The sequence below is a fragment of the Cornus florida genome, unplaced genomic scaffold (assembly GCF_030987335.1).
Source record: "Cornus florida cultivar Cherokee Brave unplaced genomic scaffold, ASM3098733v1 CherokeeBrave_3.0.0_Hap2_Chr08, whole genome shotgun sequence".
NCBI classification, from domain to species: domain Eukaryota; kingdom Viridiplantae; phylum Streptophyta; class Magnoliopsida; order Cornales; family Cornaceae; genus Cornus; species Cornus florida.
In genome coordinates, this window is record NW_026775578.1 from 27,168,124 (window position 1) to 27,240,212 (window position 72,089).

General features: G+C 40.2%; 1 protein-coding gene and 2 pseudogenes across 1 annotated transcript in view; all 3 read right to left on the reverse strand.

Moving 5' to 3' along the window:
• The window catches only part of LOC132270958 (heat shock 70 kDa protein 4-like), a 2,934-nt gene extending 48 nt beyond the window's left edge, over positions 1 to 2,886 (reverse strand). The window contains exons 1-2 of the mRNA XM_059772172.1: positions 2,506 to 2,886; positions 1 to 1,838 (exon numbers count right to left, since the gene is read on the reverse strand). The exon at positions 1 to 1,838 is cut by the window's left edge and continues 48 nt beyond it. Coding sequence (XP_059628155.1) covers positions 112 to 1,838; positions 2,506 to 2,725 — 1,947 coding nt within the window. The 5' untranslated portion in view covers positions 2,726 to 2,886 and the 3' untranslated portion in view covers positions 1 to 111. The remainder of the gene's footprint in view (positions 1,839 to 2,505) is intronic.
• A 5,667-nt stretch (positions 2,887 to 8,553) lies between these two features.
• Positions 8,554 to 9,162, reverse strand: LOC132269935 (heat shock cognate 70 kDa protein-like; annotated as a pseudogene).
• A 1,270-nt stretch (positions 9,163 to 10,432) lies between these two features.
• LOC132270961 (heat shock cognate 70 kDa protein 2-like) lies at positions 10,433 to 31,393 on the reverse strand (annotated as a pseudogene).
• Between the last annotated feature and the right edge of the window lie 40,696 nt (positions 31,394 to 72,089).

Genomic DNA, 72,089 nt, shown 5'->3' on the forward strand with positions numbered 1-72,089 from the left:
AATAATAGACTTCCCACCAGTAAAATCCCTCAAAACAACTACAACCCAAAACATCAAACAACAAAAAATATAAAGTATAATCTCCTAATAGCGTTTAAAAATACTAACTACTTAATCAACCTCCACAATCTTAGGGCCTGCACCACTTGCACCGGCCGAGGGTCCATCTTCAGCCATGCCACCAGCCATGTCCGGTCCGCCACCAGCTTGGTACATCTTGGCAATGATGGGGTTGCCGATGCTCTCAATCGCCTTCATCTTGTCCTCAAACTCATTTGCCTCTGCAAGCTGGTTTCCTTCCAACCATTGAATTGCCTCGTCAATAGCATCTTCAATTTTCTTCTTGTCTTCCGGTGAGAGATTAGAACTGATCTTTTCATCCTTCACAGTGTTCCTCATCCTATACGCACAAGCCTCCAAAGTATTCTTGGCCTCAGCCCTTTTCTTGTAGTCCTCATCTTCAGACTTGTACTTCTCAGCTTCCTGAAGTATCTTCTTAATCTTTTTCTTGGACAACCTGTTCTCTTCATTAGTGATAGTGATATTGTTCTTTTGACCAGTGCTCTTGTCCTCAGCCGAGACATTCAAGATACCATTGGCATCAATGTCAAAACAGACGTTGATTTGTGGAACTTCTCTAGGGGCAGGAGGAATGCCACAGAGCTCAAATTTGCCCAACAAGTTGTTGTCGCTTGTTCTTGTTCTCTCACCCTCGTACACTTGAAACAATATACTAGACTGGTTATCCACAGTGGTAGTGAAACCCTTGTCCTTTTTGGTAGGAATTGTAGTGTTTCTTGGAACCACAAGAGACATGACATCTCCAATAACATCAATGCCAAGGGACAGAGGGGTTACATCCAACAGCGACAGCTCCTGGTACTCACCACTCAAGATTGCATCTTGCACAGCGGCACCATAAGCAACGGCCTCATCTGGGTGAATGCTCTTACACAACTCCTTCCCGTTGAAGAAGTCCTGCAATAGCTGCTGAACCTTTGGAATTCTAGTAGAGCCACCGACAAGGACTACGTCGTGGACACTGCTCTTGTCCATCTTGGCATCCCTCAAACACTTTTCAACACTCTCCACACACTCCCTAAAGAAATCCATGTTTAGGTCCTCAAATTTGGCACGAGTAATGCTTGGGTAGAAATCAGTTCCCTCATACAATGAATCAATCTCAATGGTTGTCCAGATAGCTGATGAAAGAGTCCTCTTTGCCCTCTCACAAGCAGCCCTCAACCTCATAATTGCTCTAGTGCTTCCACTGATGTCTTTGTTGTGCTTTCTCTTGAATTCCTGAACGAAATGGTTCACCATGCGATTATCAAAGTCTACTCCTCCAAGGTGAGTGTCACCAGAAGAGGCCTTCACTTCAATGACACCCGTCGCCTTAATGGTGACAAGAGAAACATCAAAAGTGCCACCGCCAAGGTCAATGACAAGCACATTCTTCTCGCCCACACTTGCAGCACTCCTGTCAAAACCGTAAGCAATGGCAGCAGCAGTGGGCTCATTGATGATACGAATGACATTGAGGCCGGCAATGACTCCAGCATCCTTAGTGGCCTGACGCTGAGAGTCATTGAAATAAGCAGGGACAGTGACAACTGCATTCTTAACCATGGAACCGAGATAGGCCTCAGCAATATCACGCATCTTAGTGAGAACCATGGATGAGATCTCTTCAGCAACGAACTGTTTCTCCTCGCCCTTGTAGTTTACCACAATCATTGGCTTATCACCGGGACCAGCAATGACCTTGAATGGCCAGTGCTCCATATCACCTTGAACTGATGCATCACTGAACTTCCTACCAATCAATCGTTTCGCATCTGGAATTCAGAAAAATACAAGACTTTAGGAACCAGAAAACATATTAAAGCAATAAAAAGTCCAAATATTATCTCTTTCCCATTATCAATATTCATGTGTCATCTATAGAATATATCACACTAGTTTTTTACATTGTTATTTCAATTTTTCCTTTCCGTGCTGAAATGAGTACTGCAAGAATGAATAACAAACCAAGTAAAAAAAAAAAAAAAACCACATTCAGAACAGACCAAAACGAAATAAGTATTACCAATTTGAATTAGTCTAGATGGTATGATCTCTCTTTTCAAAGATTGGAGATTGATAAGTCATGCTTGTAAGCCTGTGTGTTTGCTTGAACGTTCAGAAAAAATTAGCTATTGGAGTATTAATGCTAAGCCAACATAATTCTTTACAAATATTCCTACTATTTTGAGCCAATCAATCCAATTTGTAACCGGACTTCACTAAAATAAAAAAATAAAAAATAAAAAATCTATTATATACCATTAGTTGAAAGGTAAAATCAAAACCATAGAAGCTATACAAATCCGAAATTAATTATTTACATAAATGATAACAAATATTTAGTGTTAATACCGTTCAATTAAAATATATTAAAGTCAAAACCTCTACTACATAATCTAGTACTCAATAGTATAACACAAAATATATATGTATTTGTACCGAAGATGGTGTTGATAGGGTTGCCGAGGACTTGGAACTTGGCGGCATCGCCGATGAGGCGCTCGGTGTCGTTGAAGGCGACGTAGGATGGTGTCGTGTTATTACCCTGATCGTTGACAATTATCTCGACGCGTTCGCGGAATGGACAAAACACTCCGACACACGAGTACGTCGTCCCCAAATCTATTCCGATTGCCCGACCCATCCCTTTTCCGGCCATTGATTTGGAACAATGATGCAGAATCCAGCAAAAACTAGAGAGAGAAAGTGTAGCTGATTAGGGTCTAGATTGTTGAGGAACGATTGAAGTGCCAGCTTCAATCTTCTAGGGATTGTTTTTATAAGGATTATAGTAGAAGATTGATAAGGATTATAGCAGAAGATTCTACCTTTCAAATTAAAAGTTTAGAGTGATACTTTGGCCACTTTACCATGGTTTAAAGTATATATTTCACGCACTAGTTCACTTAAAGTTGGCCAAATCTCCATAAACTTAGAGGTTAAGGAAAAGTGATGACTAAGAAATGTTAGGTATCTATGAGCTGGAATGTTTGACTGTTCAAACGAGGCAGATATGCTGTTGGCTAATGGCGGCAACATTGGCCTATAAATATAGGCACGATGATAATCCGAAAGCATCTGAGTGGCATTCAAGAGAATTCGGATTAAGAGATTATATTGATTTTTTGTGTGAAAAAATCTTTTTGTGTGTACAATCTTCAAGTGATATTTCTTTTTTTTTTTTTTTTTTTTTTTTGTGGATAAATCGGGGTATCCGAGGCTTCGTCTCGATTAATCCGCTAGGACCCAGGAAGGGCGTCTCTCCACTCCGGGCCGGATAAGTCGTTGAGTATGGTAGCAAAGGCATGGCCCCAAGTTGTCGTAAGCTTCTAGTTTTTCAAGTGACACTTAAAACTTGTATTTAGATGGGGTTTTCTGTATAAACTATATACTATTTGGGATATTTTTTGAGAGTGTTATGTGGGTCTTCTTTGTTGGTGACTGAGTGATGTGAGAAGAGAAATTATTATGAGGAAGCGTTTTTTTCAGTTTGTAATCTTCTTCTTTATAGTGATACGAATCATCATCATCCGTGGACGTGATCTTATTTACGATGGTGAATCACGTATAAATTCTTATCTCATCTGTGTGTGTATTATTTTATTTTCTTGTCATTAATTTTTTCTTTGTTCTCATAAACTCTTATTCAGTCCTCGTTTCATAAGAGATACGATTAGACAAAGGTTTTTATACAATAATTAATAAGATGATGTCTTTCTCTACTTTTTTAGTTCAATAATTACCACATCAGTTTGTTAGCGGACCAAAATAATAGACGAGGGCTCACAAGGACAGACCTACAAAGGCTCAGGGCAATTGTCCCCCTTAATTTTTTATTTGTTTTTAACATTAAGTACTAGGAACTTTTCCATATTGCAATTATATATATACCTATGAAATTCTAGTATTGCCCCCTCTGAAACTTTCCCCCTCCCCCCTAGTATTTAATAGGTATATATATAATTGCAATATGGAAAAGTTCCTAATATTTAATGTTAAAAAAAAAAAATCATAGAAATTAATCATGGGGGCTTACATTTTATATGCACTAGTGATTTAAGAATTAAATTCTACATTTATTAAATTTCATTTATGTAAAAAAAAAAAAAAAAGTGATAAGTGTCATCACATTACGTCATAATTGAGAACATCATATAATAAAGGCCAATCACCCCACTCACGAAAATTACAAAATTTGATCTTTAAATCATTTATTCATTTATAATACACTACTACTGTGTGTTATGAAAAACATGTACAAAGTAGGAGCACACGGAAAGCAGGGCATGGCATCGTATTCTCTCCGCCACTAAGACCATGATGAGGTCCACTCGTTAAAGCTAGGGCCAAAAGACTTGTCTCCCTCTCCCTTATGGGTGATGCATGGGTCCCTCACAACCACTAGCATTCATGTATTTTCAATAAATATGGTGCGTCAAGGCTAATTCTGTAATTTTGTCCCCTTGATGCTCTTTTTAATGAGTCGCTTTACCATCACACTTCATTGAATCATTCATATACTTTTTGCCTGTACATTGACGCAGAAAAAAAAAAAAAAAAAAAAAAAAAAGTGTACATATTAATGATATTGCAAATAAAATAATAATAATAATAAAATAGGTATATAAAGAGGATGCCCATTTCCCCATAACCCTCGCTATAAAGTTCTTGACAGTGGCTTGAGGATCGCAGACGTAGCCCAAATTCCACTTTGATTTATCAAGTAAAGTTGTGGATTTTAATCGTATTTGTAGTTGTGGGTTCTTGGTATGTGGACCAACTTGAGACATAATTTTAGAGGAATTAAGTTGATATAATGTTTGGTGTGTAAGATTGGAATGGAATAGAATGTCCATTCCAATCACTTCTTTGTTTGGTATACAACTTAAAGTGGGAATGACCATTCCATTGGAATGAAAATTCATTCCTGAGAATGAAAATCTATTCCACAACTAAACCTATGGAATGACCATTCCATTCCCAAGTAATTTATTTTAAAAAATTGACTTCTCAAAACATCCTCATATTCCAAGTCTAAAAACCACCATTACCTTCCACCACAATCATCTCCGCCTTTCACCACCACCACCACCACCACCACCACTACCTTTCACCACCACTGACTTTCACCATCGCCCACCACTTTGTACCACCACTGCCGCCGCTGCCTTTCACCACCGCTACTGCCACCGTCGCCTTTCACCACCGCTACCGCCACCGCCTTTCACCACCACCACTGCCATTGCCTTTCACCACCTTCCACCACCACCGTCGCCATCGCCTTTCACCACTGCCACCACCTTCCACCATTACCACTGCTATCGCCTTTCACTACCACCACCACCTTCCACTACCGCCACCGCCACCGCCCTACACCACCGCCGCCGCCTTCCACCACAGCCACCGCCGCCTTTCACCACCACCGCCACCGCCGCTGCCTTCAACAATCATCAACGCCTCCCCCATCGCCTTCCACCATCACCATCGCCTTCTACTACCTTCCATCACCACCACCACCTTCCACCACCCACTACCGCCACCACCGCCTTCCACCACCACCACCACCACCTTTCACCATCATCACCACCACCACCTTTCACCATCACCACCACCACCACCATCTTCCGCCACTGCCACCGCCACTACCTTTCGCCATCGCCCACTACCTTCCGCCACCACCTTTCGCCACCGCCACCGCCACCACTACCTTCCACCACCACCACCACCTTCCACCACCGTCTTCCACCACTACCACCTTTTACCATCGCCACCACCACCACCTTTCGCCACCGCCGCCACCACCACCTTTTGCCATCGCCCACCACCTTCTGCCACCACCTTTCACCACTGCTACCACCACCTTCCACCACCGCCACCACCTTCCATCACCACCACCACCACCACCTTCCACCACCACTATAGTCACACCACTATTTCCTTCCATCACAACCACCACACTATTGCCACCGCCTACCACCAACACTACTGTAACTTTCCACCACCACTGCTACCACCAATTTTCACCATTGCCACCATCGCCACCTTCCAACACTACCACCTACACTACTACCGCTTTCCACCATCAACCACCGCCACTGCCACCATTTATTTATAAAAAATTATTAGAGAATATCATTTTGTTAATTTTATTTAATTTATTTCTTACTAAGAGGGATATTTTGGAGAATTTAATTAGAAATTTATTCCATTCTAAATTTTAAATTGGTCCAACCAAACACTAGAATGGTTATTATCATTCCATTCCTACACATTTCATATTTATTTTCAAATAATAGAATGAGAATGGCCATTTCATTCCATTCCCATTCTCATTCCATTCTCACTTGCATTCCATTCCATTCCTACACACCAAACGTAGCATTAGTGATTAAAGATTATAAGTGTTTGTTTGAAGTTCCAAATTCAACCTTTATTCAACTCTGGATGGCCTTCAACCCTCGAAGCAAATCAATCATTTATAGATGTTATTCTATAGCCTCAGAGAGAGAGAGAGAGAGAGAGAGAGAGAGAGAGGGTATAATCAAAAGTGAAAACGGTCTTTTCAAAATTTTATATTTTATTTTTAAAATATCATGTGTAATGCATATAATTAAATTTTTAAGGAAACATTGACCTTAAGTCTTTATTTGTTTATTTTTTCAAACTTAACAACTTATATACATAATATAAAAGATAGTGTTATTTGTCCAAAATATAAACATTATGGTATTTTTCTCACTTTACCCTATATATATATAACTTATACCCACTTATACAAGATTAAACAGACTCGAAAGAAAGGGTGAGTTTAAGGCTAACCTTTAGCTAAAGCTGCTGAAATTGAAACCCATCACCACCACCGCCAAGCACCACTGTCACCACCACCACCGCCACCAAGCACCACTGTCACCATCACCACTACCATCACAATCACTACTGTCACCACCACCACCACCATCACGATCACCATCACCATTACCACTGTAATTTTCCAGATTTTTTTGGATTTTTTTTCAAATTTTTATTTTTATTTATTTTTCGTACCTCGTTTTGTTTTTCCGGATGAGTTCCGAGAATTGTTGGGGGCATTTCTTCGAGTTCGAAGAGCTTACCTTTTCTCTTTTTAAACTCTCTGTCTTCACTCGCCTGAATTAGTGTAAAAGCCAAAGCAAAATGGGAGAATAGAATGAAGGGGAAACTTGCTTTAGAAAAACATAAAAACAAACAAGAACAAGGGGACCACAAAAAAAAATTAAAGAAGCCTCTTTTGGAAAAGAAAAAAATTGAGAAAGGGAGAGAGGGCTCAAAAGGAGAGAGATAGCTACGGAATATTATATATATATATATATATATATTTGTTAAAGGTCCATTCAAGAAAAATTTATAAGGGGCCACCAACTATAAACTTATCTTAGTAACCTATACTATTTTTTTTTGGTTTTAGCCTATACTTTAAAAAAAAGTTTTCAAAAATTTTGGGTGGGGGCACCTGCTCCTTTAGAATTGATTGCTACTTGCAGCATGTCTTCTAGGTTTTCTATGCTGATATCTAACCCATACTTTTCAACCCTCTATTGCATTCTCAATTCTCTGTTTTTTGTTTTTTTGTTTTTGTTTTTTTTTTTTTTTTCTATAATATTTATCAATTCACAGATATAAAGATGTTTTTGTGTCCATTGTCAATCCAAAAGGGGAAAAAAAGAAAGTATTCATGAAGCTTGTTTCCTTAAAGGTTTTACGCTCATTTGTTTCAAGCTTCTTAAGAAGCCTATTCAGCTCATTCTTAAGTGGACTTGGATTGTTCATCTGTTGGCCAAACGAGCATAATACCTAAGAAGCTTGATTTATATTATTGTTGAGTTGAGCCCAAACTGTCATAAACAGTTTGGTTCACAGATGGTTCTGGTCTACTTTGATCTTAAATTTCAATTGATATTTTGAAGTTTTATAGTTTACTTCCCAGGTGGATGATTAAATTCCAACATTTAAGGCCCTTCACAATCTATAAATATAAGGGAAAATTACATATAAATGGAGTCAAAGTTTCATATTTACTTAGAGACTGAGTCAAAGTTCCATATTTCTCTAAAATGGATTGCTGAGGTGGCACATGGTTTTTTACTGTTTAAAAAATTATGGTGCCTAAAATGCCCTTCCCTAATAAAAAAGTAGTACCTTCAGTTCAAAAAAGTAGTACCTTCAGTTCAAAAAAGTAGTACCTTCGGAAAAAAAGTAGTACCTTCGCGAGTGTTTAAAAAATATGGTACCTGGACGCCAAAAAGTAGTACCTTCAGTTCAAAAAAGTAGTACCTTCGAAGAAAAAGTAGTACCTTCGCGGAAGGGTATTTTAGGCATTATAATTTCTAAACAGTAAAAAACCATGTGCCACCTCAGCAATTCATTTTAGAGAAATATGGAACTTTGACTCAGCCTCTAAGTAAATATGGAACTTTAACTCCATTTATATGTAATTTTCCCTAAATATAATGCATGTCTTCACACACATACAATTTCATGTAAGAAAATAAAAAATAATAAAAAAATAAAAAATAATAAAAAAAAGGTTGCGCAAGTAAGCTATGGTTTGTTCATGTAACCAAGAACAAACTCCTGATTGCGTAAAAAGGCTTAGTAGTACTTAATCAACCTCCTCAACGCTTGGGCCTGATCCACTTCCACCGGCTGAGGGTCCATCTTCAGCCATGGAAATGGTGAGGTTGCGGATGCTCTCAAGTTCCTTCCTGTCCATCCACTGTATGGCCTCATCAATAGAATCCTCGATCTCCGCCACGTCTGCCTGTGAGAGATTACCAGTTTTCCTCATCTTATACGCACAATTCTCCAAAGTATTCTTGACCTCAGCCCTTTTCTTGTAGTCCTCATCTTCAGACTTGTACTTCTCAGCTTCCTGAAGCATCTTCTGAATCTCTTTCTTGGACAACCTGTTCTCTTCATTAATGATAGTGATCTTGTTCTTTTGACAGTGGTCTCGTCCTCAGCCGAGACATTCAAGATACCATTGGCATCAATGTCAAAGCAGACTTTGTGTAGATACCTGTTTCTCAAAGATAGTTGAATAGTCAAAGGACCTGAGATAGATCACTAAAACAATGCGAGGAAACACAGAAGAACTGAAAAAAAAAAAACGAACAGAAGATAGTTGGGTCTATAATGACCCGGTCATTTTTCTTACTTTCCTTTTTCTCAAATTTTACGGATAAATTTTTTTCGTTGAATTTTCTTTTCCGAGTTCGGTTTCTCATCACTTGGTATCGTCTCAAGTGCTCGGAAATGATTTCCAAGATTCTTTCCTTTGGATTGACAACTTCCTTAAAGGACCGCGTCATTTCTACATTTTAATTTTTTTTTTTGACACTATTCACTTTTCGTCTTTTTCCCCATGTGTCACTTTTTGGTACAACCTCACTTTTCATGTCTGGAGTTGATTTTTGACTTCGTGAGTTTTCATTCTAGTTGATTTCCTCAAAACGCGTAACTTTACTTTTGGAGAAAAACTCGTCTGTTGTTTCTTTTTCCCGTGTGGGCGTGAATGAAAGAATTCTTCAGAAACATTTATGTTTCTTGAGGTGTTTTTCATAAATATCTTTTGAAGATATTTTAATTCGAAGATTTTTAAGAAAATATTTTTGGAAAATATTTTCATTCTGACCAGTTTTACAGATATCTTTTTTTAAGGGGCTATTGTGCAATTAATGAAAGTTATTGCAAAATGCCTCATTTTGAGTCTGGATTCTCGTACGGGATTCATTTTCACATTTTGTCAAGTCGTGTACTCTTAGAATTTTCTTCCGGTTGTTTTCTCCAATTTTAAAGTTTTCGGCCCCGATTGCAGCCGAACTTGTTCGGGGCATATCTCTCTGTTCGGAACTCGCACTGTGTAATTAGATTACATGAAAGTGCTTGGGAGCCTTCCAATAGACATCATAAACATTTTCGTTGTGACTTGCATAAAACATTAAGCCATTTAAGCTAACTACGTAATCGGATTCACTAAAAAAAAAAAAAAAGGTAAACTTAATATTTATTTTATATAAATATAAATTTTAATAAATAACCGGGCTTAATCCATTTAAACCTGCGTAACCAGATCCAAAAATCTCTTCTCAATTGCAAACTCTTGTGGGCCCTAGTTTATTGTGCTTAAACTAAAGATCTCAGGACTTTTGGAACTAAATTTAATTTTAGGACCTTGGCAACTAAATTAAATTTCAGAACCATCCCTAAAAAGCCAATATTGTTGTTAATTGGACTTGTAGTTTTGTTGTTATTTGGACTTGTTTATTTTGATGATTATTACTTGATTTTATTGAAATTGCAAAAATGATTGATTACATATATAATCAAATTTTCTATGAATTAAAACCACTTGCTTGTAATTGGTTACAAACTGAACAAACCATTGCTTGTTTGGAGCTCTTCCAAATAAGTTATTGGACAAAAGGACAAATACAAAAACGAAAGAAAATATTATCAAAGAAAAACTTATCTCCATTAAAATAGATCCATCAACCAGAAAATAATAGACTTCCCACCAGTAAAATCCCTCAAAACAACCGCTACCCAAAACATCAAACAACAAAAATATAAAGCATAATCTCCTCAATCTTAGGGCCTGCACCACTTCCATTGGCCGAGGGTCCATCTTCAGCCATGCCACCAGCCATGTCGGGTCCGCCACCAGCCTGGTACATCTTGGCAATGATGGGGTTACAGATGCTCTCAATCTCCTTCATCTTGTCCTCAAACTCATCTGCCTCTCCAAGCTGGTTTCCTTCCAACCATTGAATGGCCTCGTCAATAGCATCCTCAATTTTCTTCTTGTCTTCGGGTGAGAGATTAGAACTGATCTTTTCATCCTTCACAGTGTTCCTCATGTTATAGGCGTAATTCTCCAAAGCGTTCTTGGCCTCCTCCTTTTTCTTGTGCTCCTCATCTTCAGACTCGTACTTCTAAGCCTCCTGAACCATCTTCTCAATATCTTCCTTGGACAACCTCCCCATGTCATTGGGGATAGTGATCTTGTTCTTTTGACTAGTGGTTTTGTCCTCAGCTGAGACATTCAAGATACCATTGGCATCAATGTCAAAGCAGACGGTGATTTGCGGAACACCTCTAGGGGCAGGAGGGATGCCAGAGAGCTCGAATTTGCTCAACAAGTTGTTGCCTCTTGTTCTTGCTCTCTCTCCCTCATACACTTGGATCAGCACACCGGGCTGGTTATCAGAGTAGGTAGAGAACCCCTGCTCCTTCTTGGTAGGAATTGTAGTGTTTCTTGGAATCAAAACAGTCATGACTCCTCCAACAGTTTCCAAACCTTGGGACAGCGGGGTTACATCCAACAGTAACAGGTCCTGGACCTTCTCATTGCCTTCACCACTCAAGATTGCAGCTTGCACAGCAGCACCATAAGCAACGGCCTCATCTGGGTGAATGCTCTTACACAGCTCTTTCCCGTTGAAGAAGTCCTGCAATAGATGCTGAACCTTTGGAATTCTAGTAGAGCCACCGACAAGGACTACGTCGTGGACACTGCTCTTGTCCATTTTGGCATCCCTCAAACACTTTTCAACACTCTCCACACACTCCCTAAAGAAATCCATGTTTAGGTCCTCAAATTTGACACGAGTAATGCTTGGGTGGAAATCAGTTCCCTCATACAATGAATCAATCTCGATGGTTGTCCAGATAGCTGATGAAAGAGTCCTCTTCGCCCTCTCACAAGCAGCTCTCAACCTCGTAATAGCTCTAGGGCATCCACTGATGTCTTTGTTGTGTTTTGTCTTGAATTCCTGAACAAAATGGTTCACCATGCGGTTATCAAAGTCTGCTCCTCCAAGGTGAGTGTCACCATAAGTCGCCTTCACTTCAATGACACCAGTCGCCTTAATGGTAACGAGAAACATCAAAAGTGCCACCGCCAAGGTCAAAGATAAGCACATTCTTCTCGCCCATACTTGCAGCTCTCCTGTCAAAACCATAAGCAATTGCAGCAGCAGTGGGCTCATTGATGATACGAATGACATTGAGACCAGCAATGACTCCGGCATCCTTAGTGGCCTGACGCTGAGAGTCATTGAAATAAGCAGGGACAGTGACAACTGCATTCTTAACCGTGAAGCCGAGATAGGCCTCAGCAATATCACGGATCTTAGTGAGAACAATGGATGAGATCTCTTCAGCAACGAACTTTTTCTCCTCTCCCTTGTAGTTTACCACAATCATTGGCATATCACTAGACCAGCAATGACCTTGAATGGCCAGTTCTCCATATCACCCTGAACTGATGCATCACTGAACTTCCTAGCAATCAAAAGTTTAGCATCTGCAATTCAAAAAAACACAAGACTTTAGGAACCAAAAAACAGATTAAAGCAATAAAAAGTCCAAATATTATCTCTCTCCCATCATCAATATTCATGTGTCATCTATGATCAATAAAATATATCACACTAGGTTTTTTACATTGTTATATCAATTTTTCCTTTCCGTGCTGAAATGACCACTGCAAGAATGAATAACAAACCAAGCAGGAAAAAAAAAAAAAAAACACATTTAGAACGGACCAAAATGAAGTAAGTATTACTAATGTGAATTAGTTTAGATGGTATGATCTCTCTTTTCAAAAATTAGAGATTGATAAATCATGCTAGTAAGGGTGCCTGTGTTTGCTTGAACATTTAGAAAAAATTAAATATTGGAGTATTAATGCTAAGCCAACATACTTCTGTACAAATATTCCTACTATTTTGAGCCAATCAATCCAATTGGTAACCGAACTTCACTAAATTTATGCAAATGTTCCCTACAGCCAATATAATTTTTTGGAAAATGCTAATTCTGACAACTACTGTTCACTCGAAAAAAATCACAGTATGCGTTAATATTAGATTGGTCCAACTGGCGCACCGTCCCCTTCCCCTTTCTTCGTCTCAGCTTTACTCTCTCATCTATCTCTTTCAATCATCTCATCTCTCTGCCGAGAATCGACGGATGGTCTCCACAAGTGCCATTCAACGGATTCACCGTCTGGCCACACTCTCCTCGATCACCGGATTCACCGTCCGGCCAGACTTTCCTCGATTACCGGATTCACCGACGGATGGTCTCAACCAGTGCAGTACTTCGCTGAGACAAAGCAGGTGTTGCTTTGCTGAATCAATCGCCGTGGTTATAGGTTCAATTGTTAGTGATTTCCTCCTTTCTATAATGCTGACCACTGTGGTTATAGATTCAATTTCATGAACTTCGTAAACAGAGTGTTGGTGGGTTTGTTGGAGACCGAGTTGACTGGGCAGCGAGGCAGAGCCACGGCCGAATCCGGAAATCCCGGCAGGTTGACGGGAAGATAAGAGAGAATAGCCGACGACCTCACGGTGCAGAAGGCGAGCTAATAGGGAATGTCGCTAGAGAGGCGGTTAGCGGAGAGGTTGAGAACGACGAGGTTGACAAAGACCTCGATGCCGACAACAATGGCTTCGATTTGGGTGGAGAGTTGGTAGGCGACTATGTTGGCTTGGACCCATTTGTAGGTGAATGACTGGTCAGCGATGGAGGAGAGGGTCTCTGTTGGGGAGTGCGACGGTGACGGTGAATAACTGGTCTGCGACAACGGCGGAATCAGATCTCGTTGGCCTAAAGGTTCAGTTGGCGGAGGAATGTTTGTCGGAAAGATGGGTTCATTGCCGATTGTTAGAGAGAGAAAGAGGAGAGAGAGAGAGAAAGGGCGGGTTCAAGGCGCGAAAAAAAAAAAAAAAAAGCCCACGTAAGACAGCCACGTTCGACAATCGTTAGCTGTCGGTGAATAATGATCCGGCAGTGTATCACCACTCTAAAATTTATATATATAGGGAAAAATAATAATAATTTATTATATATTTGTGGAGGGCAAAATTTCCCTCCAATAAGAATGAGACACGTCACCATTATACAAATCTGTATTTAGGAGATCTTAGAAGCCCATCCGGATCAAGCCCAAGTTACGTTGTGCTTTAACCCATTATCATTTATGTTAGGCCCCTAAAGCCAGACAAAAGTACCGATCCGCCCAACATCACCGCTGTTGAAGTTTTGATCCATTAGTCAAGTCACTTACACCAAACCGCATCCGGCCTAAGTATAATTAAATATGGCTCAGTCCTATTTAACAAAGGAGTCAACCCGGAAGGAAAGTTTTTATACAAAGCAAATTCTACATAGGAAATATCATATAATGGAAAGAACTCTATTTGTAAAGAAAGTCATATATAGAAAGAATTGGAGGACAAGCAACGCGAGTCCTACCATAATTCTACCAATTTTTGTGTATAAATAGAGGCCTAGACCTCCAATAAAGGGGCAAGCAATTCAATTCTTCAATAGACACTGTTCTTGTTTAGTCTTATTGTGTGTTGAGTGTGTTGTATTATTTTCTCTCGATCGTAATTGGTTGAGCGAAATTTTGCACCTACACTTTGGCACCATCTGTGGGAACGTGTGCAAATATATTCCCACTCTTGTTTCACAGGTGAATCCTGCAACTACCATCCAGAATGTCGAACGGAGGATCTTCAACGGATCAACAAACGGAGTTGATGCAGAAGATGCGTGAAGAGTTTTTACACCAGTTTGACGTACTTCGTCAGGCAAACGAAGCAAGCGTGGCTCAGATCGCCTTGTTTTAACAACAGAATAACACTCTGCAAACGGCGATGGCTCAGTTGGCACCACCGCCACCAATGGGTGACACAGCAGCACCCCCTAATCAGAATATTCCTCTGATTACCGGGCTTCCACCTAATGGTGCACGACCCAATGAGGCTTAGCCGAATGAGGTTCAGCAACAATAGAGGGCAAGATCCGAGGCTGTGGCTTCAGACAATGTCCCTCGTCGCACGCAGGACGAGCAAGTCGAATCCAGCTATAAACTCACTGTGTGGTCTAATGGAATTCTAGATGGTGCAGGTGTTCAGGATGCCTTTGATGAGAAATGACTCCTGAAGATTTAGACACCTGCTGAGATGGCTAGGGAACACAAAATTCCTTGGTCAAAACTCCTTTCACTGACGATGTGTACCTGGTTGAGAGGCCCAAGAAATTTACCATGCCTTCTTTCACCCAGTTTGATGGAATGGGGGATCCTTCTCGGCACCTAGATCATTACGCTCAAAAGATGGCTTTGGATAATCGTAATGACCCTTGGATGTGTAAAGCTTTTCCTACCAGCTTGACAGGAGCAACACTAGAGTGGTTCAGGAATAGACCGTATAAGTCCATCCTGGATTACGTAACTCTATGCACCATGTTCCTGGCACAGTATTGCGGAAATAAGAAGCAAATGAAGAGCATTGCCAACCTCTTCACCGTAAGGCAAAAGAAGGGGGAAACATTGCAGGATTTCTTATCAAGATTCAACATGGAAGCCTCAGAAATAGCAGATTGTCATCCCGCGACTGCTATAGAGACATTTAAACTTGCGATGATTCAAGGGACGAAGTTCCACACTTCCTTGGTCAAATATTCTCCTTCCGACATGCAGACCCTCAATGCCAGGGCCCAGATCAACATTCGACTCGAGGAAAATATAGTCCACCGAGCGCAGCACGCCGCCCTCGTGACGGTGTAGAACAAGCCTCGAGAAAGAATTCCAAATTTAAAGATTCAGAAAAGCCAGCGTACCTCAACGCCGATCACCCAGGCACCTGAGAAGAGGCAAAGGGTAGAGGAGGGATTTACGCCTCTCCGAACTACCTTGGCTCGGCTCTTCCAAGAGAATAAGATGAAGTTCACAACCCCACAACCAATAAAGTAACCCCTGGAGCAAAGGGACAAAAGCAAACATTGCACTTATCATCAAGATTATAGGCATTCAACTAATGATTGCGGATCCCTTAGGCGACAGGTGGAGAATATGATCGCCAGAGGTGAGTTGGCTGATTACCTCATAACAAAGGAGTATGCAAAGCCCCGCGAGGTCTATCCCGCAAGGTGGAAGGTACGCAAGTAAAAGTCATTCATGCAATACATGGTAGGTCTGAAGATGATCAAGAGTCCGAGGGGGTATACGAATCCAGATTGAGGGTAGCCCACAAGCTTAGGAAGATATCCTCGGTCAATGCTATCACTTTGGGTAGCATCAGTATTGGATTCAGAGATGGTGACCTATCCAGAGTTCAACTCCCCAACGAGGATCCATTGGTCATCAGTCTTTTAGTGGCCAATTGTATGATCAAGAGGGCTTTGATAGATCCAGGAAGTAGTGCCAACATCATCAGAAAAACGGTCTTTGAGCAGCTAGAGATCCCGTCATCATCTATTCGACCTACCTCTAGCCCGTTGATGGGATTCGATGGCACAAGAGTAGATCCCCTTGGAGTAATAGACATGTCCGTAACTGCGGCGAAGAGGACTCTGAAGGAGAACTTTGTTTTAACAGAAATTCATCCTCTTATAATCTCATCATGGGAAGAGGCTGGATACACCGAATGAGAGGAGTTCCATCCACCCTTCACCAGGTGATGCGGTACTTATCTCCGGACGGAAAAGAAGTGATTAATCTATGGGGTGATCAAGTCGCTGCGAAGGAATGCTATCTATTGACACAAGCTGAAGCAAAGAAAATGTCTACTTAGCAGCAACAGGGTGTGGCTTCCAAAAGTATACCCAAATAGCAATTATAGAGCCCTCTACCCAAGTATCTTAAGGTAGAGGAGGAAGAGGAAATTGCCAAGCCCACTGATGAGACCCTTGAAGCCGTGGAAGTTATCCTCGGCGACCCTCAGAAGGTCACTTATTTAGGCTCTTCCTCCACGTCCGGAGAAAAGGAGGCGTTAATTGATGTGATTCGGACATGGTAGGAATCGATCCTTTAGTTGCCTGCCATAGCCTAAAGGTGGATCCGGAGTTCAAACCGATTAAGCAGAAACACCGAAGGTTTTCCCCCAAACGCAATCCCATTATAACTGAAGAAGTGAACAAGTTGTTGCAAGCAGGTTTCATTCAAGAAGTACAATATCCACAGTGGCTGTCAAACGTGGTGGTCATACAAAAAAAGAATGGAAAGTGGAGGGTTTGTGTAGACTATACCAACCTTAACAAAGCTTGCCCTAAAGATAGCTTCTCTCTGCCCAAAATAGATCAGATGGTTGATGCTACCACCGGCTACGAGAGGCTAACATTCCTTAATGCATACTCTGGATACAATCAAATTCCTATGAACCCTGAAGATGAAGAGAAAACGGCTTTCATTATAGAAAATGGGACTTATTGTTACAGGGTCATGCCCTTCGAACTGAAGAACGCTGGGGCTACTTATCAACGTCTTGTCAATAAGATCTTTGACAATCTTTTGGGAAAGACAGTTGAAACATATATAGATGACATGGTGGTCAAAAGCGTGAAGAAGGAAGACCATCCGAAGCATCTCCAGGAAGTTTTCAATACCTTGAAGAAGTACAATATGAAGCTGAATCCATCCAAGTGCTCCTTTGCGATGTCATCAGGTCAATTCCTTGGCTACATAGTGAATAAAAGAGGGATAGAGGTAAGTCCGGCTCAGGCTAAGGCCTTCATCCAAAATCAGGAACCAAAAAATCGTAGGGAGGTACAAGTTCTTACTGGTCGGATTGTAGCCCTCAGCCGGTTTATATCCCGATTGTCAAATAAGTGCAAACCATTCTTTGATGCTATAAGATCTAAGAATAAAGATATATGGGGACCTCAGCAGCAGGAGACCCTCAGCCAGTTGAAAGGTTATATGGCCGAACCACCAATTCTATCCGCTCCAAAACCCGGGGAGGTTCTTATTATGTATTTGGTGATTTCTAATATAGCGACAAGTGCAGCATTGATTAGAAAGGAAGGAAAGAGGCAATATCCAGTCTTTTACACAAGTAAGACAATGACAGATACGGAGACACGATATAGCAAAGCAGAGAAAATCATCTTAGCCTTGGTCTATGCCAAGAGGAAGCTTCGGCATTATTTTAAATCTCACAGCATTATGGTACTCACCAACTATCCTATACGGGGTATACTCTCTAAGCCCGATCTATCTGGGAGAATTACCAAATGGGCTATCGAGCTCAGTTCCTTCGACATAACTTATGAGCAGAAGGTGTCGCACAAGGGACAAGCGTGGTAGACTTTCTTCTCGAATATAAAGACACTCCCGAAGAACCGAAACCCCCTGAACCACAGTGGGAGCTTCGGGTTGATGGTTCCTCGAATCAAACAAGTGCAGGTGTAAGGGTTGGTATGTCAACACCCAAAGGCACCAAGTTGCAGTAGTCTATTTGCATGAAATTCCCTACTACGAACAATGATGCTGAGTATAAGGCATTACTTGCGGGTCTTCGATTAGCTGGCAGTATCCAGGTACGTTGTTTAAAGGTTTTAAGTAATTCACAGCTTGTTATAAATGAAGTGACAGGTCAGTACCATCCCAAAGAGGAAAGAATGAAGGCATATAAATAAGCTGTAGAGAATTTTACACGGGGATTCGATCAAATCGAATTCTGTCAGGTACCTCGTGTTGAGAATGCCGAAGCAGATCAATTGGCCACAGCAGCGTCATCCTCAAATGAGGATCTGACTCAGATTGTGCCGATTGACGTCTTGGACGAGCCCAGTATTAACCCTCAGCAAGAAGTAGTGGTGATTCCAGTTATTCCTCGAGAACCATGCTAGATTGATCCATTGGAAGACTACCTCAAGCATGGAATTCTTCCAAACCAGAAGCCCGAAGCACGGAAGCTCCGACTCACTGTAGCTAAATATGCCATCATTAACAACCAGTTATACCGGAAGTCATTTTCAGGTCCTTACCTGAAATGTTTAAGCCCTACTGAGGCTCTTGTGGTGTTGAAACAAATCCATGATGGAGATTGCGGCAACCATTTTAGGGGTAGATCCCTTGCACATAAAGTTCTAACTCAAGGCTACTTCTGGCCATACATGGCCCAAAATGCAGAAAAGTATACTCGGAGATGTAACAAATGTCAACGCCACGGTCCCATAAAGCATCAACCTGCCGAAGATTTGCATGCAATGGCAAATCCATGGCCATTCGCATAATGAGGGATTAATATGGTGGGCCCTTTACCTAAGACCGTGGAACAAAAGGAGTTCGTGCTACTGGCTACAAATTATTTTACTAAATGGGCGAGGCCTACTCAAGTGTGACCCATGAGCAGGTAAAAAGTTTCCTTTGGAACAACATCATTTGCCAGTTTGGGGTCCCAAAAGTCATTATGATGGACAATGGTAAGAACCTCGACAATAAAAGTACAAGAAAATTCTTCGCTGAGCATGGAATTGTACAAAAGCTAGCTGCAGTCAGTCATCCACAAGGGAATGGACAGGCTGAAATAACTAATCGAACCATTTTCAGTTGTTTAAAGAAGAAGCTGGAGAAACTCAAAACAAAATGGTACGAGAATCTCCCTCAGGTGCTTTGGGCATACCGAACCACACCACGGCGGCCCATGGGGGAGAGTCCCTTTGCCATGACTTATGGATCTGAAGTTGTAATCCCGACCGAAGCGGCAGTTCCAACCCTTCGGACATCCTTGTTGCTTGAAGGAAATAATAATCAACAGCTCGAACGTAGTCTCGATCTCCTGGATGCAAAAAGGGATGTTGCAGCAATTAGACTTGCTTTATATCAACAGCAACTGCGCAACAATTATAACAAATGTATCAGATTCAGAAGCTTTGTGGTAGGCGATTAGGTTTTGAAGCAAGAGACAGCTCATGTAAAGAAACTAGAACCTAATTGGACCGGACCCTACAGGGTTACCAAAGTAGTAGGGAAGGGAACATATCGTTTGGCCGAGGCTGACGGACGTCCCATTGCGCGTCCTTGGAATGCAATACACCTTAAAAGGTATTTCCATTAGATAAGTTTGTCAATTTTGTTAAGAATTCTTCACAAATAAGGCTGCGTATGCCCACAGTCAACCAAGCTTTTCTTTATTTTGCTTCTATCATATTCAGTACGATTCTACTCCATTTATTTCTTTCCATAAAAATGGGGGCCATACCATTCTATGATTATGCAATTTTGCATCGTATTTTGCATTATGTAATTTTTATATAAAGAAATTTTCATACTACACTGTGAGTATGCAATTTTATGCATTTATGCAAAGCAATGTTGGAAGCAAGTTATTAAAAAGCATGCGTTTTGGCCTATGATTAAAACTCTCTGTCCCACATCGACAAAAAAGTATGAGTTACATTCTGTTATATATGGGAATATTTAAATAGTTGATTGCGGTGTAAGGAGGGCCCACTGGTATTAAAGGCTGTCAAGCTCAATACCAGAGGCATTCCTTACACTGACCTTTTTGACAAAATTTAGTTTATGTCCCACATCGGACAAAAATAGAAAAGAAATGTGGTTAATATATGCATAGTCCATTACATTTGGTTGCCAAGAAGGGAGTATCAATGAAAGAAAGTCTCCAAAGTAAACAAATAAGAAACTTCCCAGCCATTGTTACTCGCTTTCTTGGCCTGCTATCATTTTTGAGTCCTCAGCGTCATAATAAGTTAGTTGAAAAATATATATATATATATATATATATATATATGCAAACTTCTCCCCAGGCCTAACGCCGAGGACTAACCAACCCGCCTTGGACCCTAAGTGCCCAACTCAGCAAAACCTCCCCTTAGGCTCGGCGCCGGGGAGTAATTCATTCTCCTCGGACCCTAAGTGTCTGGCTCGGCAAAGCTCCCCTCAGGCTCAGCGCCGAGGAATAATTCATTCACCTCGGACCCTAGGTGTAACGACCCTAGATTTTTCAACCCAGTGTGTCCTGTGATGACCCGAACTGGATCCAAGATGCGCAAGCTAGAAACAAAACAATGGTCTCCCAAGGCACAACACACCTCTAAGACCCTAAGATGACCTTGCATGAGGTCACAGAACCCAAAGGAATAAGTGCAGAAGCAAGAGATCGGAAGGATAACAATTAAGCCCCGAGGGGCAAAATAGTTATTTCTGAGAATATAGATTTGGGTGCCACCGAGTACACCGCTGGAGAAACAATAAAAAACTAATCAAGATGGACTCAAGAATCACATGATTCGGAGTCCGGACGAATGAGAAACGGCAACATGAAAAAGAACGAGCACTTAAGGCTAAAAGGGTAAAATGGTAATTCTAAACTGAATTGAATACCCCCGTGTACACCATTGGATAGACAATGAAAAATTAACAAAGATGGACTCAAGAATCGCATGATTCGGAGTCCGAATGGCAAAGATATCAAGTCCTGAAGTCGAAGGGAAACCCTATCCTGGTTCGAACCAAATCCTGACACTACTTCACTAAAACTTGAATATCTTGAGCTACAAGAAGAATCTGAAGCTCTAAATAGTACCATTGGAAAGCTCATTTTGACGCGGTCAATTTAGACTCAAGAATGGACTAATTTGGAGTTAAAACGAGTGAGATACGGGTTGTTGAAGAAAAGTGTCCAGTGCAGGAACAATATCCGCGGGGGCCCACCAAAAACCTGCAAAGGCCCACCAAATACGGCAGAAAGTCGCGGGTGCCCGCCAAATGGGGCAGTGGCATGGGCTGGAACCTCAAAAACTGCAGGAATAGTGCTTTTAGCAGCAAAATGAACTTGCGATAAAGTTTTCGAGGTCTAGATGACATTATTCAGAAAAACACGAAGAAGAAACTCCCCCTAAAATCACATTTTCTATGTGACGCTATCAAGAATGGAATTTATTTTCCAAAGGAAATACCTAAAATGCCCTTAAGCAAGATTTTTCAACAAAAAGGTGAAATGAATCCGTAGGAGGCTCAAAACGCAAACGAAATGGTTTTTCATGAAAATGATCATGCACGCAAACGTAAATAGATATTTTGAGAGTGCGGGAATGGTCCACGGCTCCTAGAAATGGCCGAGTCAAAATCCGACCCCCCGACGGCCAAAAAGGCAAAAATGAACTTGAAATAGAGATTTTGAAAACCAAAATTATAGAACGGAGTCAAATAACCATTTGGCCCTTAGCGACACTTCATACAAGATTAATGAGACCCTATGGAAGAATGAAAACAGAATTCTGACACCCAATACAACCATGGCAAAACAATAACTTGGCATTTTTCAATATTCTCATATTATTTCATCAAGTCAAAATTTACATTGGATACAAGATACATGATATTGGCCTCCGGCCTTATTTCATACATGTCAAATACAATACAAAGGGTGTATTTATGTACACATTACATCTATGGAGTTAAATAATACAAGTTTGACATATAAGTCTACAAATGACATTTCATGCTAACATTTGCATGAAATGGAAACTTGAAAGCTACACGACATCCAAGGAATGCTAAGCATCACGAACCAAGTCTTCATACCTGAAATATGCCCCAGTAACTTTGGGGTGAGCAACATAAAGCTACTCGTAGGAAATGAGCATGCATCGACCTAGCGTTTTACAATTTATCACCTTAAGGTGAAACATGTTAAAGGGGCTCATGCCACCTAACGTCTATGTTAAAGTGAGACTCAGGGAACATCCTAAGCTACCCTAGAACATAAATTAACAAGAATCATGATATACACACGTATATGAAATAAATTAAGATTGGGATAATCCACAGAACACGACAAGAAGGATGCTTGAGTATAGATCAACATGAATTGCATTTTCAATACAATTTAACAAGGTTCAGAATAGTCCATACGACACGATAAGAAGAATACTTGAAATTAAGGACAGGGCATAATATCTATGCAACAGAACAAAGTTAGAACATTTCATGAAACACGAAAAGTTATAGATTAACATGAATCATATACAGCAATGCAATTTACAGGATTGGGACATACCAATTAACACGATAGGGATAATACACGAAATCAAGAACATGGCACAATATCTATGCAATTAACAAGATCAGAACATTCTGATTAACATGATAAGAGTTATACAAGGATTCAAGAATAAGGCATAGTATCTATGCAAGTTAAACACGGATTCAAGAACAAGGCATAATATCTATGCAAGTTAAACACAGATTCAAGAACAAGGCATAATATATATGCAACTAAACAATGATGAAACATTTCATGAAACATGAAAAGAGTCATACATGAAATCAAGAACAATGCATAATTTCCATGCAAGTAAACAAGATTGGGGCATTCCAATGAACACGACAAAAAAGAATACATGATAACAAGGATAATGCATAATATCTACACAAGTTGACAAAGTTGTAACAATTCACATACCACGAAAAGAGTTATAGATGGAATCAAGAATAAGGCATAATATCTATGCAATTAAACAAGGATGGGATATTCCATATAACACGAAAAGAATCTTAAATCTTCAAGGAATACAACACTTGAAATTTATGGAGTTAAATCACGAATGAAGCATAAAATCTATGCAATGAAACAAGATTAGAGCATTTCACATACACGACAAGTTTAAATCTTCAAGGAATAGCAACTTGAAATTTAAAGAGTAATATCAACCAATGTGGAAACTTGGATATCACCCGGATTAAAACTGTACTCTTGAGATCACTTTAGGGCTACTAACCCATGGGTACCTTTCCCCTAGGGCGCACTATAGTTTAGAGGGACAATCCCCCGTACTAGAACTAAGTCCTAGCCATGTCAATTGTTGATTGATATCCCAAGTCCCAAAATCAACAAGTTGTCCAAACCAAAATAGTATCAAGATACAAGACTTGCATTAAACCACATTTCATGCACAACCAAGATTTTGGAACACACATGTCATGCCCTAAGTTCTCAACTATGATGGCATGTGAAATATCAAGAAATCATGGTATGCATCAACATAGACTACAACCAAAATATATATAGCACATAGAATCCATTGATGTAAATATACCATAAGTATAAGATTAAGATTCAATTATTTGTTTAACAACTCTTGAACAATTAAATCATTCCAATGTAAGGGTGCAAGTTCATTAACTACATTAATAGGGCTAAGTTGCAACAAGTCATGATACATGATAAAAAGGCAAAAGCCCCATGAAATACAAGTCTAACTCATTAGAACCCTAAGTAGAAATTGATTAACCTAATTAATTAATTTCTCTAAAAATCAATGTTATTCAAAAATTCTCAAAATAATATATGTGAATGTCCATTTCATGGTGATTGCAAATATCACATCAATTTCACAAAGTGAGCAAGATAACATCATGTGGAATTTAATTAATCCTAAATTAATTAAATCTCTAATTTTCAAAAGTCACTCAAATGATCCCAAATAAATATATAACAAGCACTAAGTCATGGTCATACCATATATCAAGTCCAAAATGAGATACAAGCAATACACAATTTATTAGAATTTAAATCAAATTAAATTCATTAAATCTCTAGATTTGAAAACCTATTCAAATCATTCAAAATTAACATACAACAAAGATCAAGTCACGGCCATGCCATATACCAAGTCAAAAGTGAGTTATATGCAAGTTACAACAATCATTAATTTCTCAAATTAACAAAACACATACATACAACTTATATAAGCATCAATAGCATGCAAGATAGCAAAAATATAAACCTATAACATCCCCTACCTCACTAGAGAAGCGTCTCCCTAGAATCCAAGGCAAATAAACACAAAACGGCAAACCCTTCTAGGGTTATGAAGAGGAGAGTGAGAGGAACAAAAAGTGTTACAAGCTTCATGGTCTAAGGTGAGTGGAAGGCCCTCAAAAATCAAGGTCAAAGCTTAAGCATCAAGCTCCATCCATGGAGGCTAGGGTTTTCTTGTAAGGAAGAGAATGAAATAATGAAATGAAGTGTAAGTGGAGGAATTAGAAATCCTCCACTTACTATGTGATCTTACACCATGGTTAGCACACACAAGTCTTGGTCAATTGCACAAAAACCCTTCTTTAAAACCATAATCCCTAAGTGGCCCAAAAGTAATTTGCAAGACTAAATTTGGAGAATACAATTGTCACAAATCAATGGCTCCTTCCTAGGCTTAATCTCAAGCCTACACTTGTCAACCATCCAAGCCAACAAGTGCACTAATCCTAGGTCAACAAGTGGATAAATCTCCACCCTCCACATGTCATCATCCAAGGCATCAAAAGTGTCCCCACACAAATGTCAACAAGTGGACCAATGAGAGTGTGACACTTGTCACACTTTCTGAAAATTGCAAAAAGGTCCTTTTTAAAAATATCTTCCAAATTAAATTACAAAATGGTCCTTAAGACGAAAAATAATTACTTTCAGTAATTACACTGGTGACCCGAAAAGAAAGGAAAATTCCAAGGAAAGTGTGCATCCACACCCCTAAGGAAGAAAGTGCACAAATGGCATGCATTTCTAGGAAAGTAAAAACACACGTCTCTAAGAAATCATATATCATGAGTGCATGCAAAAGTGAAGCAAAACCAAACACGAAAAGTGAGGTTACGCCAACAAAGTGACAACCGAGAAAAAGACGAAAGATGAATAGTGTCAAAAAAATGAAAATGCGGAAATGACTCGGTCCTCAAAGGAAGTTGTCAATTCTAACGAAAGAGTCTCAGAAACCAATTCCAAGCACTCGAGACGATACTAAGTGACAAGAAACAGAACTCGGAAAAGAAAATTAAACGGGAAAAAAATTTCTCCGTAAAATTTCAGGAAAATAGAAAGGGAGGTAAATGACCGGGTTGTTACACTAAGTGTCCGACTCAGCAAAACCTCCCCTCAGGCTCAACGCCAGGGAGTAATTCATTCGCCTCAGACCCCAAGTGTCCGGCTCAGCAAACCTCCCCTCAGGCTTAGCGCCGGGGAGTAATTTATTCGCCTCGGACCCCAAGTGTCCGATTCAGCAAACCCCCCCTCAGGCTCAGCACCGAGGAGTAATTTATTCACCTCGGACCCCAAGTGTAAGTCTAAGAAAACCTCCCCTCAGGCTCGGCACCGGGGAGTAATTCATTCACCTCAGACCCAAAGTGTCCGGCTCGGCAAAACTCCCCTCAGGCTCAGCGCCGGGGAGAAATTCATTCGCCTCGGACCCAAAGTGTCCAACTCAACAAACCTTACTCTCACGCTCATATTCACTGATTCTAAGTTTGGTAATATAAGTCACGAGATTGTCCCACATCAAAAAACTACAAGAAGAAACAAGTATAAATATACTTGCTTTACACAAATCCATTTCAAGAAGGGTTCCCTTGACGGTTAAATCACCAAAGGAAAAAACAATCCTCTATTATCAGATAAACCGTTAGAGGAGATCTCTTCTTCACATCTTATTTATTTTGCTTCGGACTAAAACAGATAAGGAACCCTCAGGCAGGGTACTTTTCTTCAAAAAAAAAAAAAAAATCTCATCTAACAGAGTGTGTACAATATCAAAAGCATATAAGCATACTCAGTCGAAACAGAATAAAAGTGACACAGCTTAAGAAACAAGGTTATATCATTCATGTTTATCATTCACCTCAATTGTTTCATTACAAAAGAAAAAAAAAAAAGGGAAAAAAAGTTACTCGATCCTACTTCCTCTTCGGATCAAACGAGGTAGATTCAAAAGCATCTACCACAGCTGGACTTACAGGTGGAGGATTTGATGGGCCAGTTGTCGAAGTGGAGACACTTGGAGCTGAAGAGACCTTGGGATGAGCTTTCACCATCTCAGCAAAAAGAACTTCAGCTTTCTGAGCCTTCGGACCCTCATCATAAGGGAAAGACACTCCCATATGAGCATCAAAAGCCTCGGGATCTGTTGTTCCCCTGAACCTTGATTGAAGCCGGACCTGAAGGCCTTGCCGCTAGATAAGCTCACCAAACTGGAGTAACGACCTTGCATCTGCCTCCCGACAATGATGCAGGTGCTAAGGGCATCATTCAAACGCTGGACTTCAGCCTCTAGCGATTCCATTTTTGCATCAGAAGTAGCCAGATGCTTCTTATAAACATCCCGAGCCTCATATGCAATTTGTGCATTTGCAATGGCATGGGATGCCTTCTTCTCAGAATTGCTGTGGCACAAAGAGCCATGGTGTGATACAGGCCCTGCGTTATCAAGATAAAGACAATAACAATGTAAGAAAATTTGTAAGATAATTATGACAATAGAAAAGAAGGAATGAGCAAAGCTCTATGGCTCAAACAGGGGCAGATGGGAGTAGCTGTTCCAACCCCATTCTACCAATAATTTCTTCATCCTTAGGGAGCCACATTCCCCGAGCAACGGCCAGTGCTGCAGATGGGTCAGTGATCATAGAATCACCAACATGGAGGATGAACTTATCAGCCCTCGAGAAAGAAGGAGTCCAAGGTGCCCCAGCCTCAGCAAGGACGTAAGCACTGACCTCGTCTTCAGGGTTAATCTCTTCAGCTTTCTTCCCTTTGCTTTTTGGGTTAGAAGCACCATTGGGTTTCGTAGTTAAAGAAGAGTTCAGCCTCGCCTTTTTGTTCAAGAGGACTTCGTCAATCCTTCTCCTGTTCATTTGAGCGCAATATAGTCAACGGGGCACTCTCTGCAGCCTTCCTCATCAAGGCTTCAGCCCTCTGTTTTTCTTCCTCAGTCATGGGGAAGCTGTCAAATGATGGAAGTGAGAGGTCCATGAGATCAACGGCTATAGCTCTAGAAGCAACTGCTTTAAGATTTGCAGAAGTAAGCAAGTTCTCAACTGAAGGAGGGTCGTTCCAAACCTGCCCTTCCAGGAAGGAAAACCTCTTCTTGGCAACCGAAGAAGGAAATGTCGCTAAAGAAATACCAAGAAACTCATAAATATATCGAAAGAATAAGACTCGACATGGGAAACAACCAGAACAATCTTCATGAAGAAATGGGGGATGTTCTATACCTAACTTCCCGAACTTGTGAGGGATTGGGAGTTTGCTCGATTGGGGCACTGCCCATCTCCCTTTAACAATTATCATCCTCTCTTTCCACTTCTTCTCAGAAGTAGGGAGGTCTGTACAAATCCTTTGGTGCAAGGGGGAGGTGAAAAAGAAACGACCAGGTTCGGTCCCGTGCTTAGAAATTGAATAAGTAATCAGCAAGTCAGCCAGAGTCAGGTCAAGACTCTCTAGCCATCGGCGAATAAGGAGTGCCGAGATTACTCGAAGGAAGTTAGGGTTTACTTGCAGGGGTGCAATCCCTAATTTGTTAAAGACTAGGTGGTAGAAAGGATGAAGGGGGAACCTAAGAGCGTTGAAATGCCCAACAGAGAGGAGTAACTCGTCTTCTCCGATGCCCTCGTCGGCTCAAATATCGGCACCCTTGGGATATTCCGCAATTTCTACCCCCTCAGGAATCTCAAACTCTTCCATTACGGATTCAATGGAGAACGGGATACGACGAATAGATAAAATTGCATTCCTTTCTTCCTTAGTGAAGATATTATCTGACCCAGAGGTGGATGTTTCAGCCTGGATCAGGGAAGCATCCAGTTGATTAACCGAGTCATTTGCAGGCTTAGGGAAGTTCAAAACCCTAGGAGGGGGAACCCTAATGAGATTAGGGGAAGACGAGGGCGTGGACACAGAATCTACGATCTCTATACGCTCAGGAGTAGTCGAAGTACTCATAATGTAATATTGGAACAAGGGAAAGAAGAACTAACCTGGAGATATGAGAGTATGAAGAACGCAGTAGACAGAATGAGCACACTGAGAACAAAAGCGAGTCTTGAAGAAGCCCTTGAGTCAGAATAACAATAGACGCGAATGGAAATGCCTCGTGCAAGAATGGTAACTACACGACTTAAATTCCCCTTTAATTAGGAGCCGTAACCCAATTAAAGTGGAATTGGGGGCAAAGTGTGGAGGGAAAAATTTCCCTCCAATAAGAATGAGACACGTCACCATTATACAAATCTGCATTTAGGAGATCTCAGAAGCCCATCCGGATCAAGCCCAAGTTACGTTGTGCTTTAACCCATTATCATTTATGTTGGGCCTCCAAAGCTAGACAAAAGTACCGATCAGCCCAACATCACCGCTATTGAAGTTTTGATCCATTAGTCAAGTCACTTACACTAAACTGCATCCGGACCAAATATAATTAAATATGGCTCAGTCCTATTTAACAAAGGAGTCAACCCAGAAGGAAAGTTTTTATACAAAGCAAATTCTACATAGGAAATATCATACAATGGAAAGAACTCTATTTGTAAATAAATTCATATTTTGAAAAGAATTGGAGGATAAGCAATGCGAGTTATACCATAATTCTACCAATTTTTGTGTATAAATAGAGGCCTAGACCTCCAATAAAGGGGCAAGCAATTCAATTCTTCAATAGACACTGTTCTTGTTTATTCTTATTGTGTGTTGAGTGTGTTGTATTATTTTCTCTCGATCGTAATTGGTTGAGCGAAATTTTGCACCTATAATATCCATTAGTAGAAAGTTGGGCTGCAAACGAGCTGAGCCGAGCCGTTCGCGAACTACTCTGGCTCGGCTCGTTAATTACTCGGCTCGAGCTGGGCTCGTGAATAAGTGAATCGAGCTCGAGCTGAATTATGAGGCTTGATTTATAAACGAGTCGAGCTTGAATATCAATAGGTTCGACTCATTTGTTCATGAACCGTTCACAAACTAGGCTCGATAATATGTTTATGAACATACTCGATTATAATATAAATATATTTATATTATATATATATACATACCACCAATTATTATTATTATTATATATATATATATACACAAAAGTATTGAACGTCTTTGAAATCTGCCACCATGCCATTATAGACTTCTTAGTCTAAAAATTAGAGTACTCAATTTTTCAAACCTGCTGCTAGCCTGCCACAGGTACCCATCACCCATGTGATCCACACACCCTTTTTCTCATCAGCCTACATCCATCATAGTCTAGAACTTAGGTTGTCACAGTCAGAATATCCACGTGATGCACTGATACACAACAAAAATTGAAACCCACTCCTCACTCTTCAAGTGTCTGATCTGAGATCTCATATTCATGATTTTACCATTTGACTAAAGAAATTGACTTACCTCCGGCTCATGTTTTAGGCTCTCAAGATGAGTTTATTTGCTTGATTGCTTCCCTATCCCTTCAGCAAAAATAGGTGGAAAGATCTGTTGTAGAACCATTGATTTGGTGTCCAAATCAGGGGGTCAAACAGGGGATCTTACTTTCTCAATTTCTCTACTCACACAACTGGTTCAGTTGCACATTTTGCCCCACAACAACGCCGATCATCTTCTTTGTAAGTCAAATTTTTTACTTGCTGACTTCTTTTATCTTCTCTCTCAAATATCTTTACATAAATTGGGTGTTTATTCTTACTGATTTGTTATACATACATATATATATATATATATACATATATATATATATATATATATATTTATTTATTTTATCTCTTCATCTATTGAACCTTTATGTATAAATTTAGGATTTTTTTTTCTTTGAAAGAGTTAGGGTTTTTTCTTTTTGAGAAAATTTGAACGTATCTCTCATTTACTTTATTAAATAGTCTGAAAATTATTTTATTCATAGTTTCTCTATTGCAAAAAAATAAATAAATAAATAAATAATAAAATAAAATAAAATTCATAGTTTCTTTTTATTAACTCTAAATTATTTGATGTTGCATATTCTTGATGCTACATTAGAATGTCTGAAAATATACAAAATAAGACACTAATCATTAATATTGAGGGCAATGAGGTTGACGAGCCGAACAAAACATTTGAAAAATCCAAAAGGAAGAAAACATCTCTTGTTTGGAACAAAGCATTCGAACGAGCTATCAAGCCGAGCTTGAATTTCTTTAATAATGGACAAGCCGAGCTTGAGCACTACCAAATGAGCTCGAGTCAAGCTCGAGCCTAGTTCGAGCACTATAGTTTCATGATCGAGCCGAGCTCAAACAAGCCCCTACTCGGCTTGGCTCAGCTCGATTGCAGCCCTAATAGAAAGGTAAAATCAGAATCACAGAAGCTAAATCCGAAATTAATTATTTACTATAAATGAAAACAAATATTTAGTGTTAATACCGATAAATTAAAATATATTAAAGACTAAACCTCTACTACATAATATACTTTTAAACAGTACTTAATAATTTAACACAAAATATGTTTGTATTTGTACCGAAGATGGTGTTGATAGGGTTGTCGAGGACTTGATACTTGGTGGCATCGCCGATGAGGCGCTCGGTGTTGTTGAAGGCGACGTAAGACGGTGTCGTGATGTTACCCTGATCGTTGACAATTATCTCGACGCGTTCACAGAATGGGCAAAACACTTCGACGCACGAGTACGTCGTCCCCAAATCTATTCCGATTGCCTGACCCATCCCTTTTCCGGCCAGCAGAATCCAATAAAAACTAGAGAGAGAAAGTGTAGCTGATTAGGGTCTAGATTGTTGAGGAAGAATTGAAGTGCCAGTTTCAATCTTATATGGATTCTTTTGATAATTGATAAGGATTATTGTAGAGGCAAAGCATGGCATCGTATTCTATCTGTCACTAACACTGTGAGGTTCTCTCTGTCAATTTATCATAACACTTCATTGAATCATTCATATACTTTTTGCCTGTACTAGAGAGAGAAAGTGTAACTGATTAGGGTCTAAATTGTTGAGGAAGAATTGAAGTGCCATTTTCAATCTTATATAGATTCTTTTGATAAGGATTATTGTAGAAGCAAAGCATGGTATCGTATTTTATCTATCACTAAGACCAAGAGGTTCTCTCGTTATTCTCTCTGTCGCTTTATCATAACACTTCATTGAATCATTCATATACTTTTTGCCTATACATTGACGCAGGAAAAAACAAAAAAAAAATGTACATATTAATGATATTGCAAATGAGAAAAGAAAAAAAAAATAATAAAAGAGGAGGTAAATAAAGAGGATGCCCATTTCCCCATAACCCTCACTATAAGGGCATATTTAGTGTGGTGGAATGAATTGGAATGGAGGTGGGAATGGAATGAGAATGATGATTCTTATTATACCGTTTGGTTGCAAACATGGAATGTGTAAAAACGGAAATGTTTATTCTCATTCCTGTGTTTGGTAAGAAAGTTGGGATGGAATAAATTTACATTGTTTCTTTAAATTACATTTTATTATTAATAAAAAAAATTAACTAAAAAAATTAATCTGCAAAAATAAAAGGGAAAGAGATAATAGAGAGAGAAAATAAACGAGATAGAAAGAGAAAAAAGATGAGAAAAAAGAAACAGAGAGCCCTCGGACGACTACAAAAATAAAAGTGAAAGAGAGAGAAAATAGACGAGAAAAAAGAAACAGAGGGCTCTCTGACGACTACAAAAATAAAAGGGAAAGAGATAATAAAAGCTAACCCAGAAACTGTATCTATGCATCACCAGTTAGTGATAAACTTACCGATAATAAAATTAACTGGTAATTCCATTTATCGAAGGTCAACTCATTTTGACTTTTTCACACACACTATGCACCGCTTTCTTATATAGGTGTTCAGTCTCACCTTCCTATCCTTAACACACCCTACTTCTCTATTATGGGCAAGTGTCAAGTTAACCCCTTGTCTCGTTTTAATTGAATTTGAAACCTTTCGCATCCTCCATATAGTCATCTATGTCGGAGCAACAGCTAATTGTTGCGAAAGATAACCCTAAAAAAAAAAAAAAAAAAATTCCACTTTTTTTTTTTTTTTTTTTTTTTCAGTGTAGAATCTTTGGTTCCTCCTCCAAGTGTAACACCAGCAACTCCTCCAAATGACACCCTCGTAAAATAATGTCTTGATTACGAATAGACTGCTAAAGATTTTATCAGCCCACTATCCTCTTTCAGCGTCATTCTAATAAGTACCTACCAGTACAAAATCCTCCGTCTGAACCATAGTGGCATTACAGTGATCTTTACCTACCACAACCTCACGAATTACTAAGATACTAACAAGCACCATTATTATAGCGTTGTAAAAACGAATCCCCACCTAGCATTGAGCATATCAAACTAATCTGTTTTTGATTATTTGACTCATTTTGATAGTTTAACTATCACATCCTAACTAGCATACCATATTGATGCATGTCCAGATCCATTAGATTGGCTAGAAGTTTGTATTTCTACTCAATCCTATGACCATACTTTCACAAATCCTAGCATACATAGCGCTATTATCCATGTCATCAACACAATAGTTGGTTGATCACATACTTGTGTTCCCAACCAATCCATACTCCCAATCCGGACTAATTAACAAAAATGAAACACGTAATAACAAAATTGAAACACATAACAATCAAAGATGAAACACGTAGTACACACAATACACAAAACAACCAAAATAAAATTCCACTTAAGACATATTCCATTCCAGAGAAGAAAACCTCCTTTGAACTCAAGTTCCCAAAAGTTCATTCCATAGTTTCGTTGGTAATTATCTAACCTTGAAACTTATCCATTAACCGTAGCTTAACCACACAATCGTTTGCTTAAATAAATATCCAAAGGCTTATCCCTCATCCTCCTAATATGCGAAATGCAAACCGTCTATCGTGGCTTTACAAACCAACTTAGAATGTCACAACCTAATCCCCATACTCTCCGGAATGTGATATAAAATCACGTCGTTGTTCTGGTAAGAACTCCATCCAGTTCCCAAACTCCTAAAGAGTACTTCGCAATTAACTCCCGGAGATATGCTACGAAACTTTAACTATATGTAGATTGGTTCACACCAACTTCACTAGTACTATTCACTATACTACTGGTGAATGTGAGCACCCTCGTGTGATCCTTTATCTTCAAGCTTCAATATCCCCTTTCTTGGAGACGCTGATATCTCCCCCCTTAGGATCCTCTTCAGAATCCTACTCTTTGTTTACCTCATTTTGAGAACAACTGAAGTTGTGTTGGTCCCAATAAGCGGTGACCTAACACCTACCCCTTAATCCTTCCTTGGCGTATACTTTCTAAGTAATACCAACCTTGGAACTAAACTTTCGATCCCAAGTTCTGCTTCTGGCAAAGAACTCGACAACCTACTCCTTTGGGTCTATATCGCTTTCGCCTTGAACCCCATCCTCCTCCTAGTGTCAACCATTTATGGAATATAATTGACATCAACTTCCCGAACGAACCGTAAAGAGAGTACAACGAATCCTAATATGGCTCTAAGTTTTAAGAGACGCAACGCGGAAGTCCTATAACGAAAAACACTCCTAAGGACACTAGAACCTGGAGTGCTCTGATACCAACTGTGATACCCCCGGATTTCCGGATGCGGGTTGGCCAGGCCGACGCCCGATTACCCGAGGATATCAAATCAATTAGCAATAATCGAACACAGAACATAATTAAGATGAACATGAGTAAATAAAATTCACTGGAAAGAAACTAAATGAAAATCCTTTATTGAAAACTTCAGAATAAATCTTATAAATAAGAACTAGTCTATTACATCCAAATTCTCCATTTCTAATACAACTCGGGAATCCATCTGGTGGACCCCTAATAAAATCATCACTGAGAAATGAACCACCGAAAAAGAATCCAATGCTAAATCATACAGGAACCGCCTACGTCGTCGGAAGAATGAGAAGACGTCTCTGCTCAGCACGAACAAGCTCTAAGACCTGGAACCGTCCGTTACCTGAAAAATAATAGTGGGTCAGGCCTACGAACAAGTTCTATCCTAACTACAATCCAAACAGAGACCCGATACGCAGATACATCCTAGATGTCTCAACCATATCTATATAGTCCGTAAATAGATAAATATATATCCACACTATAGGACTCTCACTAACTATGCTGAGGGTCTCAACCTGAATAGAAGGTAACATGCAATACGCACCTGAGTGGGCATGACTACCTAAGCCTAACAGGGTATACCTCAACCAACATAGCTAGCTACGCATCCTACTACATATACGCACCCTAATCGTCGACTATAAGACTCAAGCTCAAATCGCGATACCATAATTTATGTATATAAATTCCCATCCAAACCAATGTAGTGCCGCTCAACTGATTTGTTGCCATGACACGACATAAAATTAGGATTTAAGTGTTTTAATTAAATCCCTACTCCAATTATATATATATAAGTTCCTTCCAAATACAATGTTGAGCAGGTCAACTATTCATTGCCAAAACACAACATATAATTAGGATTTAAATATTTTAATTAAATCCCTATCCTTCCTATTAACAGAAAATATAAACAACCATCCAATATGTCGTTCAACTATTTTAGTTGACAGGACATGAAACCATGTAGGATTTAACTGTTTTAGTTAATCCATTCCGTATGTATGAATGGGTTGGAATTAGTGTTTTGATCTAATCCGTCCCTCCGTATGTCACCGTCCCATACCGGTACATACCATGCATATGATCCGTAAATGATGCAACATTTTATGCAGTACATCAAACACATCCATATATTCCACATAGATAATAAACAAAATTTAAATAGTTCATCATCTAATCCAGAATCCATCCACGTAACTAACAAGACAAGGTTTAATAGTTCATTAAGTTAATTATCCAGCATCCATCCAAGTAATTGACAGAAAATATATATAATTAATTCTTCAATTAATTCCAGGTCAACCTCCAACTAGGTTAACAGAACCTAAGTACCAATTCAGCAATTTAAGTCCAAACCCTAATCCCAATAATTGCAGTGTAGTGCTTAATATTACAACAGTTAAAATCCCAAGCTTAATTCCATGTATCGCAATACAGAATCAATGTTTCCAACGATTTACGTCCAAGGTATGCATAGATCAAACATGATATATAATGTTTGATGAAACCAAAAAATAAAATTTATGAATATATATATATATATATATATATATATATATATATATATATATATAATCCGTTAATTTGCTAAAATTAAATCAAGCAGTTAAACCCCTTCCATCCGTTAACAGCCGGCACCGCTGTATACTTTCCTACTATTAACTCCAAGAGTGCAAAGCCATTAATTTATTTAATGTGGCTCTAGTATAGCCTAATATCATGTTTAGAGTCCATGCTATAATCCGTTAAATTTTTAAAACAAGATTTAACAATTTAGTCTTTTCTATCCGTTAGTAGCGCAGAAAGTTCAATAATTTCAAACTGTTTGTCCCATTGACTTAGAAGTCAACTTTAATCAATTTAAGGTCTTTATAACACCCAAAATCAACTTCCTAATTCCTCTATGAAATCCTAGAACCATTTGAACAGTTCCCATGCTCAAACAGGAACAATAGTTCGTAAAAAAAAATATCAAAATGTCAAAATTTGAAGAGCAGGCTCAAAGTAGTTTGAGCCACCTCCAAAAAGAATTTGGAGCCACCTCCAAAAAGGGGGGAGCCACCTCCAAACTTCTGGAGCCGGCTCTCTCCTCCTTTGAGCCCACTATTCCGCTTCCTTCTTCGTTTTGTGTCATCTGCTACATCTCCGGCCATTTCCTACCCTTCTGTTTGTTTTTAAAACTCTTCCTAAGAGTCCTAAGTATGTCCAGAATCATCTCACCCCTTACGTAAGTCAGTTTGTTTTAAATAAAAACCTTAGAACTTTTACCGATTAACCATGCTTAGGAAGAACAAACACTGTAACCAAATCATACTTACATGAACTGTAACAAAGTTAATTTACGCATACAAAATAATTGATTTAACATATAATAAGCATGTAAGGTTCAATTTAATAATCAATTTAGAAACCCTAGAGATTATCTAAGGATGCACAGAATACAGGCCAACGGGAGAGAGAAAGAACAGAACTTGCCTTAACCGTCTCTGAATTTTCCGATAAAATCTCCGACGACCGTTCCACCTCTACTGCTCTTGGTTTTATCCATGAGCCAACCACTGCTCCTCCTCCTCCTTGGTTCAACCCTAGCCTAAGGCAAAACCCTAGACTTCCTCCCTTTATCTCTCTCTGTAATTCTCCCTGTAACTCTCTGTTACTCTCTCTCTGTTTTTCTCTCTATCAACACTGTACGTATATACGGTTCTCAACCCTTTTTGAAGACATACTACAGTATATATATAGGCACTAATCAAAACCCTAAGCCTAATCTTAATCCACCATAGAAAACCTAATTGAGGCCCAGTTTAGTCGACGTGAGATAGTAAGAGACTAAACCCTATTTTTCATTACAACTAGGAATATTCCATTAATCCAATTAATTCCATTCAAAAACCAATAAAACATTTACACAATTAAAAACTATTTAATTTAATTAAAGAAAACAAAAATACAAAGAAATAATCAGACAAGTCAATTAAATAACAATTTATCAATTAAATCAATTAAAAATACAAGTAAAGAAAACAATCTATTTAAATCCACAAATCAATTCAAACAACCCGTCATTCAAATTCCACACATAGCCATATAAGCACTTAAAAATAATAAAATAAATACTGAAAACAATAAAATAAATAATAAAATTCCGATTATATCCCTTTCAAAACTAGGGGTATTACACTAAAGTTCTTGACGGTGGCTTGAGGTTCGCCGACATAGCCCAAATTCCACTTTGATTTATCAAATAAAGTTGTGGGTTTTAATCGTATTTGTAGTTGTGGGTTCTTGGTATGGACCAATTAACTTGACACATAGTTTTAGAGGAATTAAGTTGATTTCTTTTAGTGGTTTAAGATTATAAGTGTTTGTTTGAAGTTCCAAATCCAACCTTTATTGAACTTTGGATGGTATTCAACCCTTGAAGCAAATCAATCATTTATAAATGTTATTCTATAGCCTCAGTGTGTGTGTGTGTGTGTGTGTGTGTGTGTGTGTGTGTGTGTTTGTAAGGGCATTATCAAAAGTGAAAAGGGTCTTTTCAAAATTTTATATTTTAAAAATGTCATGTGTAATGCATATGATTAAATTTTTAAAGAAACAGTGACCTTAAGTCTTTCTTTGTTCATTTTTTCAAACTTAACGACTTATATACACAATATAAAGGATAGTGTTGTTCGTCCAACATATAAACATTAAGGTATTTTTCTCACTTTACCCTATATATATAATTTATACCCACTTATACAAGATTAAAAAAACTCAAAAGAAAAAGTGAATTTAAGGGTAACTTTTAGCTAAAGCTGCTGCAATTGAAACCCATCACCACCACTGTGGAGGGAAAAAATCCCCCTTTCAGTAAGAATCTTACAAAATTACTCTAGGTACAACAAGGGCCCAATCAGTGCCGAGCCCAAATTGGATCAGCCCAGTCCAGAGCAAGCCCAGACAAAGCCTTGGCTCCCACATAGATCACAGACCCAGGCCATCCGGCCCAACTTCTAAGTCCAGACATCAACAGCCCGTAACACCAAGGGTAAACTCCAAGCCCATTAGCTGAATGGTCTGGTTCAGCCCACATTCAGCCCAATCTTGGTTAAGGGAAGTCCAATCCTGCTAGGCCAAGGAATCACAAAAAGCACAAGTTCTGTACAAGGAAAACTCTATAAGGAAAAAATTGTAAAAAGGAAAGGATTATAATTGTAAAGAAAATCATATATGGAATGAATTGGATGACAAGCCATGCGAATCCTACCAAAATTCCACCACTTTATTTCTTATAAATAGAGGCTTAGACCTCCAATAAAATCATCGAGCATTATATACTTATTCGGAGTTTTATTCTTGCTTGTTCTGTGTGAGTTGTATATTTCTTTTTATTTATTTTAATAGAGAGAAATTTTGCACCTACAATTTGGCACCGTCTGTAGGAAGCGTATAGAAAGATACTCCCACTTTTTATTTCAAATTATTTTCGTTTCCATGATCTGGAATGTCGAATAGAGAATCAACGGTGGCAGATCAACAGATGGAGTTAATGCAAAAGATGCGAGAAGAGTTCTTGCACCAATTCGAAGCGCTTCGTCAGGCGAATGAAGCCAGCGTAGCCCAGATTGCACTGCTTCAACAGCAAAATAACACCCTTCAAATGGCTATGGCTCAGTTGACACCTCAGCCACCACTAGTTGACAGGGCTGTGCCTACTCCCAACCAAAACGAGCCTCAGGTCAATGGGGTTTGACTTAATGAAATTCAGCCACCACCAATTGACGGGGCTGCGCCTCCTCCCAATCAAAACGAGCCTCAGGTCAATAGGGCTTGGCTTAGTGAAGTTTAGCCTACCAAAGTTCAGCAAGACTAGAGGGTTAGATCCGAGGCGGTAGCTTCGGACAGTCTTCTTCGTCGCACGTAGGATGAACAGGCCGAATCCAGTCGTAAACTCACGATATGGTCTAATGGTGTTCCAGATGGTACAGGAGTAAAGGAGGCCTTTGACGATAAGAGACTCCTGAGAGTTCAAATACCTACAGAGATGGCAAGGGAACATAAGAACTCTCTCGTGAAGACTCCATTCACTGACGATGTGTACCTTGTTGACAGACCTAAGAAATTCATTATGCCTTCCTTTACCCAGTTTGATGGTACGGGAGATCCTTCTCGGCACTTAGATCACTACGCGCAAAAGATAGCTCTAGATGATCACAATGACCCATGGATGTGCAAAGTTTTCCCTACCAGTCTAACGGGGGCTGCGCTGGAGTGGTTCAGGAATAAGCCACACAAATCTATTCCAGACTACGAAACTCTATGCACTATGTTCTTAGCGCAGTATTGTGGTAATAAGAAGTAAAAGAAGAGTATTGCTAGCCTTTTCATGATCGGTTGGTCAATCATACATCAACCTTCGCAATAGCACGAATCATTGTAAAATAGGGCTATTGGTCGGGTAAGTCGAACCACTGGGACTGCGCTAGTCTAAGGCAACCTAAATGTCTAGAATCGTTCTTAGAATGATGAAGGGGAAATAAGGAGTTGTTTGTTTGTCACTAAATTGAATATGTGAAGTGCATGAAATAGAAACTTACAATAATTGAAGCGAGATAAGATACGAGTAAGAAAAACTAAGGAAGTGAATCCGTCTCCATCCCTATACACATGCTAGGCTAAATTTAAATTCGGGAAATCAACATAAACGATGGTCATGATACATAACAACCCTTGGTTGCTATAATATCCTCAAGAGGGTCATTGAATCAAAAACAAGAATAATCCATCAAAGAAATACATGCTTAAACTACCTAAACTAGGGTGTAGTCTTCAACATGCTCCCTAAGCCAAAGATTATCAAGCCCTTAATTGAATGATAAAAGCACATAAAGTTAGGAATCAAGAATAGACTATCAAAGGGGGAACCTAATCAATGGACTATCAAATTTCTCTAACTTCATGCCATTAAAACTATTCTATGATCTCACTACCATTGTCACCATGAGAGTGCAAGCACTATGATTAAAAGAATAAACCATCTAAGATAGATAATTAATTCAACAATAATCATTAAAATACATGAAGATCCATTACAAGAAGCAAAATGCTCTAGACCATGAAAAGACCATAGGTTATACATTGAAATCCCAAAATAAAATCTACACTAGAACATGCTTACAAGGGAGGGACTTCATCACCTCCCTAGAAGAAGAGTTAGTTACCCATTGGAGCCTTAGAATGAACAAGAAGCTTGAAGACCTCCTCCATTTTTGTGCTCCCTTCTTCAAGCTTGGAGAACTCTCTTTCTTGCTCCCTTCTCTCTCCTCTAATCTTGTAGAAATGAAGCTCCCCCCTATTGTGTGGCTCTTATCCCTCTTATCTACCACCAAAAGGCCACCAACCAACATCTCCAACCACTTCATTAAAGAGGAAAACAAAATGAAGAAACCAAGGTGCAAGTGGGCTGAAATGAGCCATTTCCGAAGGGCATTCTGCCCAAAATTCGAGCACTCTAAGCAAGGCCTCGAGCACTCGAATTTAGTGTAAAAAGCTCCATGCTTCACTTGCTCCGCCCAGACCTACTTTGGTTAAACAGCCATAACTTTGCGCTCCGAACTCCGAATGATGAACCGTTTGAAGATTTAGAAAGCTAATTCGGAGCTCTAAATATTTCATGTTTTAGGGGAGATCCAATTCTCAAGGATGGTTGGTCGAAAATGAAGATCAAGGCAGAATTTCATTGCTGCCAGGCAGTTCTGCGTACCTCTGGTAACAAGGCCATAACTCTCTGCTCTGAGCTCCAAATGACAAACCGTTTGAAGATTTAGAAAGCTAATTCAGAGATATAAATCTTTCATGTTATGAGGGAAGTCCATTTCTCGAGTTTGGAAGGTCAAAATGGCAAGCAAAGTCCAGGTTCTACTGCTGCCAGAATTCAGCATTGGCACCTTTTGTTGCTCAAGATTCCACAAGGCCTTATTCTTGTTCCATTTTGGCCAATGAACCTGAAAATGCATAAAAACATAGAAATGAAGATAATCTACATAAATTAACATACAACGGACTTTACTAATGCAATTTAGGGCGCTTGAATATATAATATTCGGCGCTTATCACACCCCCAAACTTACATTTTGCTAGTCCCTTAGCAAAACTACAATAAAAAATTTAATGAAAAGACAACCATGGGCTTGCTACTACAAAAATATCATCCATAGTAAAATAAGGTATATACATTGCTCAAAAATAACTTGAAATAGAAAAAAACTGGAGATGGGGTCATTGGGAAAACTACCTTGCATATATGAAGCATTGATACACAAATTGGCTAAATACATTTCCACATACATGCATCAACATCAAAGTCTATATAAATAACTCAATTATCATCTCTTGAATGGAAATCAACTCTAGCTTCAGTGAAAGTGAATTGGATTCTCAACATGCGGCTTTTACTTTCTTTTCCAATTCCAAAGCACAAGTAAGGTATATACATTGCTCAAAAATAACTTGAAATAGAAAAAAACTGGAGATGGGGTCATTGGGAAAACTACCTTGCATATATGAAGCATTGATACACAAATTGGCTAAATACATTTCCACATACATGCATCAACATCAAAGTCTATATAAATAACTCAATTATCATCTCTTGAATGGAAATCAACTCTAGCTTCAGTGAAAGTGAATTGGATTCTCAACATGCGGCTTTTACTTTCTTTTCCAATTCCAAAGCACAAGTTTTCAAATCATTGAATTCCCCTTTAAATGAGGTCCCTAAGGCATGATTTTATTTACAAGACAACTTTTATTGCTTGTTGACAATTTATTGCAACTCATAAGCGAAACATAGAATGGTTGTGCAATGCTGAAGTCCCTTAAGCTTTCTAACCAACCTATGTAGCAAGCGTTAGGCCAACAACTCCCAAACCAGATGGCTTTAGGGTGTTAAGTGTAGAGACACTCCATAGGGCTTAATAGCTCAAGTTGGAAAGGCTACGAACTCCAACGAACCATGTTTATTACCAGTTTATTTTTTTTTGAATGACCGTGCAATGTTTAAGTCCTTTAAGCTTTCTAACCAACCCTTGTAGCAAGCGTTAGGCCAACAACTCCCAAACCAGATGGCTTTAGGGTGTTAAGTGTAGAGACACTCCTAGGGCTTAATAGCTCGAGTTGGAAAGGCTACGAACGTCAACTGGTCATTATTTTCTTTCCTTTTCAGTTTTTTTTTTTTTCTTTTTTTTTTTCTTTTTTTTTTTTTTAGACAACTTAAATCATGCCAAAGATATTCATCTATCGGGTTCATCAAATCAAATTAACTAGGCCAAGGTCAAGGTCGATCAAGTTGCATGCCTCACAGTTAAGTTTCCAATGTGCATCTGTGCATTGTGAAGCTTAAAAGAGTGTCAAATCCAGCGAGAATTTAATTGAGACATTTATACAGACTAATTTGAATCTACATGATCATTTCAACTCAAATTTTTCTTTATTTTCAAAAATGTCAATTGCTTCTATACACAAGGTATTAAACATATGCTTCGTCTCCGACAAGTTCGAAGTTACACTATCATTGCTTAGCAAAAATTATAAAACCAAAAATGTCAAAATGTGAAACCAAAAATGTCCTATTGCACCCCCAAACTTGAATGTCACATTGGCCTCAATGTGTGAAGACAAGTGAAACAAAATAAGAGTAAAGGGGGGAAAAGAACAATAATACCAAGTGGAGTGACGACGACGTAGATGGTCAGCCATGTGAGTGTGCAAATGCGTCCCCCAAACTTGGACATGAAGGCCTATCAAAACACAACTAATGTACACAGGTAAAAATCAAAACATAAAGAATAAGAAAAACAGGACTTATTTATTTATATATATATATATATATATATATATATTTATAATATTATTATTATATATATATAGTATTATGTTTTTTTTTTTTTTTTTTTTTTTTTTTTTTTTTTTTTTTTGGAATGAATGGCATGCATGAGTTTGTGGTGAGTGAGAAGGTGAGGTTGGTGAGGGTGGATGCCGAGGGTGAAGGGGATAGAAGCCGAGGTTGGTTGGTTTGGGTAGGGTGGTTGCATGGTTGGCAAGGTTGGCGTGCATGATGGGAGGTTGATGTGCCGAGAGGGTGGCATGGGAGAGTGAGGTTGGGTTGTATGAAGTGGGTTGTTTGGTTGGAGATGAGAGAGGAGTTGAGGTAGGTGGTGAAGCTTGAGGAGGTTGGTTAGTTAGTTGTGAGAGGGAAGAATGGTAAGGTGAGGAGGATAGAAGATGGTGGAGTTGCCGAGAGGAGAGGTTTACATGGGTTGGGAGATGTGTGTGATTGGTTTAGGATGGATGCCGAGATGGGAGAGATGCATGAGGTTGTGGTTGCATGGATGTGCATGGGTTTATGGGCTTATGGGTTGCAAGGTTGTGGGTTGTATTGAGAGTGGGTTAATGGTGGGATGAAGAAGATAAGCGAAGGTTGTGAGATGGGTGTGTGGGAGCCGAGAGGGGTGAGTGAGAGAGGCTTGGTTTTAAAAGAGAGAGGGAAGCTTGGTTCGAGCACTCGAAGGGTGTCTTCGAGTGCTCGAAATTGGGGCAGTGGGCTCGGCTGTGAGGATGGTGTATTGTGCTCCACACTTCGAGCACTCGAAATGGGACTTCGAGTGCTCGAAGTCTTGGCAGTGAGTGAGGGAAATGTGGTAGTGAGGTGGTGATTGGTCGAGAGTGGTGAGTCAAGCAAGGTGGTGAGGGTGGGTTTGATGGGTTGAGGTTTGCCGAGAGAGATGAGGAAGGTTGGGGGGTTGATGGTGGTGAGTTATGGGTTGCATGCATGGTGGGATGAGATGAGGGTGGTGAAGTGAGGTTGATGGTGGTTGAATGGTGTGAGGCCGAGAGGGATGGTGGTTGGTTTGGGAGGTGAGATGCGGGTTAAGGATGATGAGGTGAGGTTGATGCGTTTGAGATGAAGGTTGTGCATGCATGGTTGTGCATGCATGGGTGTGGGTTGATGTGGGTTGGTTGAGGAGTTGCCGAGAGGGAGAAGGGTGGTGTGTGGGGTTGAGGTTGAGTTGGTGGTTTGCAGGTGAGGGAGATGGGGAAGATGGTTGATGCCGAGAGCTGGTAAGGGTTATGGTTTGGTGAGGTGAGTTGTGAGAGATGAGGGATGGTTAGAAGGTGAGTGTGTGCTCGAAGTGAGGGCAGTGGCCGCGGAATGGGTTGAGAAGTTTCATGGAGTTTTCGAGCACTCCAAATGGGAGATAGAGGGCTCGAAAATGAGGCAGTGAGATTGAGAGAGGTTAGTATGGGATGGAGCAAAATTCGAGCACTCCAAAGAGGAAGCTGGAGTGCTCGAGCTTGGGGCAGAGAGAATGGCCAAGATGTGGAGGGATGTCGAGCACTCGAAATGCCAATTCGAGTGCTCGAAATTGGATCAGTAAGCTCGGGAAAATGAAGAGGCTTATGAGATGAAATGCTGAGCACTCGGAATGGGTGCTAGAGCCCTCGAACTGGAGGCAGTGAGCATGCTAGGCGGATGAAATCACTAGGAAGGATTTTTGAACAATTGCAACATTATGCCAATGGAAAATTTTCCAAGCTTGATACATTGCAACATGATGCAAAATGGATGAATTTCTCAAAAATGAAATTTTCAAGCTTGGCATGCATAGGAAGAAATGGAGACTTTGTATTGGAAAATCATTGGAAACTTTGCATGCTATTCCAATCCAATGCATGGATAGATTTTTAGGAAAATTTTGAAAACTTTGCATGCCATTCCATGCATCGAAAATTTTTCATGTCATTCCCATACATTGAAAAATCATTGCAAGCAGCAGCTTCAATTCAAGCCATGCATGGAAAATTTCTGGAAAAAATTTTTAAATTGCTTAACCTCTCTTCTAATGCCTGGATGAAATTAAGAAAATTTTTAAATTGCACACAATCTCTCCAATACATGGATGATTTTGAGAAAATTCTCAAAGTTTGCAAGAATCATGTTAATGCATTAAGATAGAAACTTCCAGGAATGAAAGTGAGAATTGAGATAATCTAATAGGCCAGTCTAAAATTGTGGAACACAACTAAAAATATTTCCAGAAAAATTAAACTTTTGGCTTTTCTAAACCGTTTCCCAGAAAATTTCAAGGCACGAGCAATTGAAGACAAGGGAAGCATGGAAATTGGAAGAATTGCTTCCCATGAGTGCTAAATTTAACGTTGATAGCTAGATGCACCGAGATCAAGTTGGTCCTCATCACCCTATACCATGTCTCTCAAGAGATTCAAGCTTCCCTAAATAAGAAAGTTCTTTTGGAAGCGGAAGAAAAAGAGCTTGAAGACAAAAGTTGGAAAGAGGCAATGGAAAGACCTCAATCCACTCTTCATCCTCAATGAAGAACTTTGGATTATGGGGCTTATTTGGATTATAGGAAGATGGAGTAGGTGAGAGTGCACCTAACAAAGGCTTTTGAAGGGTCATATTGAGCACGGGAATGCTCGACAACTTATCCTTCAAAATTTCAACATCCTCCTCACACTTATCCAGCGGTTCGGGCTCAACAACTTGAGACAACTCAAGTGAGGGAATGGGATGAGATGCAAGCTCCCAAGAAAGAGATACATTTGATGTTGACCAAGGAAGAGAATGAATAGGTGGATGAATATTAAGCAAAGAATTCACCTCCGAAATGGAATTGTCAACATTAAAATCCTCACAATTGAAATGAGCCAAACAAGCTTTTAGAGGATCCTCCATTGAAGGAGGTGTATCAAGCAAAGGATTATGTAGGGGCTGTTTTGGAGTAGGGTAGACAATCTCTACATCATTATTTTTCCCATTTTGAGCCACAATTGCTTCATTTTGATGTGGGGCAACAATTTGATCTTCCACCACCATTTCATCATTTTCACATGTAATAACCACTTGATCATTCTCATGATGAAAGTTACTAGGAGTAATCTCATCATTCATAGAATTTTCTTTTGGATTGGCCATAAATTCAAATGAAAATGTTTCCTTCTCTTCATGATTTTTAGCATTAATCCTTTGTTGAATTTGAGATATTTGGTCATCTATCATTGCACTAACTTGGGAATGAGAATGAGTAGTGGATTGCATGCCAACAATGTCATCCAACATTTGCTTATTGGACTCCATCATTTGCGTGTGGAAAGACTCCATCATTTGTTCATTGGCAGCAATTAGCTCATCCAATGGAGACGGTGGAAAAGGAGAAGAGGGCGGGAAAGAATGATCATTGGGTTGAAAAGGTTGCATATGAGATTGTGGGGTTGAATTTCCTATGTCATGCCATAAGAAGTTTTGTTGGTCTCCCCAACCCGAGTTATAACCATTGAAGTATGGATCACTACCCGGTTCAAAGAAATTTTCATTTGGTTGCTCTAGATAGAAGTCCGAGAATTGTCTCGTTGGAAGACATTCTCTTGTATGATGTGTATGACTAGAGCAAAATGCACAAAACTCATGTGGTGTGTAGAATTGAGTTGGAAGATAACTACCCTCCATCTAGGACTTAAACATCAACAACACACAACATAATCAACACAACAATTCTTTATCATCAACTCCACATACAATGATATTCCCTTTCTCCTCAATTATCAAGACAAAAATTAAAATGGCCACGACAAGGACCGATGCTTGGAATTGAAAATACACAATTGAAATAGCCTCGACAAGGGCTTGCAATTTATCTACTTCTAAGCTTAACACATGCACGATATTCACAATTCGAAACTAGAAGGTCAAGAGACTTACCCGGGGTCCTCTAGACTTACAATTTGCTAGCATTCCCCATGGCGAGCTTCGAGTTCCTAGAATCTCACTTACAACACAAAAATGGTTAAACCACACAAGAAATATTCACAAAACACAGCATTCACAATCAAACTAAAATTAACCCTAGAACTTTGGTTGCTAAACCGTTTGCAGTCCCCGGCAACGGCGCCAAAAATTGATCGGTTGGTCAATCATACATCAACCTTCGCAATAGCACGAATCATTGTAAAATAGGGCTATTGGTCGGGTAAGTCGAACCACTGGGACTGCGCTAGTCTAAGGCAACCTAAATGTCTAGAATCGTTCTTAGAATGATGAAGGGGAAATAAGGAGTTGTTTGTTTGTCACTAAATTGAATATGTGAAGTGCATGAAATAGAAACTTACAATAATTGAAGCGAGATAAGATACGAGTAAGAAAAACTAAGGAAGTGAATCCGTCTCCATCCCTATACACATGCTAGGCTAAATTTAAATTCGGGAAATCAACATAAACGATGGTCATGATACATAACAACCCTTGGTTGCTATAATATCCTCAAGAGGGTCATTGAATCAAAAACAAGAATAATCCATCAAAGAAATACATGCTTAAACTACCTAAACTAGGGTGTAGTCTTCAACATGCTCCCTAAGCCAAAGATTATCAAGCCTTTAATTGAATGATAAAAGCACATAAAGTTAGGAATCAAGAATAGACCATCAAAGGGGGAACTTAAGCAATGGACTATCAAATTTCTCTAACTTCATGCCATTAAAACTATTCCATGATCTCACTACCATTGTCACCATGAGAGTGCAAGCACTATGATTAAAAGAATAAACCATCTAAGATAGATAATTAATTCAACAATAATCATTAAAATACATGAAGATCCATTACAAGAAGCAAAATGCTCTAGACCATGAAAAGACCATAGGTTATACATTGAAATCCCAAAATAAAATCTACACTAGAACATGATTACAAGGGAGGGACTTCATCACCTCCCTAGAAGAAGAGTTAGTTACCCATTGGAGCCTTAGAATGAAGAAGAAGCTTGAAGACCTCCTCCATTTTCGTGCTCCCTTCTTCAAGCTTGGAGAACTCTCTTTCTTGCTCCCTTCTCTCTCCTCTAATCTTGTAGAAATGAAGCTCTCCCCTATTGTGTGGCTCTTATCCCTCTTATCTACCACCAAAAGGCCACCAACAAACATCTCCAACCACTTCATTAAAGAGGAAAACAAAATGAAGAAACCAATGTGCAAGTGGGCTGAAATGAGCCATTTCCGAAGGGCATTCTGCCCAAAATTCGAGCACTCTAAGCAAGGCCTCGAGCACTCGAATTTAGTGTAAAAAGCTCCATGCTTCACTTGCTCCGCCCAGACCTACTTTGGTTAAACAGCCATAACTTTGCGCTCCGAACTCAGAATGATGAACCGTTTGAATATTTAGAAAGCTAATTCGGAGCTCTAAATATTTCATGTTTTAGTGGAGATCCAATTCTCAAGTATGGTTGGTCGAAAATGAAGATCAAGGCAGAATTTCATTGCTGCCAGGCAGTTCTGCGTACCTCTGGTAACAAGGCCATAACTCTCTGCTCCGAGCTCCAAATGACAAACTGTTTGAAGATTTAGAAAGCTAATTCAGAACTCTAAATCTTTCATGTTATGAGGGAAATCCAGTTCTCGAGTTTGGAAGGTCAAAATGGCAAGCAAAGTCCAGGTTCTACTGCTGCCAGAATTCAGCATTGGCACCTTTTGTTGCTCAAGATTCCACAAGGCCTTATTCTTGTTCCATTTTGGCCAATGAACCTGAAAATGCATAAAAACATACAAATGAAGATAATCTACATAAATTAACATACAACGGACTTTACTAATGCAATTTAGGGCGCTTGAATATATAATATTCGGCGCTTATCATTTCACTATAAGGCAAAAAAAGGGCGAAACATTACAAGACTTCTTGTCTAGATTTGATATGGAGGCTTCAGAAATAGCAAATTGCCATCCTGTTACCGCAATAAAAACAATCAAACTTGGAATAATTCAGGGAACCAAGTTCCATACATCCTTAGTTAAGTATTCCCCTCCGGACATACAGACTCTCAATACTAGAGCATAGATCTACATCCGACTTGAGGAGAATGTGACCCACCGAACTCAACATGCTACCCCCGTCACGGTGGAGAACAAGCCTCAGGAAAGGGTTTCAAACTTAAAAAGCCGAAGAAACCAGCACGCTTCGGCACCAGCCATTCAAATACCAGAAAAAAGGCAAAGGACAGAGGAAAGGTTCACGCCTCTTCGCACAACCTTGGCTCAATTATTCCAGGAGAATAAAATGAAGTTTGCAACCCCTCAGCCAATAAGGCAACCATTGGAACAGAGAGACAAGACCAAGCGCTACGCCTACCACAGAGATTATGGGCATACGACTAATGATTGCATATCCCTTAGGCGGCAGGTGGAAAACATGATATTAAGAGGTGAATTGGCAGATTACCTTACAATAAAGGAGTACGTGAAGCCTCGGGAGGTCAACCCTCGAAAAGTCGAAAGTAATCAAGTGAAGGTCATTCATGCAATACAAGGAAGATCGGAGGATGATCAGGAGTCAGAGGAGGTTTATAGATCCCGACTGAGAACAGCCCATAAGCTGAGGAGGCTATCCTCAGTAAACGTTATTGCTTCGGGAAGCATCAACATTGGGTTTGGCGATGGAGATCTATCTAGAATTTGTAATACCCATAATTTAAAAGGATAGTCCTGGATTTTATTTAATTGTTTAATTGCATTTTTATTTTATTTAATTGGTTGTTTGTTTGTGTATTTATTTAATGGTTATTTACATTGGATTTTTTTTTTTGCTTTAATTGATTAATTATTTTATTTAAATTGGTTGATTATTTTAGTTAGTTATTATTTGTATAATTATTTTAATTTCATGGTTTATTTTAATTGGATCAAGTTAAATGGTTTATCTATTAAATTATGTTATAGTTTTAACAGTATAATGGAATTCACGTGTGTAGCCGTCACTGTTTTAAAACGTAGGTTTTGTTATGGGCCAACAAGGATTAGGATTAGGGCTCTGTCTCTACACATACAGTGAATAGGGTTTAGTTAAGACTCCATATATATAAAACAGTACGTTAACTTAGGGTTTTGAGAATACACAACCCCTATTCACGTACCAAAGATACAGAGATAACAGAGACTTGTGAGAAAACTGAGTGAGAGAAAACAGAACAAGGCTTAGGAGGAGAACAGAGAGGACCAACGAAGAGTTGTGGTGGATTAAACCAAAACCATAGGAGGCTTGAAGGTGGTCAGTGTTTGCCAGAAATTAGGAAGACGGCGACAAAGTTTTGAGACCAAAACTGCAGGTAAGTTCTTTTACTTTCTCATTCCCTTTGGCTCGTGTTATGTGCACCGAGGTAGCCTCTAGGGTTAAATAAATCATAAACTGGAACTTACATGTGTATTGTATGATTTATTGATGCTCTGTTTGTGCTGTAATCGAATCTGTTACAAATTTGTGCCTGATAATTTCAAGTTGTGTTTCTTTAAGCATGTTAATCCGGTTGTAATTTTAGTTATTTTACTTGCTTGAAACCACTGTAAATAACTCATGGGGATCCTTTTAGGCTTACATAAGGTTCTTAGATTAGTTTTAAAAACCAAACAGAAAGGTTGCAACTGGCCGGAGTGGGAGTAGAGGTCAGAAACGAAGATGGAACGGAAAGAAGGCTCACAGGGGGAAAGAGAGCCGACTCTGGAATGTTAGAGCCGGTTCCCACCTGTTTAGAGCGGGCTCCAAGGTTTTATGGAGCCGGCTCAATGTTGATTTGAGCCAGCTTTATATTTATTTAGAGCAGGCTCTTTCCAATTTAATGCGTACTGTGATTTTTCAGCTACTGTTTGGGCACTTAGGGTTTCTGAACAGTTTTAAAACTTTAATAGGATTTTCAATAATTATTTTAACATGTAATCAATGTCTTGAATTGCATAAAATACCCCCTTTGTGTTAATGGAATTAACAGTGCGCTATTTAACAACTATGCGTACGGTTAACGACTGGAAGGAAATTAATTGTCTAGTTTTAATTTGACAATTTAAGATGCTATAACATGATTCTAAATTAAGTTTCAGATGCACGGTGGAGTCTTTTAATTAACAAATTAGACTTGTGGCATAGTGTGTGGCGCTATGCTAAAAGATAGAACAGAATACAAGTATAGAACTTAGTACGCTGTTACCGGATGGAAATAAGTAAATTGCTTAAATTAGTTTAGCAATTTATTGGACTATAATATGATTATAAAATTTATTTTACATACATGATAGAGTCATTGATATATTAGATTTGATCTATTCATGCTCTGGATGCTGGTTATTGAACTATTAAACCATTTCTTGCAATTACATGGTTTAGATCTTGGATTTAAATTGCTGAAACTTTAATAACTTTTCTGCAATGATTTGGATATTGGTTTGGACTATAAATTACTATCTTATTATTTATGTGTCGTAATTTACACCGGTATGGGACGGTGACATATTAGGGATGGTTTAGCTCAAAATGCTTTAACCTAACCTATCGAATTAAAGGAATGGATTGGAAAATATTGAATCCTAACTGTGACTAAGTCAGATCAACTGTGATTAAGTTAAATAGCTTCCTAGAGTAATGGATGGTGGTTAAGTCATATCAACTGAATAAGTTGAGTGACTAACTAGTATGTTTTGTATGTCTCCTCAATAAATAATTGAATGACATATTATGGTTTTAGAAGGATTTTAGATATATGATTATGGTACCACAATATGAGCTTGAGTCTCAGAGTCGTTGGTTAGGGTGCGTATATGCAGGGGATGCGTAGCTGGATATAGTAGGTAGGTATACCCTGTTAGGTCTAGGTACTCATGCCCGCCCTTGGGTGCGTTTTTGCATGTTGCCTTCTATTCAGGTTGAGACTCCTATTGTAGTCCAGTGAATGTCCCTTAGTATGGATATATATCTATGTATGGACTAGATAGTTATTATGAGGTATCTATGGTGTATCTGCGTATCGGGTCACTGTATGGATCGCAGTTAGTTTAGAACTTGCTCGTGGGCCTGACCCACTCTTCTATTATTCTTTTCAAGTATAGGACGGTTTCATCCTCAGAGCTTGATCGTGTTGTTCGAGGGCAGTTTCCATTCGTCAGATTACGTAGGACTTCTTACGATGTTTTCAGTTTTATCTATTTTCAATTTTCAGTTCAGATGGGATTTGATTTAAGGGTCCACTAGATGGATTCCCGAGTTGTAATCATAGAGGTTTTGGATGTTGGATTTTATAAAGTTTTATCAGTTGAGGATTCTATATTAGTATTCATTTTAGCTTTTAATATTTATTCTTATTTCATTTTGTCATCTGTGTTCGTTATAAAATACTTTAATTATTTGATATTCCCTCGGGTTTGGGCCTGGGCCTGATCAACCCATGTCTCGGATCCGAGGGGTATCACAGTTGGTATCAAAGCACTCCAGGTTCAAGTGCCTCTAGGATGTTTCGTATTAAGACTTCCGCGTAGCATTTTCTCTTGATTAGAGCTTAAGTTTAGGATTCATTGTATTCCTTTACGGTTCCTTTAAACACGTACTGATATCTGTCTTACTTTGTTAACAGCATGGTTAACGCTAGAAAAGGACAGATGAACAGTTGACAGAGGAGAATGGCACGTAGGCAACAGGAATGCCTACGACATTAGGAAGAGCAGCATATGCCAGAGTTTTAGGATGATGGTCAGTTCCATGCAGAGCAGGAGGACGTTCAGTAGACTCGGGATCAGGGAAGAGATCCAGAGTTTCCTCCTCACATCAATGACCTCATTATTTGAGCTATAAAAGCAGGGATAACAGCTGCACTTCAGAATCAGCCTCAGGTACAGCCTGCACCATTACCAGCACCAGTTGTTCAGACTGATACTTGGGAAAAGGCCAGGAGCTCTTTCACAAAGGGGAATCCACCTGAGTTCATAGGCTCCACCGATGCGAGAGCAGCTCACCAGTGGAAACAGGACATCGAGCAACAACTTCGCTTGGTTCAGTGCACGGAGGTTCAGAAGCAGATACTTGTTACCTTCAAGCTAGTTGGGATGCACTGCAGTGGTGGGAGTCAGTTACTACCATAGAGGAGAGGATGGCATTAACTTATGATGAGTTCAGTGCACGTTTTGAAGAAAAGTACTTCCCTTATGCAGTCCGGGCAGCCATGAAGACGGAGTTTCTTAACCTGCAGCAGGGGAACATGACAGTAGCGGAGTATGAATAGCAGTTCACACGCTTGTCTCTCTTTGCACCGGATGAGGTGGATACAAAGGAGAAGAAGCGTAACAATTTCGTTAAGGAACTAATGTGGTCTATCAAGAGAGCTATTACAGGTAGTCCAGCTTATACTACATATGCTCAGGTGGTAGACGCTACTCTACAGCAATATCAGTTGACCGTGGACTTCAGACAGGCTAGGGGTAAGAAGCAAGATGACAAAAACTCTGTTAATCAATCAGCTGAGAAAGGGAATGGTAATGGACACCGACAGAATGACAAGGGCAAGTTCCAGGGACAACAGCCTTGGAAGAAGCACAAGGGTGGTTCAGATGCTCACCGGAATGGTGCACCTATTTAGAGGCATCCGAATGGGGGACCACAGGCAGGACAGGGTCAGCCACCGGCTAACCGACAGAGAAGGCCATTTGGTACTTTCCAGGGTAGTTGTTACACTTGTGGAGAGTATGGTCATACTACCAGGCAGTGTCCTAAAGCAGGATAGGGATAGGGACAGAGACAACATGTGTAGCCGAGACAGAGGGCGCCAGTGCCTTTACCAGCTCCATAGGTTCCACAGATTCAGGGACAGACATATCCGGCTTTACCAACACCACCGCAATTTCAGGGACAGGCACTGCAGTAGTTACATTATGGCAGGGTGTACAACCATAAGCTATAGGATATGTAGGCACCTCAGGCTATTGAGGGTAAGTTTCCTATTTATGGTGTACTTGGACGTGTTTTGTTTAAAACGGGTGTTACACACTCATTTGTAGTTAAGACTTTTGTTGCTTTGTCTGGGATGACGACTCGGGTATGCAGTAGACCTCAGGGTATTTTTACACCGTTGGGCAATATAGCCATTCTTCATGAGAGTGATGGGCCTGTGACACTAGATATCGGTGGACTCAGATTTCTAGCCAATCTATTGGTCCTGGACATGCACACTTATGATATGATACTTGGAATGAATTGGTTGTCTCACTACCATGCCCAAGTTAATTGTTTTGATAGGTCAGTTATTTTCACCATACCTGGTCAGGACATGTATGTAGTTGCTATGCCGCGTTCTAGCGGGGTCACTAGCACCTATTTGTTCCATATGGAGGAGGACACAGAGGAGGGGACTACTATATCATTCGATAACATACCAATTATATAGGATTTCCAAGATGTATTTCACGCCATTCAGGTTGACTAATGCACCAGCGGTTTTCATGGATTTGATGAACAGGGTCATCAAATCCTATTTGGATCAGTTTGTCATTATGTTCATTGATGATATCTTGATCTATTCTAGGTTTGAAGACGATCATGCTAGACATCTACAAATTGTGTTACAGACACTTCGTGAGCACCAGTTGTATGCCAAGTTCGAGAAATGCGAATTTTGGCAACCAGAGGTGAAGTTTCTGGGTCACGTGGTGTCAGAAAGAGAAATAGTGGTGGATCCGGCCAAGGTTTCAGTAGTGGTTGAGTGGGGACAGCCTACTTTACCTACTGAGATTCGGAGTTTCCTCGGTTTGAAAGGATATTACGGGAGGTTCATCCAGGGGTTCTCAAAGATAGCGGGACCACTCACTCATCTGACTAAGAAGGGTGTACGGTTCGTGTGGGATGAACATTGTCAGAAAGTTTTTGATGAGCTAAAGACTAAATTGACTTCTGCACCGGTTTTGTCTACCCCACAGAGCGGAATAGAGTATCTTGTCTACATAGATGCCTCTTTGCAGGGTCTTGGATGTGTTTTGATGCAGGAGGAGTGACCAGTTTCGTATGGATCTCGGAAGCTTAAGCCACATGAGCTTAATTATCCAACGCTTGATTTGGAGTTGGCAGCTGTGGTCTTTGCCTTACGGATTTGGAGGTATTATCTGTTGGGTGAGTCCTTCAAATTATTCAACGATCACAAAAGTCTGCAGTACTTGTTCACTCAGCGGGAGTTGAATATGAGACAGCGCAGATGGTTGGAGTTTGTGAAAGACTATCACTTCTCTATACAGTACCATCCAGGGAAAGCGAATGTGGTGGCAGATACACTTAGTCACCGACCTGTTGGTAATCTTTCTGCTCTGTTCGCTACGGAGTGGAATGCTTTGAGGACAGTGAATGAGTTGTTGGATGCTTTCATGGCTTGTATGGTAGTTACACTTTCTATTATTCACAAGGTTTTGAAGGCACAACTCACGAATCAGCAGTGCATTGACAAGGTTGCAGAAATAGCTTCCGGAGAGGTTCTATTTTACTATATTGGGGCTGATAGAGGTTTGAGGTACAAGGGACTGTTAGTGGTACCTTCTGCTGATGATTTAAGGAAGGATGTGATGACTGAGACTCACCACTCTGAGTTTTCTGTTCATCCGGGAGGTGACAAGATGTATCAAGATATGAAGCGGTAGTTTTGGTGGGCAGGTATGAAGAGGGACATTGCTTATTTTGTTTCTCAATGTAGTACTTGTCAGATGGTCAAGATTGATCATCAGATGCCGCTCCTACCAGGAGCTCTACAGCCACTGCCGATACCGAAGTGGAAATAGGAGAGCATTTCTATGGATTTTGTGGAAGGATTGCCAAATTCCTTCAAGGATCACAATTCTATTTGGGTTATCGTGGACAGACTAACGAAATTAGCTCATTTCTTGCCTATTCGTACTGACTTCACTTCGGAGCAGTTGGCAAGACTTTACATTACCGAGATTGTGAAGTTACATGGCATTTCATTGTCTATTATTTCGGACGGGGATTCAAGCTTTGTGTCTGGATTCTGGAAGAGTTTCCAGCAAGCTTTGGGTATAGAGTTGCACCTTAGTACTGCTTATCATCCTCAGACTGATGGACAAACTGAGCGGGTTAATCAGATTATGGAGGATATGCTTCAGTCATGTGTTCTTGATTTCAAGGGCCACTGGGAGGATTACTTACCGCTTGTGGAGTTTGCTTATAACAATAGTTTTCAGAAGACTATTGGGATGGCACCCTTTGAGGCGCTATATGGCCGACCGTGTCGATCGCCTGTTTGTTGGATGGAGGTTGGCGAGAGTAGATTCTTGGGTCTTGAGTTCATCAAGGATACTTCGGAGAAGATAGCACTTATTAAGGATCGTATGCGTACTGCCCATAGTAGGCAGAAAAGCTATACTGATCGTCGCACTCGTGCTTTAGAGTTTCAGGTTGGGGATCAGGTTTTACTCAAAGTGTCTCCTATGAAAGGAGTCATGTGCTTTGGAAAGAAAGGGAAGTTGTCACCGCGGCTTGCCGGTCCATTCAAGATTACGGATCGCGTTGGAGCTATTGCTTATCGGTTAGCACTTCCGGATAATTTGGATCGTGTACACAACGTGTTTCACGTTTCCATGTTGCAGAAATTTCTGCGAGATGAAGATCGGTATCAGCATATCGATGTTGGGGAGATTGAGTTGCAGTCGAATGCAACTTATTTGGAGTCACAATGTCGGATTATCGACCGTCGGGATCAAATCCTTCGTAATAAGGTTATTCCTTTGGTTCGTGTCCAATGGAGTCATCACAATGAGGCTGAGTCTACTTGGGAACGGGAGGACGTCATTCGCTCACAATTTCTTGAAATTTTGGAAGAAGGTAATAGCGAATTCCGAGGATGGAATTCCTTTTGTTAGGGGGGAAGAATGTAATACCCCTAATTTAAAAAGATAGTCCTAGTTTTTATTTAATTGTTTAATTGCATTTTTATTTAATTTAATTGGTTGTTTGTTTGTGTGTTTATTTAATGGTTATTTACATTGGATTTTGTTTTGCTTTAATTGATTAATTGATTAATTATTTTATTTAAATTGGTTGATTATTTTAGTTAGTTATAATTTGTATAATTATTTTAATTTCGTGGTTTATTTTAATTGGATTAAGTTAAATGGTTTATTTATTAAATTAGGTTATAGTTTTAACGGTATAATGGAATTCATGTGTGTAGCCGTCACTGTTTTAAAACGTAGGTTTTGTTATAGACTAACAAGGATTAGGATTAGGGCTCTGTCTCTACACATACAGGGAATAGGGTTTAGTTAAGTCACTATATATATAGAACAGTACGTCAACTTAGGGTTTTGAGAATACACAACCCCTATTCACGTACCAAAGATACAGAGATAACAGAGACTTGTGAGATAACTGAGCGAGAAAAAATAGAACAAGGCTTAGAAGGAGAACAGAGAGGACTAAGGGAGAGTTGTGGTGGATTAAACCAAAACCATAGGAGGCTTGAAGGTGGTCAGTGTTTGCCGGAAATTAGGAAGACGGCGACAAAGTTTTGAGACCAAAACTGCAGGCAAGTTCTTTTACTTTCTCCTTCCCTTTGGCTCGTGTTCTGTGCACCGAGGTAGTCTCTAGGGTTAAATAAATTATAAACTGGAACTTACATGTGTATTAAATGATTTATTGATGCTCTGTTTACGCTGTAATCGAATCTGTTACAAATTCGTGCCTGATTATTTCAAGTTATGTTTCTTTAAGCATGTTAATCCAGTTGTAATTTTAGTTATTTTACTTGCTTGAAACCATTGTAAATAAGTCATGGGGATGCTTTCAGGCTTACATAAGGTTCTTAGATTAGTTTTAAAAACCAAACAAAAAGGTTACAACTGGCCGGAGTGGGAGCAGAGGTCAAAAACGAAGCTGGAACAGAGGGAAGGCTCACAGGGGAAAGAGAGCCGGCTCTGGAATGTTAGAGCCGGCTCCCACCTATTTAGAGCCGGCTCCAAGGTTGTATGGAGCTGGCTCAATGTTGATTTAAGCCTGCTCTATATTTTTTTAGAGCAGGCTCTTTCCAATTTGATGCGTACTGTGATTTTTCAGCTACTGTTTGGGCACTTGGGGTTTCTGAACAGTTTTAAAACTTTAATGGGGTTTTCAATAATTATTTTAACATGTAATTAAGGTCTTGAATTGCATAAAATACCCCCTTTGTGTTAATGGAATTAACAGTGCGCTATTTAACAACTACGTGTATGGTTAACGACTGGAAGGAAATTAATTGTCTAGTTTTAATTTGACAATTTAAGATACTATAACATGATTCTAAATTAAGTTTTAGATGCACAGTGGAGTCTTTTAATTAACAAATTGGACTTGTGGCATAGTGTATGGTGCTGTGCTAAAAGATAGAACAGAATACAAGTATAGAACTTAGTACGCTGTTACGGGATGGAAATAACTAAATTGCTTAAATTAGTTTAGCAATTTATTGGACTATAATATGATTATAAAATTTATTTTACATGCATGATAGAGTCATTGATATATTAGATTTGATTTATGCATGCTCTGGATGCTGGTTGTTGAACTATTAAACCATTTCTTGCAATTACATGGTTTAGATCTTGGATTTAAATTGCTGAAACTTTAATTACTTTTCTGCAATGATTTGGATATTGGTTTGGACTGTAAATTACTGGCTTATTATTTATGTGTCGTAATGTACATGGCTATGGAGGATTGTATGCACTGGTATGGGACGGTGACATATTAGGGATGGTTTAGCTCAAAACACTTAAACCTAACCTATCGGATTAAAGGAATGGATTTGAAAATATTGAATCCTAACTGTGACTAAGTCAAATCAACTGTGATTAAGTTGAATGGCTTCCTAGAGTAATGGATGGTGGTTAAGTCATATCAACTGAATAAGTTGAGTGACTAACTAGTATGTTTTGTATGTCTCTTCAATAAATGATTGAATGACATATTATGGTTTTGGACGAATTTTAGATATATGATTATGGTACCACAATATAAGCTTGAGTCTCAGAGTCGTTGGTTAGGGTGCGTATATGCAGGGGATGCGCAGCCAGATATAGTAGGTAGGTGTACCCTGTTAGGTCTAGGTACTCATGTCTGCCCTTGGATGCATTTTTGCATGTTGCCTTCTATTCAGTTTGAGACCCCTATTATAGTCCAGTGAATGTCCCTTAGTGTGGATATATATATATATATATGTATGAACTAGATAGTTATTGTGAGGTATCTACGGTGTATCTGCGTATCGGGTCCCTGTATGGATTGCAGTTAGTTTAGAATTTGCTCGTGGGCCTGACCCACGCTTCTATTATTCTTTTTAGGTACAGGACAATTCCAGCTTTAGAGCTTAATCGTGCTGTTCGAGGATAGTTTCCATTCGTCAGATTACATAGGACTTCTCACGATGTTTTTAGTTTTATTTACTTTCAGTTTTCAGTTCAGATGGGATTTGATTTAGGGGTCCACTAGATGGATTCCCGAGTTGTAATCATGGAGGTTTTGGATGTTAGATTTTATAAAGTTTTATCAGTTGAGGATTCTATATTAGTATTCATTTTAGCTTTTAATATTTATTCTTATTTCATTTTGTCATCTGTGTTCGTTATAAAATACTTTAATTAGTTGATATTCCCTCGGGTTTGGGCCTGGGCCTGATCAACCCGCATCTCGGATCCGAGGGGTGTCACAGAATTCTACTCCCCCATGAGGATCCGTTGGTCATCAGTCTCTTGGTAGCGAATTACATGATTAAGAGGGTTTTGATAAACCCAGGGAGCAGTGCCAACACCATCACAAAGGCGGTCTTTGAGCAGCTAGTGATCCCGTCATCATCAATTCGACCTACCTCCAGCCCATTGATGGGGTTCAATGGTACAAAGGTGGATCCCCTTGGGGTGATTGACTTATCCGTAATAGCGGCAAAGAGAACACTGAAGGAAAACTTTGTCTTAACAGAGATCCACCCTTCATATAATCTTATTATGGGAAGAGGTTAGATCTACAGAATGAACGGGGTTCCGTCTATCCTTCACCAGGTGATGCGATGTTTATCTCCGGACGATAGAGAGGTTATTGTCCTCAGGGATGATCAAGTAATTGCCAAAAAATGCTACATGTTAATGCAGAATAAGGCAAAGAAGGTAACAAAACAGTCTCAATTGATCACACCTCCAGGAAGCAAATCCAAATATCAATTACAAAATCCTCTGCCCAGGTATTTGAGAGTAAAGGATGAGGCCGAAGCTGAAAATCCTACCGAGAAGTCTCTGGAAGCTTTTGAAGTAATCCTCGGTGATCCTCAGAAAATCACCTACATGGGTTCTTCCCCTACAGCCGAAGAAAAAGAAGCATTAATTGATGTCATTCGACGAAACACAGATGCATTTGCTTGGGAGCATTCAGACATGGTGGGGATCAATCCTTCAGTCTCATGCCATAGCCTGAAGGTGGATCTGGCATACAAACCAGTCAAGCAGAAGCACAGAAGGTTCGCTCCAGAGCGCAACCAAATTATAGCTGAAGAGGTAAGCAAGTTACTTTAAGCAGGCTTTATCCGAGATGTGCACTACCCACAATGGCTCTCTAACGTGGTGGTAGTTCAGAAGAAGAATGAAAAATGGAGGGTTTGCATAAATTTTACCAATCACAACAAAGCTTGCCCTAAAGACAGCTTCCCGTTACCCAAGATTGATCAGATGGTTGATGGCACTACTAGTTTTGAGTGGCTCACATTTCTTGATGCGTACTCCGGCTACAACCAAATTCCTATGAATCTGGAGGATGAAGAGAAGACTGCTCTCATAACAAAGAAGGGCACCTATTGTTACAGAGTTATGCCCTTCGGGCTCAAGAATACTGGAGCAACTTACCAGTGCCTTGTTAACAAGATCTTCGACGAGATGTTGGGAAAGACGATTGAAGCCTATATCGACGATATGGTGGTTAAAAGTGTGAAAAAGGAAGAACATCCTAGGCACCTCCAAAAGGTCTTTGACACTTTAAGAAAATATGGCATGAAGATAATTCCATCGAAGTGTTCCTTCGCAGTTTCTTCAGGACAGTTCCTCGGCCATATTGTAAACAAAAAGGGAATTAAGGTGAGTCCAGCTCAGGCTCAAGCCCTTGTACAAAATCAAGAACGAAAGACCCGCAAGGAAGTACAAGTTTTGACTGGTCGAATCGCAGCTCTCAGTCAATTTATCTCTCAATTGTCTGATAAGTGCAAACCATTCTTTAATGCAATAAAGTCCAAAAAGAAAGACATATGGGGACCTCAACAGCAAGCTGCTCTCAATCAACTGAAATACTATATGGAAAAACCCCCAATTCTATCAGCTCCGAAGCCTAGTGAGACTCTTATCATGTAATTAGCCATCTCCAGCATAGCTACGAGTGCAGTGTTGATCAGAGAAGAAGGTAAGAGTCAGTTGATCGGTTGATCAACTATACATCAACCTTCGCAATAGCACGAAACATTGTAAAATAGGGCTATTGGTCGGGTAAGTCGAACCACAGGGACTACGCTAGTCTAATACAACCTAAATGTCTAGAATCATTCTTAGAATGATGAAGGGTGTATAGAGGTTTTGTTGGATGTCACTTAAGCTAGGAAATTAAAAGTGCATAAAACAATAAATTGCAAGAATTCAAGGGAGTGAAGTACAAGTAAAGAAGGCTAGGGAAATGAATCCACCTCCATCCCTATACACATGCTAGGTTAAGATTAATTTAAGGGGAAAACAACATATATGATAGTCATGATACATAACAATACTAGGTTGCTATAATATCCTTAAGAAGTTCATTTAATTAGAAAGGCAAGAATAAACCATCAAAGGTTCACATGATCAACTACCTAAACTAAAATGTAGCTTAGAACATGCTTACTAAGCCAAGGATTATCAAGCCCTAATTTAAATGGTGAATGCACATAAAGCTAAGAATCAAGTATAGCCCATCAAAGGGAAACCCTAAGCCATGAACTATCTAGGTTCTCCAACTCCATGCCATTAAAACCATTCCATGATCTAACTTCCATTGTCACCATGGAAGTGCAAGCAATATGATTAAGAAAGGCAACCATCCAAGACAAGATGAATAACTCACAATAATCATTTAAAACATTCAACATCCATTACAACAAAAATGAGGCTCTTGACCATGGAAAGACTATCAAAAATACATTGTAATCCCCAAAAATAAACTATACTAACACATGCTTACAAGGGAGGGGTTTCATCACCTCCCTAGATGAGGTTTAGTTACCCATTGGTGAGCTAGAAGAAGGAAGAAGCATCATCCTCATCTCCATTTTCGAGCTCCTACTGTAGCACTCAAGAACACCCTCTCCTTGCTCTCTTCTCTCTCCTTTCTCTTGCTCAAGATAAAGCTTAATGATATATGTGGCCTTTGGGTAGCCTTTTATGCTCCAACCATACCCTCTCTCCTCCAAGGAACACCTCCAACCACTTCATAAAGAAGGAAGATGGCATTGAGGAAACCAATGTGCAAGTGGGCTGAAATGAGCCATTTCCGAAGGGCATTCTGCCTGATTTTCGAGCACACGCTTGGTGACTTCGAGCGCTCTAACTTAGTGCAATGTGCAACATGCTCCTCTTGCTCAGTGCTGACCTATTTTGGGAAAACTGCTATAACTTTGTGCCCCGAACTCCGAATGACGATCTGTTTGAAGCTTTGGAGAGCTGATTCAGTGCTTTAAAAACTTCATGTTTTGATGAAGACCCAAATCTCAAGTCTGGTTGGTCGAAAATGGGGAGAAAGGCAGTACATCAGTGCTGCCAGGCAGTTCTGCGCACCTCTGTTGTGAAGATCATAACTCTCTGCTCCGAACTCCGAATGACGAACCACTTGAAGATTTGGAAAGCTGATTCAGAGCTCTAAATCTTTCATGTTATGAGGGAAGTCCAGTTCTCGAGTTTGGAAGGTCAAAATGGCAAGCAAAGACCTGGCTCTACTGCTGCCAGAATTCAGCATTGGCACCTTTTGTTGCTCAAGATTCCACAAGGCCTTATTCTTGTTCCATTTTGGCCAATGAACCTGAAAATGCATAAAAACATAGAATTGGAGTTAATCTACATAAAATAATTAATAACTGGTCTTTGTTAATGTAATTTAGGGCGCTTGAATATACATTATTCGGCGCTTATCACACCCCCAAACTTACATTTTGCTAGTCCCTTAGCAAAACTACAATGAAAAACATAAAGAAAAGACAACCATGGGCATGCTACTACAAAAATATCCTCCATGGTAAAATGAGATAGAAACATAGCTCAAATACAACTTGAAACAGACAAAAACTGGAGATAGGGTCATTGGGAAAACTACCTTGCATATATGAAGCATTGATACAAAAATTGGCTAAATACTTTTCTACATACATGCATCAACATCAAAGTCTATATAAATAACTCAATTATCATCTCTTGAATGGAAATCAACTCTAGCTTCAGTGAAAGTGAATTGGATTCTCAACATGCGGCTTTTACTTTCTTTTCCAATTCCAAGGCACAAGTTTTCAAGTCAATGAATTCCCTTTTACATGAAGTTCCTAAGGCATGATTTTATTTTCAAGACAACTTTTGTTGCTTGTTAACAATTTATTGCAACTTATAAGCGAAACATAGAATGGTTGTGCAATGCTGAAGTCCATTAAGCTTTCTAACCAACTTATGTAGCAAGCGTTAGGCCAACAACTCCCAAACCAGATGGCTTTAGGGTGCTAAGTGTAGAGACACTCCACAGGGCTTAATAGCTCAAGTTGGAAAGGCTACGAACTCCAACGAACCATGTTTATTACTAGTTTAAATTTTTTTTGAATGACCGTGCAATGTTTAAGTCCCTTAAGCTTTCTAACCAACCCTTGTAGCAAGCGTTAGGCCAACAACTCCCAAACCAGATGGCTTTAGGGTGCTAAGTGTAGAGACACTCCTAGGGCTTAATAGCTCGAGTTGGAAAGGCTATGAACGTCAACTGGTCATTTTTTTTTCTTTCTTTCTCAAAATTTTTTTTTTTTTTTTTTTTTTTTTTTTTTTTTTTGAATAGATACATGCCAAAGGTATCCATCTATCAGGTTCATCAAATCAGATTAACTAGGCCAAGGTCAAGGTCAATCAAGTTGCATGCCTCACAGTTAAGTTTCCAATGTGCATCTGTGCATTGTGAAGCTTATAAGAGTGTAAATCCAGCAAGAATCTAATTGAGGCATTTATACAGACTACATTGTATTTACATGATCATTTCAACTCAAATTTTTCTTTATTTTCAAAAATTTCAATTGCTTCTATACACAAGGTATTAAACATATGTTTCATCTCCGACAAGTGTCAGGTTATACTATCATTGCTTAGCAAAAATTATGGAACCAAAAATATGCCAAGAATGCTTGATGCACCCCCAAACTTAAACGACACAGTGTCCTCAATGTGGGACATGGATGCAAGTTAGAGACAAAAATGACAACGAGGATAAAAGGAACAACAATACCCAGGGGGAGGGAACGGCATTTTGAGACAAAAACCCCCAAACTTGAACTGGACTGCGCAACCTGGAAAGCAATATGAAGAACCAAAAGAAACAACCACAAACACATTAATAGCACAAGCATAAAGACAGAAAACGAATGTATCGAAAGTTAACAGAACATAAAGAACTTGCATTGCAAAAAGAGTTTACATGATGACAAAAAGAACTGTACAGGGATCATGTCGACCAGAGCAACCTATACATAGCAAATTCTTACAGTTTAAAAGGAAAACAAAATATACAAGAGAAATAGTTACAGATGAAACAAAAGAGAAGGTCCACACGCGCAACAAGCTACTGGCCAGAAGGTAAACGGGCGAGGATGGAATGGAGGAGAGATTGAGTCTTACGCCGTTCAGCGGAAGCCAAACGACGGTCCTCAGCAGCAATACGGCGATCTTCAGCAGCAAGACGACGATCTTCTTCAGTACGGGAAGAAGACTCACACAGAGCCTGAGTGCACACGGACAAAGAATGCTCAAAACGATCGAGTCGCGCATGAATACCGGCAATGGAAGCCCGGATGAAAGCCTGGTCCTGGTGAGAGTCGACCGAAGGCTCTACCCGCGCAGTGGCTGCGGCGGTGGAAACTGCCTCTGAAGGAGGAGGAGGTGGAGCGTGGATGAACAGGGGGGGCGGAGGCGGAGGGGTACTAGAATGGCTCAGAACATTGATCCACCGGCGCTGGGTAAAAATTTTAATTTTGTCGCCTTTTGGTTCGTGGGGAGGAACAACGAAACCCTTGTGCTGAAGGAGTCGAGTGATGAAAAACGGCAAAGGCAATTTCCGATTTTCAACTCGCGGAGCCCGTGCATTATGAGCATCATGCCAGAACTTCATAAAGGTGGACCAAATGAGCTCTGGGATGGAGAACCATTGGCCTTGGTCCATGGCATATAAGGCTTGCAGAAAGAGGCCCCGACGCTCGGTGCTGTGCACCAAAGGGCAAACATTGTGCTTGAAGACAGTGTCAATGAACCATAGGCGTTCCGGAAGATTGGTCTTGCGGATAAAAGACCGGGGCCGAGTAGGATCGTCAATAGGGCAAATGGCAGCGGCAATCTGCGCCACAGTTAATGTATCCGGCTCCTCATATAAAGGGAGATTCTCACGATTGACAATGTCATCGGGGCACTCAATGGGGCAACCAGAAACCTGAATGATGTCGGTCATAGTGAAAGTATAGGCGGTGCCATCAATGGATGTAGTGAGAGAAATGGGTGGCTCTTCAGGGCACTGGAGATTCTGGTAGAAGAGGCGCACTACACGGGGGTAGGCAACCCTGGCAAGGGGTGCGCAAATGTGTTGCAGACGCCGGTTAGTCAATTCGGCGATAGCCCACGAAGTTGTGGGTAGAATGTCAAAGGCATCCGTGAGCGGAAATGAGAGTTCGTAGTTGAGTTGTTTGCGATCCCAAGGATCACGTGGTCGCTCACGAGTGACAGCACGGGCACCTGAAGAGGGTCGAGGAGGGCGAGAAGGACAGACACGAGACATTTAGAGAGGTGGACTTGGTTGAGGAATTTCAGCGAACACCTGGCGTGCACCACAAAAAGGAGAAGATGGAAGTGAGTGGGATGGAGGAGCAAACCCAAAAAAATTTTTGCAAGATAACAAGCTCTAGCATAGAGCAACATCAACAACAAGCAACCCAAGCATCAACAAAATCACCGACATGCAATCCCATCCTCCTTATGATGAAATAAAGACAAGGAAAGGAGAAAAAAAAAAAAAAGGAAGCTCACATACCTTGGGACAAAATATGAAAGGGGAACTGCAGAGATGTAGGGGTGGTGGCAATGTGGGTGGGCTAGTGGTGGATGAGAGAAAGGTTGGGTGTTGTGGGTAGAGAGAGGAGGTGGTGGCATGCATTTGGTGCATGGAGGGGTTGGTGGGTGGGGTGCCGAGAGAAAGGTGGTGTGAGGGGGTGAGGGTGTGGGAGTTTGATGGGTTGAGAGGGAGGTGGAGTGGGGAGGTTGGTTGGTTGGTGTGGGGAAAGGGAGGAGCCGAGAGATAGGAAGGTTGGTTGTGAGGTGGAAGAGGGGTTGGTGGTGGTTTTGTGGGTTGAGAGGGAGATGGAGCTGCGAGGGAGAGAATGGGTTTTAAAAGAGAGAAAAGAGAGCTTGGTTCGAGCACTCGAAGGCCCACTTCGAGTGCTCGAAATGGGGGCAGAGAGTTGGGTTTGGCATAGGGTGTGGGAAGGAGGAGTTCGAGCACTCGAAGCTTGGTCTTCGAGTGCTCGAAAGTTGAGCAGTGTGAGGGTTTGAGTTGGTTGAGGTGAATGGCATGGTGAGGGTTGATGGAAGGTGGAGGGGTGGTGGGATTGGTTGGGTGGGGAGGTGAGATGTTTGGTGAGAGGTTTGGTGAGCTGGGTGGGGAGGGTGTTGCATGGAAGGTGGTTATGGTTGGTGAGGGTGTGAGGGGTGGCATGCATGCATGGACGTGCATGCATGCATGCAGGGTGGTGATGGTCGTTTAGAGAGAGAGAGAGATGGTGGGTTTGGATGTGGGGGTTGGTATGGTGCATGGTAGAGTGGGAATGCCGAGAGTGAGAAGGTGAGGGTTGGGGTGGGTTGATGGAGGTGAGGGGTGGTGGTGGGTGTAGTTGCCGAGAGAGAGAGAAGGTTGGAAGGTTGGTTGGGTGCGTTGGGTTGAGGAGAGAGATAGGAGTTGAGGTTTGAGTTGATGCATGCATGGTTGCATGGTTCTATGTGTGCGAGGTGGTGAGGTGGTGCAAGCATGGGTGAGTTGAGAAGTGGGTTGCAGAGAGTTGGGATGGTGTGGATGATGAGTTGCGAAGCTTGCATACAGGGTGTGGTTTGCATGGGATGGCTGCGAGGGCTTGGGATTGAGTGAGCTGAAAGCTGAATGCAGCTGCAAGCACTCGAAGATTGGCTTCGAGTGCTCGAAAAACAAACAGAGAGGTGGATGTGAGTGTGGGATGGAGTGGTTTGTTAGATCGAAGCCGAGTTGGTGGGTGGTGAGGGTTGGGATGGTTGGTGGGTTTCTTGGTTGAGAGAAGTGGTCGAGCACTCTAAGCATGGAAGTAGAGTGCTCGAATTGGGACCAGTAGCCTCAGCAGCTTTGGGGTTTAAAAATCAAACAAGGTCGAGCACTCCAAATTGGAGTTTAGATTGCTCGAAATGAAGCCAGAGAGTTCGGGTTTGCTGGGAGGTGGCTGCGAGCACTCCAAAGGAACTTGAGAGGGCTCGAAAATGAGGCAGTGAGCTCATTAGGCAACATGGAGATGGAATTGGCAATGTGAGCAACATTATGCAAACTAGATGGAAAAATTTTTTACAACTGCTGCACCTGAGGCCAAGTAATACATAGATGGATTTTCAGACCTTGCATGCATTTTTCCAAACCAATGCATGGATGGAAATCAAGAACTTGGCAACTTCATGCAATGCATGGAAAATTTGGAAAATGCTTCAAACTGTGCAAATTTTTTTTTTTTTACAGCATGGAAAATTTAGAAAAATTTTGAAATTGTGCAAATTTTTTTTTTTTTTTTTTTTTTTTTTTCAATGAGTGCATGGATGATTTCAAGAAGATTTCCTAACTTTTGCAACCTCACACAATGCGTGGATGATTTTGAGAAAATTTTCAAACTTTGGAACATCTCTTCAATGCATGGATGAGATTAAGAACATTTCAACAATGCATTGAAGATGAGAGGTTATGCATGTGAGTGCCATGTTGAAAGTCCGAGAAAATTGCCTGATAGAGCCGGAAACTTTCGGGAATGAAAACAAGAGTTGAGAAGGTCTAAGAAGCCGGTCTAAAATTGCGGAACACAACTGAAGACTATTTCAGAAAAATCAAATTTTTGGCTTTTCGAAACCATTTCCCAGAAAATTTCAAGGCACGAGCAATTTGAGAAGGTAGGGAAGCTTGGAACATCGAAAGAATTTCTTCCCTTGCTTTGCTAAATTTAATGTCGATAGCTAGACCAAGCTAGAGCAGGCACTATTCCTCATAAATGGGATCCGTCAAGGGGACTTCCTCAACTTTTCGGGTTAGAATTATGCTGTCAATGCAAGGCTTAAGCCTTTGGCCATTTACCTTGAAGAGTGATCTACTTGCAGGATCATGAAGTTCGATTGCTCCATGAGGAAAGACGGTAGTGACAATGTATGGACCATCCCATCTTGACCGGAGTTTACCGGGAAAGAGCTTCAAGCGGGAATTGAAAAGCCAGACCTTTTGTCCCGGGGCAAAAGACTTTTTGACGATGTGTTTGTCATGAAAAGCTTTAGTCTTTGCCTTGTAAATTTTTGCATTTTCATACGCGTCATTACGCAATTCCTCAAGTTCATTTAATTGCAACGCACGATTAGAGCCGGCTTGTTTGAGATCAAAATTGAACCTTTTTACGGCCCAATAAGCACGGTGCTCTAATTCTACCGGGAGATGACATGCTTTGCCAAAGACAAGTCGATATGGTGACATGCCAATGGGTGTCTTATAAGCTGTCCGGTAAGCCCAAAGTGCATCGTTTAGCCGTAATGACCAATCTTTGCGATCCGGTCTAACCGTTTTTTCTAGAATGTGCTTAATCTCCCGGTTAGAAATCTCTACTTGACCACTCGTTTGAGGGTGGTAAGGTGTAGCAACCTTATGAATGACTGAATACTTAGCAAGGACGGATTTGAGATAACGATTTCGAAAATGAGATCCGCCATCACTAATGATTGCTCGGGGTGTACCAAAACGACTAAAGATGTGAGATTGAATGAAATGGATCACGACTTTATGATCATCGGTTTTGGTAGCCGCGGCTTCAACCCATTTAGACACATAATCCACCGCTACAAGGATGTACTCATAGCCATAAGAAGATGAAAATGGTCCCATGAAGTCAATCCCCCACACATCAAAAATTTCAACAATTAAAATGTTGGTGAGGGGCATCATGTCTCTTCGGGACATGGATCCAAGTTTTTGACATCGTTCACACGATTTGCAAAAATTGTATGCATCCCGGAACAAGGTAGGCCAAAAGAATCCGCTTTGAAGGATTTTGTTAGCGGTCTTTTTGGCACTGAAATGGCCTCCACAAGCAAGAGTATGGCAAAAATTTAAAATGCTTGTGGCCTCGGTTTCAGGAATACATCGCCGGATGATTTGGTCCGGGCAATACTTGAATAATTCCGGATCTTCCCAAAAGAAATGCTTAACTTGGGAGAAAAATCGGTCCCTCTCTTGTTTGGACCAATGAGCTGGAATTTTGCCAACCGCAAGATAATTGACAATATCTGCAAACCACGGAAGAGTAGAATGTGAAACTTGAAGAAGTTGCTCATCCGGAAAAGAATCGCGGATGGCTGCAAATTCTGAAGATTTCTCAATAAGTAAGCGAGAGAGATGATCGGCGACAACATTGTCGGTCCCTTTTTTGTCCCGGATGTCAATGTCAAACTCTTGAAGTAAGAGGATCCATCGAATTAAGCGGGGTTTTGTCTCTTTTTTCGCTAACAAATGCCTAAGAGCGGCATGATCTGAAAAGACGATGACCTTGGAGCCAAGAAGATAGGAGCGAAATTTATCCAAGGCGTACACCACAGCTAGCAATTCTTTTTCAGTGGTGGTGTAGTTCAATTGGGCATCGCAGAGAGTTTTGCTAGCATAATAAATGACATGCGGAAGTTTATCCACACGTTGGCCCAAAACCGCCCCTAATGCATAGTCGGATGCATCACACATGATCTCAAAGGGAAGAGACCAATTAGGGGGTTTCATGATCGGGGCAGAGGAGAGGAGAATGCGAAGTTTGATGAAAGCTTCCATGCAAGCGTCATCAAAATTGAACGGAACATCCTTGGCTAAGAGATTACACAAGGGCCGTGAGATTTTGCTAAAATCTTTGATGAAGCGACGATAGAATCCGGCATGGCCAAGAAAAGAACGGATTTGACGGACGGAATTCGGAGGAGGAAGATTAGAGATTAACTCAACTTTTGCCTTGTCTACCTCGATTCCCCGCTTAGAAATGACATGTCCTAAAACAATGCCTTCTTGGACCATAAAGTGGCTTTTCTCCCAACTTAGAATGAGATTCGTCTCTTTGCATCTTTGGAGCACAAGAGATAAATTTTTGAGACACGAGTCAAAGGAGGAGCCAAATACGGAAAAGTCATCCATGAAAACTTCTAAGAACCTTTCAACCATATCGGAGAATATGGACATCATGCACCTTTGGAACGTTGCCGGTGCATTGCATAGACCAAAAGGCATGCGTCGATAGGCAAAAGTACCAAAGGGACATGTGAATGTTGTTTTCTCTTGATCTTGGGGGGCGATGGCCACTTGGTTATAGCCGGAATAACCATCAAGAAAACAATAAAAGCTTTGGCCGGCTAACCTTTCTAGGATTTGATCAATAAATGGGAGCGGGAAATGATCCTTCCTAGTTGATGAGTTGAGTTTACGATAGTCAATGCACACACGCCACCCGGTGGTGGTTCGTTGTGGCACGAGCTCGCCCGCTGAATTTTCAACAACGGTGAGCCCGGATTTCTTGGGGACAACTTGTGTGGGGCTCACCCACTTGCTATCAGAGATAGGATAGATGATTCCCGCATCTAGCAATTTGATCACCTCTTTCATGACCACTTCCTTCATGTTTGGATTTAACCGGCGCTGGACCTCTCTAGTAGGCTTTGCGTCATCCTCCATATGAATGCGGTGCATACAAATGGAGGGGTCAATTCCTTTCAAATCTGCCACTGTCTAACCAATAGCTTCTTTATGCTCTTGGAGCACCGCTAAAAGGTTGGTCTCTTGGTCTTTTTGAAGGTCCGAGGCAATAATGACCGGAAGGGTTTGCTTTGGACCAAGGAACACATACTTGAGATGGGCCAGGAGCGGCTTAAGCTCAAGTTGTGGCGGAGATAACAATGATGGGACCGGAGGAGTGGTGGAAAGTTGGGGAAGTGGTTCTTTTGGAATTTTCCAAGGAGGTACATCCATGATAGCATTAATATCAAGCAAGGAATTGACTTCTTGAATGGCTTGATCAACATCAAAGTTTGAGAAGTCAAAATGAGACATGCAAGTTTCAAGGGGATCTTTGCTTAGGATGAAGGGGAGAGATTCTTCGACCACTTCATCAATGACATCCACAAGAAAACAATCATCCTCATTGGAGGGATGTTGAGTTGCATGAAAGATGTGGAGTTTGACTTGCATGTTTCCAAAAGCAATGTCCATCACCCCGGTTCGGCAATTAATTGATGCATTAGCCGTAGCTAAAAATGGTCTACCAAGGATCACGGGAATGTGCTTTTTTGGGTCATGGACTGGTTCCGTATCAAGAACCACAAAATCTACCGGGAAGTAGAATTT